Source organism: Manis pentadactyla, chromosome 9, assembly GCF_030020395.1.
Source record: "Manis pentadactyla isolate mManPen7 chromosome 9, mManPen7.hap1, whole genome shotgun sequence".
Taxonomy (NCBI): domain Eukaryota; kingdom Metazoa; phylum Chordata; class Mammalia; order Pholidota; family Manidae; genus Manis; species Manis pentadactyla.
The window spans coordinates 110,224,470-110,296,558 of NC_080027.1; the positions used below are offsets into that span (position 1 = coordinate 110,224,470).

Consider the following 72,089-nt stretch of genomic DNA (forward strand, 5'->3'; position numbering starts at 1 on the left):
GCTTACGTTGGCCCACTTAGACAATCTAGATTGATTTTCCCATCTCAATACCCTTAACTTATTCACATCTACAAAGTCCTTTTTGCTGTATAAAGTAACAGAGTAACAGGTTTTAGGGATTAGGACTTGGACATCTTTGGGGGACTGTTATTCTGCCTACGACATATACCAACTTCTGGTGAGGATGTGGAGCAACAGGAGCTCTCAGATGCTGCTGGTGAGAATGTCAACTAATAGAGTCATTTTGGAAAATGTACACACAAAGGCTTGTACACGAGTGCAACTTTATTTATCACAATCACGCACTGGAAAGAATCCAAATGTTGATCTACAAGTAAACGGATAAAAGAGCTGTGGCATATCCATACAGTTGAATATTACTCAATAAAAAAAAATGAAGAAACAATGGCTACATGCAACAACATGTGTGAGTAACAGAGAGGCCTGCACACCACTGTGGGACTCCATTCATACAAAGTACCAAAAGAGGCAAACTAACCTGTTAATGACAGAAAGCTGATTGGTGACTGCATGGGACCCAAGAAGAGGGGAGGCTGGCTGCAAAGAGGAGTGAGAGAACTTCCAGGGCAGTGGAAAAGTGTTAGATCTTGATTGTGATAATAGTTACATGACTATATTCATTTTGTAAACTCATCCAACTCCACCCAATAAATGAATGCATTTCGTTGTATGTAAGTGATACTTCAATAAAAGTCACTGATTTTCTTTTCTAGGAAAGGTATCACCTGCCTTCCTGAGGAGACTGACGTGCCCCAGGAAGCAGAGTATCTGTGATTGCTGTTTACTGCGGATCCTTGTTCTCGTAGAGCTTTCCACATGTTGGAAGGATGGCATAGAAGCCTGAAATTAGCCCTACATGAAGTGGGGCTCTAGCCTATTTGAAAAGGCTCTGCAAGATCCTATTTCACTCTCTCTCTCTAACCTGTGCTTTTTCACCTGAGTCCCAGTGCCTTTGTGATTAAGCAGAATGATTCCAGAGCAATGGACTGCATGCCTCACCAAAATCCTAATTTATAGAGGAGACATGAATGAGATGCTTTTATAGTGTTTAGAGAAGGAAGCAAGAACATGGCATTCATTCAGTCAATCGTTCATTTAACATCCATTTAAACGTTTTGGAGCAGTTACTAAGCCAAGTCATTGCTTTGGTACCTGCGATACATAGGTCAGATGTGGATACTATTCTCAAAATCTAATGGTCTGACAATCACCATCTCCTAACATACTTTCTGTTGGCCAAATTCCACCTTCCGGTCTGGACCATTCATCACATCCTGACACAGCCAACCCGGCCCCTGGGATGACCCTGGAATGCTACTTCCCTGCTGGGTGTAGGATGGTAGGGGTCCCTCTGGATTGGCCAAACAATCACTCAGGAAAGACCAAGTCTCCCCTTTCCTGTTCTCCCCACCCTTTTCAGTGAGCTATAAGGAAATAGCAAAATAATGGGCTGGAATTAGCCTCAGGGCCCCTTAGTAAACTGCTCCTACACACCCTTGTTGCATTTTAATGAAAAGAAAATGGGAGGGGTAGAGACTCTCTTGTGCAATTTCAGAATTGATCGAGTTTAATTCTACAAAACAGATTCTAAGCTACATCAGAAAAAAATGGTATGGGAACACAGAGATCTGAGCCAAAAAGACATGAACAGCCTGTTCTTAAAAGTAAAAAATCCTGATGTGCAGACAAACAATAACAAGTGAGTGGTTGGCTCTCCAGATGCTGGGAGGCCACATTTCCCTGAAAAGGAAGAAGTCCTGGAAAGCTACGCTTGGCCAGAGGCTCAGGCTGCCGGGAGTCTTCTGCACAAAGCCTGACACGTAGTAGGTATACTCTGTGTGTGTTTTGCAGCTGTTCTTGTTGGTGACATACGATAGTTCCACAGGGGACACAGCACTCTGATATTCGGCATAGTGCCTAGTTTAGACTAGGCTTTCAGAATTTTTTAAATGAATAAACAAGGTTGGGAACTCTTGCTCTACATAAATGGAGGAGGCGTGTGGGATAATTTAAAAGGCACCATGTGGCCTGTCTGGTAAAATAAACAAACGAGTAAGCTCTCTCACCAGCTAAGGATAGTTTTACTAAAATTTACAAATGCATTGAACTTTCACTACATTCAGAGCACTATGTTATGGTGAAGGCAACAGTGAATAAGGAGTGGTACCTGCCTTCTGGAAGCTACATTTCAGCGTGTACATGTGTGGGTCCTTGGTGGAGGGGCAGATACAAACATATTGAGTAGTGTGAAAGAATCATAGAGGAAGAAAATGGACTATTCCTTGGAGATTCTAGAAAGACTGTTTGGAAGAAATGGAATTGAGCTGAGCTTGAAGAGTGGTGGGGGGTAAATATGCCAAGAAAAGGGTATCTCTGAACAAAAAAAGAAACTTATGGGAATGGAGAGCATATTTAGGAAAGGGCCGGAAGACCTGATGAGACCAATGAGCTACCTGTCTTCGCTGTGACGCTGTGACGGCCTCAGCGGCCAGGAACTGGTTGCAGACCTTCACTCCCTTAGCATAGACATTTTATTACAGTGCTCCAAATATGCTACTTGAAACTTTAAAGACATGAAATTACAAAGTTAGGCTAAGGAAGCCCTACAAAGTTCTGACTGTGCCCATTGAGATTAGTTCGATCTTTTTTAAAAACTGTGATATCAAATTCTTAAAGTAAGAATTGTTCCGGAATCTCTGAGTTGGGCTATTATTTAGAATAGGACAAACTCTGCTGCCAGAAAAATGACCTCTAGAAGCTCAGGGATTAACCCTCCGGTGTTGGGTTAGAGCAGTGCTCTCGGGCACCTCTGCTCAGACGGTGACTCCAGATTCAAGGGTCCTTAGAAACAGGGGCTCTGCCATCCACTGGAGCCTCTTTGGAATCCTCTACTGACCTTCCTCTTTCAGCTGCCCAACCAGCAGAGAGAGAGATTTGGGCACATTGCACAAGAGTTCAGAAGCCAGGCCCAGGTCCACCCACACTCCATGAGCCAGAGCTAGTGTCACAGCCCCACCTACACCATCACTGCAGAGAGACTGCGAAATGTAGAGGAGCACAGGTGGTAACAAATTACCACAGACCTCATGGCTTAAAACAACAGAAGTTTATTATCTTAAAGTTGTGTAAGTTGGAAGTCTGATACGGGCCTCGCTGGGCTAAAATCAACGTGTCACCAAGACTGCGTTCCTTCCAGAGACTCTAGGGGAGGATCTGTTTCCTTGTCTTTTCCAGCGTCTAGATATTGTCCACGTCCTGTGGCTTGTAGCCCTCTTCTTCTATCTTGAAAGCCAACACAACCTCTCTTTTAAATGTGGATACCTAGCCTACGGTATATTGGTTTGATTCTAGGAATCAAAAGTTATGTTTTTGTGGCTATGGTATTATGTCTTCATTTTTTCACATTGCTTTTTCATATTTCCAAAGTTAGACCACATGTGGTACTTGGTTGAATTTTACTTAATATTATTCCCTATATTTGTTTAAAACTTCACCAAAACATTACCCCACATGTTAGCCTTGAATTGAAAAAGGTCCCTGTGCACAAAAGATCAGGCAGACACGTAAGAGAGGTGGATCAAAGTTTGTCAGGAGAAAAGCAAGCCCCCTTCCATATTTCTGGTAAAGCAATGACTGAGTACCCTCCAGACCTGAGCAGGATTTTGTTTTGTTATCGAGACACCCAATGAAATCAGAAGTGGCAAAAGTCCAGGTGGAACAATTTGGTGTCTCTGCTTCATGTATCATTAAAGACTATGTCTCAGCCTCCAAACATGGATCTGACACAATCTCCTGGCTGATTTTCAATAGGAACTGTTTGAAAATCCTTGATACATAATTTAGTTAAGAAGAAAACAAAAATGCCTGTTTGATCACCTGGGAAATGCAGACAAAACCCAAGTTATTCTTTAATTACCTCAAGTTCAAGGTCAATATTAAATCTGCAGAAGCAGTGAAGCTCCCCAGCCCAGCAGCTCCTCCCTGCCATGCTCTGCCCAGCTGCCCACGTCCCAGAGTAAATAAGAAGAATCTTTAAGTACTGGATGTAAAGAAAGATATATTTTAGTTCATTTTGTAAATAAAATAATGTGGGGTATGTTTGTTTCTTCTTTCCCCAAAAGCTTTTGTTGAGTCAGTGAGGAAGTACAGTATTTGTGGCAATTTACTTGTGACGCCTCTCTCAGAACTGATTGCAACGCACATTTGTCCACAGACTGCCAAAGTCCTTTCCATCTGTTACGTTGCCTTGTTCTACCGGTCCTCCACTGGGGTGTTTTGGAGCCAGCTTGCACTTAAGAGCCATTGTATACATTTCTTCCTACTCTTGTTCAGTGACATCTCATTAGTAATTTGAAATAGTCACAGTGAGAGTATTTACATCACAAACACACAAAGCAAATGCTACGAATGAAGGCTTTGTGTCTTCTTATTCATTTCTGGGAACCTGTTGTTTAGCATTTACCAGCACACCACTGGCCAATATTGACTTTAAAACCATGTTCATTTGGGGAAGTCATTATTCTAACACACTGTTTGATATTGTTGTTTTAGTGGGACTTCAGAATCAAGAGGTACAATGTCCTATGTATTTAGTAGTCCCATCAACAAAATAACAATTAGATTTCTCCAGAACTTAAAAAGAAGTGCTTTCATTGGTCATTGCCTGTTTTCTTTGGTAGAATATAAGGACAGGAATCTTTTCCCATTTATTGATTGACGTATTCCAACAACCTAACAACACATGGTAGGTGCTCGATAAATATTCGTTGAATAAAGGAGTAAGATTTGCCTGAAGCAAGACCCCTGTGTTCCTGGTAGGTGATTTTGCCAGGCTTTCTGTCATTAGTATTGCAAATTCTCTGTGGGAAAGGGGTTAAACTCCTTTCAGTAACTCCTCCTGCTTTCTCATATAATTTAGAAAATCCCTCTATTATATGGGGGTGGTTATCTATATTATAATCACCTCTTTTATTGTATGTATGTGTGACTCCTCCACTTTAATAATAGCTCCAAAAATCAGACTCAATGTTTTTGTTTTGTTTTAATGTTACTTCCTTTTAAAAAGTAACATTTTCCATTTTTTATTATTTGTTCTCATGAATGGGTCCCATGGAAAGGACTTGTCTTTGCCTAGCCTCTGAACACAGTGTAAGCCCATTTGCAGCAGGTGTGATGGCCAGACCTGTGCTCCAAGTCTTGGTCCCGCTTGTGTCCCCAGCTCTGGCGAGAGTTCAGGCTCAGTATATGTTTACTGAAGGAACAGTGCTAAATTTTCCTTTGAAAACTCTGCAGGGACTTCAGCAAAGCTGAAGGAACAGAAGCTGCATTTCCTCTTAAAACTCTGTGTGGCCCCTGCCTCCCACACATATGTAGTAGTTTATAATCTTGGTCTTTGCACCAGTCACCTGTCAAAGCAAATCTTTCTTAAAGAGGTTTAAGCAGGGGGCCAGCCCAAGACTTTATGTTGACAGAGCTATACGTCTGAGTGAGGCTGACCATGTCCGTGGCCTTGGCTGTCTTGCCTTGTGACTCAGAAATAACCTGACCTCCTCTGATGTAACAAGTTACAAGAAGTTCTGCTGAACTGATTGACAAATCTTTTCCAGGATGGCCAGAGACACTCAGAAAACATGTAACTGGCACATGGACAATGATGATCACATTAAATCCTTATCCTTGAGTTTTATGGTCACCACTGGCAGAGGTTATCCTGAAACCGCAGGCCTTGAGAAAAACATACTTGGAGCATACTTCAGCTGCATGCTAGCACATTACATTTCTAGTTTGCTAAAAGGCTTCACATTGCTGGCATAAGTACAGGTGCCACTGTGAAATAAACAGAAAACTACAACACAACAGGGCAACACACCCTGAAATGATTCCTTTTGGAAGCTCCCTAGGGACCAGGGTTGCATAAAACTCAATGGAAAAGAAAGTCCACCACCATGAGAACAATCTTTACCCAATACAGGATTCTGTAATCTTTGAACTTGCCAATTGTTGCTTATAGAATCAGTCTACCACTCAGATGCTTCACAGAAACTAGTTTTTACTGGGGTAGCTCCTTCAGGGATAGTTGGAGGTCAGAGAGTTGTGTGTTCCAGAACCCTCTATCTCAACTTTGGGGCCATTTGGTCAAGACACCTGGCAACATTTTCCCAATCAAGGCCAAAGCTTAAGGTGCTTGTTCATATTGGTGAAATCTGTGTTTATTTGTGTATTATATGTCCGTGTGTGTACTACATATTCATGCATGTTACATATGTATGTTATATGTTTATGTGTGTTACACATGTGTATATCTGTGTTATGTGTTTATGTGTACATTATGTATGTATTATGGGGCAGAGATCACTGTCCCAGAGGCAAAGGGAATGGTGCTGCCTTCTAATAGAAGAGAGTGAAAAACTGAGAGAAACAGCCACCAGAATAACACACAGTTCTCCACCCGTCTCTGCCTTTTAAGAATCTGAAGCTATGCAGTGTAGAGAATCTCCTCCTAAAAATTTATACAGCTTCTCTTGGAAGCCCATTCAAACCCATCAACCAATATATGTTTTTACTACGTTCTATGTGCTCAAACATGTGTCTGGAATCATAGAAGAAATATTTTTCCCTTCAAAATACATGTATGTTATTCAGTAGGCGAATCCAGCTTGTACTTTACAGCAATTAGCGATAAGCAAGTCTTCGTTTGTGTGGCTCAGTTTATATGTCAGTAGCCTAATCTTCCTTTGGCTCCCTCTGTCCACTTTTGCTATTCACAGACTTCCATAATCTGGTTTCCCACTCGTACTCTACCTAGCCACATTTCTTGCCACTTCGCTCTTACATTCTATGTTTCAGCCACTCTGGGAGCTGGCTTAGGAGGTTGCCCCTCAGGGAGCCGGTCTCTAAGGCTTTGCAGCGCATCACTAAAAACCTAGCAAGGGATAGAGAACAGAATTGTCAGAACTCCGCAGAGAAAGGACATTATGTGAGGTCCGGCGATAATATCCCAGGAGCACGCTTGAGTAAAAGGAGATGATTTCAAAATTGGTTTCTAAAGAGTATTTCCACCTAACTGCAGAATTTTGTTTAAGTGAGTCAGGGGCCAAGGAATTGACTTGGTTGGGAAAACTGAGAAAAGCAGCTGCCTGCTGCCATCAGAGGGCCCTCCCAGCTTCTCTCTAAACAAAACCAAAAGAAACCAGTGAAAAGGAGCATCTAACCATTATGAGCAGATTAAGGGCTGGTTAAGGGCCACTGAGCTCCCTGTATGTCTCAGGATTTTCCATGCTAGCCCAGGCCTCTGTGCTTTCCACAGGTTTGCCTGGAACCACCCCACTGATATTCTATACCAAGTTAAATCAAGACTCAACAAAGGCCATTGCCTCCTCCAGAAAGTCTTCCCTGACTCCATACTTCACTCTAGCTTAGCCTGGTCTGCTCTAGATGCCCAGACTAGGTGCTCCCATAGCTTTCAATGGCCGTCGCTTATCATAGCACTGTTATCACAAGCTGTTGGTTCACTGGACCCCTACACCAGGCTGGAAGCTCCCTGATAGGTATGGGTTGTATCTTATTTTTCTATGTACCCCCAGCACATCTAGCTCCTGGCCATTTCTGGTATTAGTGCTTTTTTTTTAAGAGCAGGGAAAAGAGAGATCTCTGAGACTGCCTAAGTAGTTGGATTCATAGAAAAAGACTTGGGTTGGGTCCTGATAGGATTTGAAAGGCCAGGAAAATATCCTTCCTGCCAGGGAAGCGATTTTGAGCATGAGTATGTAAAACAAACAGTAAAGGACACAAGCCCAACTGTGGAGGCGAAACGTTTTTCCATGTATCTAATGAAGATCTAACAAAGTCCATTTCCTTTAGCTTGGTCCTTCCCAGAATGTCCAAGAGATAAAAATATGGTGTAAATTTGCAATTGGAATTGTGAGCACTCAGAAACCTTGGTTGCCATTCCGGCTATGAAGTCAAGTCTTCTCAGGAGCTGTATGAATTCAGAGGACAAGATCCTTCCCATCATATCCCCTTCCTCTGGCTCCCCGAGAAGTTTCTCAACAGAGAAGTCTTGCTCAGAAGATACGCACATTGTGAATTTCAAATAGCTCGAGGTTAACTAGAGTGAGTATGTCCTTAACCTCTCTCCCCTACCCACCCACAGGCCTCAGCTTCCTACTGGTGGTCTGTTCCCTGAGCTCCGTTGAATGTAATTTGCAGCCAATGTAGGGTTTTCTTTTCAGAGTGGTGCTCAGGACTGTTATTTGGTTAAGTGGATGGAGAGTGACAGGTGTTGAGCAATACTTCCTTTCCTGGGTTTTGGACACAACTATTCTGAAACAGAAAGATGGCAGATAACACTATGAGCTAGAGTTTCCTGTTTCTTGAGAAAGAGTGAAATGATAAATATGGCACTTCTGTGAGAGATTTTGCCTGAAAAAACAATTTTAGACCATGTTTCAAGAGAGGAAACATTATATCCATATTCTTAAACTGCTTTGCCTGCATCTTCATTGCTGAACAGAAATGTTTAGAAAGTTAACCCCAACCCAACCCCAAGAAAGAGAGAAAACCTTCAGGTCAACAGTCTGGGGATTTTACTCAGCTCAGGAATGATGCTTTTTTGGTTATTAAGAATCTTAATAATAAAAAACATTGTCAATTAAGCAGATCATGGACCTAAATGTTAAAGCTAATAGTATAAAACTTCAAGAAGAAAACATAGGAGAAAATCTTTGGTTAGCCTTAGGTTAGCCTAAGATTTCTTAGATTCAACACAGAAAGGATAAACCTTGATGAACTGGACTTGGTCAAAATTAAAAATTGCTCTCTGACAAAAGTGTCAGTTGTATCGATTAATTCATCTTAAATATTTATTAAATATCTATTATGTGCCAATACCCTTTTAGGTGCTGGCTTATGGCAATGAATTGTATTCTCTCTACTATAATGAACCACAGGAAAATGAACATTGCAGAAAGATCTTCAACAAAGAAAAACACAAAGCACAGAAAATTTCATTAACCAGAACACCCCTATTATATTTTTAAAGTTTACCACTTAGATGCATAGACATGACCCAATACCAGGAAATGGTGTGAAGATGCTGAGAAATAAGAATATGTACTGTCATTTGGCATTTGTTGAATCTTATCCCATTTGAGCAAAAGTCCTGGGGATGTGGATGTGAAATGAAGAATATTAGAGCTTTTGAGGGTGGTCTGGGGCCACATTTCACTCCCTATTATTTATTGTAATGTGGGACTTTAGCATGAGCAGCCCCAGAATTGAAGACTAATTCCTTCCACCAACTGTGAGATCCCAGACTCCAATTAAAATGCCTACCTTATAGAGTTGTAAGGATTAATGAGATAATAATTGTGAAGTGCCTAACTATGCCTCAATAAATGGAAACCCACTGAATGATGATCATAATGATGATAGAATCCTATCATATTCCGAAAGTTGACCAGGACTGAGCAGCCCATGTTATTTTTAAGAAATGGGCCTCCTCCCCTGTGGTAGCCTTAGGGTCTAAGGGACCTGATAGGGGTACTTGCCTTCACCCCCAATCTGCACCCATGATGGGCACCACTAACCAGCCCACAGTAGCATCCTCCAATTTGCCTGGACTGGGCTTTGACTACCTCTCCAGAAGCACTTACCAGATCTGTTTAGAGTTAGTGCAGGAGAGAAAAATACATGTACCATTCCTGACTTGAGGGTTCAGCCAACAGCCCCTCCAGACCAGGAAGAGTGACTGTAGGTTTATTCTCCCTATGAAGTTGAAGGTCCAAGTCATGCCTAAGGAGGGATGGCTAGGGGTTCTGGAAGGGACTTGGCCACACTATAGTATGGTTGGTTTGTTTTTTATTTAGATAAACTGTGTTCTTCTGTTTGTTCTACATTTAGAAATAAACTATTAATCATTTACTCAACTCCTGGGATTTCTTAAAAGTAGGTTTTTGGCTTTTCAGATCCTAGAGCCACATACCCACATCCCACATTACAATTAGGGATGTTCCTTAGGTTAGGAGGCCCTTGAGCTCTGTCTGAACAGGAAATAGCTGTATGAGGCAGAAAGAGGGAGAGCTGTCAGGTCAGCAGTCTGGGGATTTGACTCAGCTCGGGAATGATGCTCAAAGAGGCAGGACCACCCATAGGCATGGTTCTCAGCCTGGGCTACGAAGTAGAATCAACTGAGCTGTCTTTCAAAACCCTGAAGACCAGGCACCGGCCCTGACCAGTTACCTCAGAGGCCCTGCAGATGCTGCCCAGGTACCAGTATTTGAGTTAAAGCCCCTCAGGGAATTTTGATGTGCAGCTAAGGCTGAGAACTATTGTTCTAAGTGTGCTTGAAATTCTCAAGATGTTCCTGGTAGCCCAATAATTGGGGTGAAGGTGTCACTGGCATTTTCTTGGTAGAGATATCGATTAGATGTTGTTATAATGTCTAGGAGGGTTCCCTCCCAATAAAAATTTGCCCCACCCTTTGAATGTCTTAAGGGATATTCATATAGTTGAAAATATATGATCTGGAACTTACCTCCACCTTACATATAAACACATAGTATTTTTCCATGTATTTAATTAATATAAACTGTATTTCCCCAGAATGTAATCAACACACAGCTCAAGGCAAAATTGTACTTCATTCTGTTTAAAGCTTTTTGAAGAGTTGCTTACCTTGTCAGATAATGGTATCGCCCCTGTCAACACCCACTGTGGCATCTGAGTAGTTGGCATTGATAGCTGTGGTTTTCACTGTGGTGCTATCTATAGTCATGTGGTGATCTCACTATACTTGCCTGTTTATGTATTATAGTATATACTAGTTTATTATAATATACATTCATGTCATGTCTCTCAATGACAAAATAGTGATTTTTAAATAGTGTGTGTTGAGGTGGATTATACAATCTGTGAATTTCATTTAGGGTAATGAATGTGGTGCTATAAAATATTTCTTACAAAAGGGACTTTAGGGTTGATGGCTGTTGAGAACTTCTGATCTAGAGGCTCCCTTTGGGATCTGTAATAAAAGGCCCTCTCGGTTTGCCTCTCTGTGTATCCAGCGTGGAAGCCCCAACAAGCCTTATGACAGGGCTGTGTGTAACTCTGAGGAAGTTACTTATGTCTCCAAGCTTCAGTTGCTTCATCTGTAAAAATGGCATAATGATAGTATGTCATAGAGCTGTAAGGCGACTTAATGAGATCACCTTGAAAAGCACATAGCAAAGCTTTTGCTTTGCAAGCAAAGTTTTGCATAGGAAGCACCGCTTCCATGATGGTGATAGTGATAACTAAGTAGTACAATTCAGCAAGACACCAAAGATGCTTTAATTCCTTCTTGGGCTAAAGTCATCATCTCTACACTCTGCTGCTTTTTTCTCAAGGTTTAACAGTCCCCAGAGCAGATACCCAGAACCCAATCTACCCTGGTGGAAACACCTTTTGCATAAGCTCTGCTTCTTTGTTCTTGCAGTTGTTTTAGGCAGTATCCATGAACAGAAATTCAGAATCTTTTATTTTTTTATGCCTAGTAAATGTTTACAGGTTTTATCATGGTGTCGGTGTTCTTGGAGCTCAGAGACATTGCATCTAGAAATATGTTACTGCAATGGGATGTCCTTAGAGTTTTTCCAAATGAAGCCAGGTGCTGCCTTTTTTTGTTTGTTTTTTCTGCTCCCTTTTCACCTCACTTACCACCCTTGCTTTTCATCCCACCTCCACGTAAACTAGGGGAGGAACTGCCTTCTCTTTGGAAAAATCTGAACCTGATGTTCTGTGCCATGTTATGGACAGAAGGGCTAACAGTCTTCTTTAGGGGCTAGTCAGGAATCTTAAGGACAAGATCATAGAGTTCCCTTCCACTTTTCTGCCCAACCCTGACTTTGCTCACCTGGAGTATTTCCCCTCTTTCAGTAAGGGCACTATCTTTTGTCCCTTTAAAAGTCCGTCCAATCTATTCCACACAAACTGTTAAGTTTTGTAGGCCTAACAAGGCAGGGGTCTCTGTCCAGGAGCAATCCTCTATGTAACGCAGTTGTTCACTGTGAATACCATGGTGGGTGGTGATGGGGAGGCATCCATAGCTGGTGTGGATTCCCAGCTGAAGAAGCAGTGGAAAGGGAATACAGCCACCCCACGCTTTGGGGCAGGATGATAAAAGAACCACTCCATGTAGAGGAGAATCCATCTAAATATTAAGGACCCTCCGAAATGAAGATTCCGCAATCAGTATCTAACATCATCTAGTACTAGAATTTCTTATTACTTAAGGTGAGTTAGTATTTATTGAGTACTTACTAACAGCTGGGAATAGTATTCAGCCTTTACATTCATTGTCTGAACGAATTCTCATGAAAGCCCTTTGAGTTAGAAATGAAGCCAATTCTTTTATACATAAGAAAACTGAAGTTCAGAGAGGTTACGTTACTCGACTTCACCTGAACATGCTGTCGCTGTACATGCAAAAGCACCTGCTCCCTTGTATTTCCTTCTGGCAGAGCCACTAGTCTCATTCAAAACCTTGTGTTTGGCCAGAGCCCCAGACTAACCAGAGCAGCACTGACCGGTGGAATATAAGGTAAACCACAAAAAAAACGTAGTTTTTATTTTTCAAGTAGCCACATTTTAAAAAGTAAAAAGAAATGGGTGAAATGAATGTCAACAACATAGTTTATGTAACCCAATATATCCAATGTGTTCTAATTTCAACATGAAATCAATATAATAATTATTAAAGAAATAACTTACCCTTTCTTTGGGACTAAACCTTTGCGATGTGCGCCTGCAGGGGCGCGCAGAGCTACCACCATTTCAGAGGTTCAGAGCCCCACCTGGCCAGGAGCTACCGAATTGGACATCATAGATCTGAACTCATAGACCCCAATCCTCTTAATAATTTTGGGGGGCTCTTCAGAAGATAGAAGAAAGAATTGGCAAGAGGAAGAGTATGCTTTTAGTTATTTGCTTGAGTCTAAGAAAAAAGTTAAAAAGATTAAACTCTACGATTTCTGTCTATAACTAGTGGTTGGCTTAATTGCCTAAGAGCAGATGAGACACCAATTGATGGAGTCACCACCATTACACAACATGTGCCCTCCTGCTCCTAGAGAGGAGCTGGACACACGGTCAGGAGCTGCAGATTACTGACCAGAAGGTGGCCCGTGGGGATGGCTCACAGCAGGCATCCACCAGGGCCGCCACCAGCTCCTGGTCCTTCTCACATTCACTCTCCCTCTGCTCCAGCTTGAAAGGCGAGGGTACGAGCCAGGCCTAAGGAGCATGCTGCCAGCTCCGTCGTTCTCACTCTGACTCTGACATCTGGAAAGCAAAGAGAAACCTCCAACTTCCCCTTCTTCCTTGCCCAGGGAGAATCCTCTACCCCAGGTGTGTGCAAACTTTCGCACATATCAGAATCTCGTGGAGGGCTTGTTAAAACTCAGATTGCTGTGCCTTGTCCCCAGAGCCGCTGATTCAGCAGGTCTAGGATGGGGCCGGCGAATGTGCCTTTCCAACAAGTTCCCAGGGGCTGCTGCGGCTGCAGATCAGAGCAGCACACTTTAAGAACGAGGGCTGAGCCCTAACGAATCAGTACATCTGTCAACAGCAAGAACAAATCTAAGAAAAGGCACAGGCGCCTTTTTTACTCTTAATGAGACAAATATGATTTTCACATAATTGCTGTGTTTGGCTCTTTCTCCCCTGCCCCCACCCCTTCCCCTAGTCCAGGAAGGAACGAAGTGATCGTAATGCAGAGAGAAAAGACTGGGGGAAGAAATCAGGGAGCAGGAGGCTGGCAGGAAGAGGAGCATGATTGTGGTGGATCACCTGGAGCTCAGGATGGCAGGAGATCGTGTGAAATCCGCATTCAGAAAGGGGACAGCAAAGCCTTTTCCCAGCCCCCTCGGCTGGGACAGACGCACAGATTAGGGGCAAGTATGCCTAGTCAGAAAGGCGTCTCACAGGGATTCTTTTCCTCTTTGTTTTTTAAGAGGGGAAACTGTGGCCGGACTCTGTGTGGCAATGGGCAGTAGCAAACACATCAGGAGGCAGACATCCTTCCGTGTGGGCTTATTCATCTCTAAACTTTCAGGGCACCTGGATTTTAAAAGCAGAGGCAGCAAGACTTGCTGAGTTGAAAGCAGCTCGGAATTTGGAATGTATCTCTGGAGATACACACTGAGCCTGGCTCAGAACTTCCAAGAAAACTCAGTGGGAGGGGAGGAAAACCAGTGCGATGACATGATGCCTCGCAGGCCCCACCTTGGCCTTGCTGAGTTGCCCAGAGATTGCATCCCAGCTGCACTGCAGTGACCCAATGTTCCAGTAAACAAGGAGGGGATGGGATGGACAGACCTCATCAGGCTACCCTGGAGCTTTTAAAATAGAACACGGGGGCCAGTGGGTAGGGCCAGAGCAGGGGAGTTGCCTTTCTGCTTTTCCCGGATCAGAAGGAAGCACACCCACACCTCCCACCAGGCACACAGGCACATCCTCACTTCCAGCAGAACCTGGACAAATACCAGAAACTCAGATGATCTAGTCTGCTATGGTAAGAAACTGGTGGCCTCCTTTAGGACACTTCCCAGGAACCTGGAACAGGAGAGTGTACAAGGAGACACTGACAAGCCAGGCCACTGACCGATGGTGTCCACTCTCTCAGCAATACATCTGCCTTGCAGAAAGACACACAGCTGCAGCAGACAAGTGCAGTCATTCAGTCCATTTTCTCACTGGATGTCATGGCGTAAAACAACTGACGGTGCTACCATTCCTCAGTCTTATTCTTCCCTCCCTGCCTCACCCCCACACCCTCCATTTTCTCCAGTCTCTACTTTGATTTCACCAGCCAGCAGAAGGGTCTAGATAACAATCAGAGTGGCTTAGGGAAACTATAAGGAAGCATGCCCTGGCTCTGCGGGCAAAGCTCTGCAAGTTCCTTCTCTGAGTGTCCATCTGCCTGGGATAATTTAGGGCTTTGTAGCCCAAATAGCATATCTAGGTCCCCTCCCCACTCCCTAAAAGTGTGAGTGATGGTGCATATTTCACATGACTGGGTGACTAAAGAATTTCTGATCCACACTGGGACATGGCTGAGAATCAAAGGGGGTGCTACTGGGATGAGGTGGGAAACCAGGACACTGGTCACCTGCATGACTGGTGGGTCTGTTCCTCGTGCCAAATGTCACTCCCTCCCTCCCTGCATCACAGGGGACTTTTTGCTATGACTGATTTGTCCTTTCCCTGATTATTCCTTTATTTTCTTGTAGAATAGTCATTGTCAGGCAATAACTGCATCTCTACTTTGAAGTGGGGAAGAGGCAGGTTTAAAAATTCCACATGTAGGAGGCTGTGTGACTCCTTCCCTGAAGCTTGGAGTAGAGGGTCCATGTTGTCTCCAGAAACTGAATGTCCGGGTCCAGTTGAGTATTGTCAGCTTTTACTCATCAAATGATCACGCCCCCAACTTTCAGACAAGAAAACAGCATGAAAAATGGCGATGATTGCTTGAGCACTCATGGCAGGAAAAAGCCTTTTTCATGCTATTTCCTTAATAATGGTAACAGGACCTACCTCTGTTCTGCCTCTCCAGGGTGCTTAGAGCATTGTGCACATTATTTCTAATGTTTACAGCACCGCCCCCTGATCTGGTGAGGCTCCAGGCATCCTCTGACTGGGACTGTGAGTTGAACCAGAAATAGGAAGTAGCCAAGTATTATCCCAACTCAGATGGACCAGGTCCCAAAGCTCATCTCTGTGCTCTGCCAAGCCACACACCTGCCTCAGTAAACATGACTAGTCCCCCTTCTGGAACCTTCAGCCTGTAGATGTCAATCCTCACACCATGCCCGAGCACCCCTCATAATTGGCCACTCTTTCTCAGTCAGCTGACCAGCTTAGAATATCCAACAATGGACCCTTGCTTATTCTTCAGAGACCCATTTTCCTTTCCCATTAATTATCCTTTTCCATTTTGGCTGGTGATGACTTCATACTCCTGCAAACCTTTCAGGCAGCCCCTGAGTCTTGGGGTCTTGCCTGAGGATTTCAGCCACAGGCAAGTTCACTATGGATTCAGTGAGACTGAGAAATGACAAGGGAACATTCTTGGGATAAAAGGGCTTATACCCAGCTTTATTCTCACAGCACTAGGTTGAGCACTAGAATCACATCTGCATCCAGCAGTCTGCAGGTCCATAATCCACCTCCGTCTCTGCCTCCGCCCAGAGCATTGGGTGGAGCTCTTTATATAGTGTCTCAGTCAATAATAGCTCACTCCTAAGGGTGTGGAAGCATTAACAGAGCAGTAGGTGAATTACATCCTCAAGTAGTTTAGGGTCAAGTGAGGATCCTGGCCATGGGAACTTCCATTCGCCCCACTTCCATTGGGTATGGTAATGCTTGGACTGGGGGTCTGGCAATTTGGGATGAAGTTCAAAGAGGTCAGAAAAAGTATGGACCCAGTAATAAGATGAGATAAAAAAGCAATGAGATAGAAGGTTTTGTGACTTAGGGCCTAAGCGGCTATCACGAGCAAGACTGGGTACCAAGCCAAGCTCCTGCTGGGACAGCACTCCGTGCTTGGACATAAGGAACACATCTGCCCAGAGTTGGGAGCAAAGTCAGGGAGACTGAGATGGGGTTTTAATTACCTGGTCCTCCCAAGCACCCTTTCTCATCCCAACTGACTTGTCGCGGGATCCCTCTGCCAGGTGTAGATACTTCCCCAGACCTAAACGACCATTTCTGACAGTGCGTGTCCTGCTCCCTCCTTCCCCCCTTCCCCCAACGTAGCATGGTGGATGCGTGACTATGGGCTTGGAAATCAAATACCCCTGGGTTTGTTTCTTACTGGCTGGGTGACTTTCGGTATATCTCTGACTTCTCTGATCTTCAGTCTCCTCATCTATAAAAGTGGGATAATAAGAAGAACATCACAGATTTGTTAGAAGGATAAAATAAGTGAAGTTTTCACTCGCCCCATATAGGATAGGCCCTCAGGAAGTGGTGATTGTTAGTATTACCCTTGTTTCTGTTGCTTCAGTTTGGCTTATTTATTTCTTCCACTAGCCTGAGAGCGATAGGAACAGAGAGAATGTTAGAGAGGAGGGACCTCAGCATTCATCTGGCCCCACTGCTTCACTTTGAAAGGAACCTGAGGTGCGGAGTTGGTTAACTGGCTGGTCCAAGGCAATATGCCTGATGAGTTTCAGCCTTCAAACAAGGAAGTTAATTAATTGGAGCAGGCGAAAGAGCTTAGGCTTTGGAGTCAGACATATGCAAATGTGAATTCTACTTACCAGGCCCTAGACATGTTACCCAACCTGATTCTGTCTCATTTCCTCATCAGCAGCAATGGGACAGTACAGCCAGGCTGCTAGGATGGCGGGGAGGACTTAACCAGGTAATACACATTGGATACACAGCGCCCACTAGTCACTTGATTTCCCCTCACGTCATTAGGACATTCCAGTTTAGAATAGGGCAGCCCAGTAGAAGGAAGTGAGTGGGGCTTAAAAACACAATGGGCTTTGCCTAAAAGGTGAAATAGGGACATTTAGGAACAACTCTTGCTGATCAATCCCCAAAGGACAACTTCACAGTTGAATTTGACACATTAATCAGAGAAGAATTCCTTCTGGTGATGCTGCAAACAGATTGGGCAGATTATCTGTGGCAGACCTGGAACTCTAAAGTAAGGATGCTGTGGGTAGTGGGTGGGGGAAGTCAGGGATGATGATCCTGAGTGTTTTAACCTGAACTTTTAGAAATCTCCAAAGCAGTTTTGAAAGTACCTTGGTTTCTAAACACAAATTATATTTTGGACTGGCAACACAAAGTGGGAAGTGGCTTGGCGATGGGTGGTAGTTTTTTTCAGAGATGCAGTGGTTTTAAAATAAGAAGCACAGTCAAGTTTTGCAATGAAAAGTGAGTTCCAAGATGGGTTGGTTCCAAGATGAATATAGACAAGAACACTGCGACACTGCACAGCAGGTCAGCCCCTGAATGATCCAATTACAGGTTCTGAACTGAACCCAGGGGCAGAATTTAGAAACCCAAAATGGACAGGCAGAGGAGAAGCAGTTTTGCAACCAGACAAATGACTGACTCCAAAACATCCTCTAAGGAGAAGAAGATTTGAAAAATGCTGTAGGCAGTTTTTAAATACCCCATAGGAGTTGGAATGGACTTTTCTAGGAATAACTGGAGTGAGGTAGGCTGAGGTCTGAAACAGGACTATGATATATCACCCAGGTGACGGGGTGACCTGTGCAATGGAGAGAAGTGACAAGTACCATCAGCAGAAGCAAAGTACGTGACTATTGGACAAATGAAGCTAGCAGACAAATTTGTTCTGCACTATGAAATTCTTAATGGCCTAGCATTTTGTCACCTTGTATTCTTGGTGCCTGACAGAGGAAATGCATTACAAAGATATTTAATTAATGAAGTAATGGCTCGGGCAGTCTTATAAGACAGAGTTCCCCAGCATAGGAGGCATTCAGGCAGTAGTCCTTTGTCAGGAGCTGTATAGAAGGTTTCAAGGGTCTTTGGATGTGACTGATTATCATTAGGGTTCTTAGCAATCCTAACATTCTGGGCATCTAGCAGAGCACAGTAACTCTAAAGTTGCTGAGTCTGATTTGAACACTGGGGTCCCAACATGGACGAAAGGGAAACAAATGAGAACCAAGGTTGTCCTCTTTGAGAAAATTAGTGATTTTTCAAAGACTGCGTTTCCTCATGTAGTCTGTGGTCCAAAGCCCTTCTTTAGACAAGGTTAACTTTGCATGGTCACTCGCCTCCAGAGTATTTTATTTGCCTTTCCCTCTCACGTCCACTATGGCTGAGGCTACCAGCTGATTACAGACCCATTCTCTCCTCTTCCTGGGCAAACACTCTGTATCTTTCAGTCTCCCTTGAGTTAAATGTGCTCACACACCTGAATTCTGACCACTGGAACATGAGCAGTGCGCCGCTTCTGGGCTTGCAGATAAAGCTCCCCACCTGCAGCCTCTCATGCTCTTTCCCCAGCATCTGCTGGACACTGGTGCCCAGGACAATGATGGCAGCTATACGATGAAGATGGAAAAGCCTACAGCTCCCTGGATTCCTCCTCCCCACCTCACTCATTAGACTGTTAGATGTGATAGAGACACTTCTACTGTGTTAAACTATTACATCAGCTTGCAGATCTAACTCAGATCATTACCTTTCACTGTCTTCCTCTCCTCTTTTCATTCTCTGCTTTTTATTCTCTGAAGTGATAAAGGACTGAGAGAGGTGGGTGAGGAAATGACCATGATCAGGAGAGATGGTTGGGTGAGTGAAAAGAAATCTCTCAAGTGGCTTAGTCTCCTTCTTCTTGTCTGAGTTGTGGGTCTTTGAACATCCTCAACTCCTAGTGCAGAAGTCTGAGTTGGAGGGCCAGGTCTAAAGTATTGTAACAGATAAGCAACTGTGTAAGCTTCAGACCCTTTCTTCCCTGCTTCAAGCTTCACTCATTGTTGCCTAGCTTTCCCTGGGCACCAGCTTCCCTGCCCCTTCCCAGCTTGTGCAGAGTGGGAAGAAGGTGGAGATGCCCTCTTTGGGCTACAGCCAGGAGACTAAAGGCCTCGTTCTTCTAATTCTTCTCTCTCTCTCCATTTCCATGAGTCACAGCAATATCACACATAGAAATGGGAATGTGAGAAATCTCAGAGTAAAAGCTACAGAGCAGAAAGCAAAGTGTAGGCATACGTCTGAGAGTAAAGCTTTGGCCCCTTGAACTTTACTTCAGTCTTGCTTAAAGAATTTTTTATTCTGGGCCCTCTCTGCTAAGTGGCAGAGTTCCCCTATTTCTTAGCATAGTTTTCTTTCTTGTCCTGCCTCCTAAGTCTACTGAAGGGCTTAAGGAGTCTGTTTTCTCTTCACATATTGACCATGCCGTTCCCTTCTATGCCAAGCCAAAGTCTCGGCCTTCCCCCAAAATGCTGAGCAAGACGATTGCTCTATTTGCCTTGCCTTTTGGCCAAACTCTAAAACAGGCAGACTCTTAATGATTCTGATTTCATTTTAAGTACTGTTTTCTGCTCTATAATTTTTGGGCATTTCCTTAATTAACCCTTTTTGGCAAGCCCACTCCATGTGTTTTCTTATTCCTCAGCAGTAGGAGCCCCACAGCTATCTACAAAAAAAACTACGCTTGATAGATTCCCCTTGCAGGTAGGTGTGTCCATAAGACTAAGTTCTCACCAACGGAGTGTAAGCAGATGGCTAACCTCCATCTTGGATCATGAACTTGGCACCATTCTAAGTGGTGCAAAGAGGCAGAAGGAGCCTGGGTCCCTGATATTCCATGCTATCCATAGATGGCTAATCTCTAGGCTTTCCTATGAGGGAAAAATAATCTTCAAAATTGTATAAGTCACCATTACTTACAGTTTTCTGTCACTTACAGCCCATCTAATCTAGTTGACTACTCTGGCCCCTGACATTAAAAGTTAGCTGTCCTTCTCCTCCTTCAGAATCATACTGTGTTAAAATAGAAAGGATCTGAATTATCTCATCAAAGCCCTTCACTTCACAGTGTGGAAACTGAGGACCCACAGAGGGGAAGTGACTGGGCTGAGCAGGCCTGAACCAAGAGCTCAAACCCAGGTCGGCCTCCTAGGTACCGTGCTCCTACTACACCACCCGCCTGGGCTCTAAACCAAGCAAGCTCCTTCCTGGCACTCAGTATCTCCCCAGAGGATATAGCTTGTCCTTTATACTTGGCTCTCTTTCCCCCTAGTTCAGTTTATTATACCCATAATAAAATAACATTTACTTTTTATAAAATATAGTCTTAGTAAACATTAAGAACTTAGCTTAAAATAAAGTTTATACTTTCCCTTGAGTATAAAAATTGATTGCATTTACACATTACCAGGCTTCTGTGTCATTCAGTTGCTTCTGGACGTCAGAAGACACTTCTGAGGGTGGACCCAGGCTAAGAGGCTGTGGGCAGTTTCCAGGTGTCAGCATACAGCTACCCTGAGCAGCTGGGCTAATTCTTCCAGGTGTGGGCAGAACCTGGCTGGTGAAGGTTCCTGCTGGTTGGGCCCTGCCCTCACTCCCTGGCCTTCTGCACAGCTAACAAAATGATGCCTCGGATCTCACCCCTGGGCACCCAACTGCCGCTCTCTCACTGAGCATGGAAGAAGGTATTTCCTTGAAGGTGGCTTGCTCAGCATAGTAGAGCAAACACTGGAAAGGAAAGAATGTTTACTGTGACTTTCATCTTCATTGATGGTTAAGAACTTACTGAATAAAACAAAAAAACTACCCTAAGCACCAAGCTTAATGGATAATCACAATCATGGGAGCTAATACCATAATGCTATTCATCTTCACCCATTCTGTAAATATTTACCGAATTCCTGTCATCGAGGCATTCATCCCTAAGCACAGCAAATAGGCTGCGAACAGTTGCTGTTCGCTGGCAGCCATAATTACTCAGGTAAGTGCCATAATTAAAAACTGTGGTAAAGTGCTTCTAAGGAAAAGCACAGGACCTATGAGAGAGTGTAGCTAGAGAATCTAATTTGGAATGGGAAGAGGTTGGAAAGGGATACTTAACCTGAGATGTAGAAGATGAGGAAGAATTGGCCAGATGTCAGGCATTCTTGTCAGCAGGAACAGTTGGCGTAAAAGCCAACTGGTGGGAAAGAAGATGAGAGTGTCTGGTATATATGGAGAATATGGTGAGCAAGTGGGCTGCTGACGAGGAAAGCAGTGCTGGCTCACAGAAGCTGGAGGGAACACGGTGAGGACTTCAGATTCCACCTAAGAGAGATGGGAAGACAGGAAATATTTTTTTAGTGCAGAATGACCTGATGTGATTATATTGTAAAAGATTCCCCAGGACCAGATGACTCTGGAGAGAAGCCACCAATGAATGCAATCAGCTGATCTATCAATCAAAATAGCCTTTGAAAATCATATATGAGTGTAGTCAATAGGAAGAATTAATCTCTCCTATTCTCTGGTTGTGAACTAGGCCATAAAAGCATTCATTGTAGATCCCTGGTTAAGGCTGCAAAATCTTCATTCTAACTCCATGCCAAAATGTAGCAAGTCAGAAAGAGTTTCTAGAAATAATCAGGCCATAGTTTGAAGTGGATAGCCCAAGTATAAATGCAAGCAGTATGGTCCTATTACACTAACCAGGAAAAAGAGCTAAACATTAACTACAACAAAACAAAAATAATTGTCCTTGGATGGGGCAGATTCCAAGATTTAATTGGTTGATATCCAATAACGCCTTATGGTGAGTGAATCATAGTTTCCTAAGAGTTCACTTCTGGCTAATTCACTCCAGTGGCCAATGAGGAAACACTGTTACTTAGAACTAGACATTACATTAAAGTCTTTCAGAGGTTTTTGTCCTGGCTATGACGACCTGCCTTGAAATATTCAGGCCTGGGGAATTTGGGAGTCTCTGTTAAGCACAAATTCTACTGGGTCACTTGTACTTGGAAGAGGTGTGGCTTCCTTCTGCATGAGAATATTGTCAGGCACCTCTATTGCTATAAAAGTCATTGACCTTCCCAACCCATTCATCTGGTATTCCAAAACACAGGCATTGTGTTGATTAGCAGGATAGAACACCTTCCTGAAGTTTAACATCAAACATAACTGCTATCAAAAACTTATCACATTTATTAAGTGAATCATCACATTTATTAAACATTTGGTTAAGAGAGTCTATGAGGCATAATATTATCCACACTTCTAAATCTTAACATTCATAGAACTGTTTTTACTATATTTATGTTTCAGCAGGTTTTTTTGCTTTTATCAATAATTGTTATGAGAACTGTAAATTCCACTTTTTAATCCACTGTGCAATTATTATTGAGAACCTTGTATCACTTAACAAAAAGAATGATCCTCAATTTCTATGTAATTGGGAGTTTTCATCAGGAATAGGTGATGAATTTTGTTAAAGGTCTTTTTAGTGATCTATGAAGATGCTAATATAATATTCAGCTTTTAAACAATAGTATTATGAAATATATTAATGTATTTCACAATACTGAACCATCCTTGCATTCATCCTTATTGTCATCCTGAAAGAAATCCTACCTGTTAAGGATGTATTATTTTATTAATCTTTTAAAAGATCCTGTTACCTACTACTTTAAGATTTTTGCACTAGTTTAGATATAGGAATATGTAGAATTTGGAGATTTTTTTTTTCCCTATGTGCTGCAATTTAAGAAGCACCAAGAATTCCTGGTCTTTGAATTTTTGTTTCTCCCCTGTTGTCTTTGGGTTTTCTTAAGAACTCCTACTTAAATTGAGTCTGTGTCTTATAGCTCTCTTAGTTGTAATCTACTATTACACTATAGTCCTGTTGATGTGGTAGTGAGGTCCTGGGGTTTTAATGAATTTCCCTGGTGTCCACTGATGTTGAATATACTTTCATATGCCTATTTGCTATCCTTACCTCTTCTTTAATGTGGGTCTGTTCAAATCTTTTGCTCATTTTTTAAGTGTTTTAACTTATTTATTAGTTGTACAAGCTATTTATATATTCTGGGTATGAGTTCTTTATCAGATATATGCTTTACAAATATTTTCTCCTTGTCTGTGATTTATTCTTAACAATGCCTTTTAGAGAACAAAATTTTTTATTTCAATGAAGTTGTTTTGCAATGCTTGTTTATGTTTCACACTTTTTGTCGATCTAGTCAAGAAAATGTAGCATAATTTAAGGTGCTTAACATTTGGATGTCAATCAATATAACTCATTATTGATGATCTCAATAAGCACAGAAGCCTTTGATAAAATTCTCCTCCATTTTCTTAGATTTTTCTCCTATGTTTTCTTCCAGAATTTTTAAAATTTAAACTCATATACAGGTATATGATCCATTTTAAGTTAATTTTTGCATGTGATGATGGGAGCAAAAGACAAGGTTCCAAATGTCCCAGCACCTGTTCTTGAAAAGACCACCTTTCCCCCCATTCAATTACCTTGGGCACCTTTGCTGAAAATCAACTGACCATAGACATATAGATTTATTTCTAAATTCTCTATTCTGATCCATTGATCTTTACACCCATCTTTATGCCAATACAACACTGTCTTGATTACTTTAGCTATAAAGTAATTCTTGAAATCAGTTTGTTTTTCTTGTGCAAAATTGTTTTGACTATTCTATGTCCTTTGCCTTTCCATATAACCTTTAGAATCAGCTTGTTAAAATATTGAAAAAAAAATCTGCTGGAATGTTGACTGGTCTTGTATTGAATCAGTAGATCAATTTGGAGAGAACTGACATATTAGCAATGTTAAGACTGTCAATTCATGAACACAGAACATCATTCCATTTACTTAGGCCTTCTTTAATTTCTCTCAGAAAAATGTGATTTTCAGTGGTCAAATATTTTATTAAATTTACCCATAAGTTATTCATATTTTGAAGCTATTATAAATTTGTATTTTTTATTTTAATTTCCAGTTTTTTGTTGCTAATACATAGAAATACAATAGATTTTTAAAATCCCAAATAACTTTTTATCTTATAACTTTGAAACTCACTTATTTGTTCCAGTAGCTTTTTTGGTATGTTTCTTATGATGTTCTATATAGATGAGAATCATCACATGTGAATAAAAAGTCTTAAATCTTCCTTTCCACTGGTCAGGACCTCCAGTACCAAGTACAGTAGAATCCTTGGCTTATTCCTGGTGTTAGTTTTCAACATTGAATGCTTACAATGTTGGCTGGAGGTTTTTCTTAATTGACAGTTTGAGAGAGTCTGCTTCTATTTCTAGTTTGTTAAGGTTTCTTTTTTCATGAATGAGTGTAAAATTTTATCACGTTTTTCCTTGTTTTTTTAAATCATTTTAGCTTTTTTAGTCTATAAATATAGTGAATTACACAGATCGCCTTCCAACCGTTAAACCAACTTTGTATTTCCATGGTAAAGCCCATTTAGTCATGATATATTATCTTTAGCATATATTGCTGGATTTGACCTGTGAAAATTTTGTTAGGAATTTTTGCATTTATGTTTATGAGAGATATTGGTCTATGATTTGTTAGGTTTTGGTATCAGGGTAAGAAAGGCCTCATAAAATAAGTTTTAAAATAGTACCATAGAATTGTTATTATTTCTTCTTTAAGTGTTTGGTAGAACTATCCAAGTCAGGAGAACATCCCCCATACAGATGGTCCCCAATTTGCGATGGTTTGACTTACAATTTTTTTGACTTTACAATGGTGCCAAAGCAATACACATCCAATAGAAGCTGTACTTCACATTTTGAATTTTGATCTTTTCCTGAGCTAGTGATATACCATACAACACTCTCTCCTGACGCTGGGCAGTCACACCGAGCCACAGCTCCCAGTTAGCCACGCTGTCACAGGGGTAAATAACCATTATAACACTTATAACCATTCTGTACCCATACAACCATCCTGTTTTTCACTCTCAGTATAGTATTCAATCAATTACATGAGCCATTTAACACTTTATTATAAAATAGGCTCTATGTTAGATTATTTTGCTCAATTGTAGGCTAGTTGAGTGTTCTGACCGCCTTTAAGGTAGACTGGGCCAAGCCATAGTGTTCAGTAGGCTAGGTGTATTCAATGTATTTTTGACTTACCATATTTTCAACTTAGGATGGATTCTCAAGGATGTAACTGCATCATAAATTGAAGAAGAGCTGTTCTGTTACTATGCAGACCTTTCTTTTCACATTTCTCTGCCTCCCTCCCAACCCTGAAACAACTACCTTGACTTTGCACTTCTTATTCTGTGTTATACACACACACATCCTTATTGTTTAATTTTGTTTGTATTTGATGTTTATTAAAAGGGCATAGAAACTATGGAAACAATAAAAAGATCAGTGGTTTCCAGGGGTCAAGGGATGGGGAGAGATAAATAGGCAGAGCACAGGATTTTCAGGGCAGTGAAACTACTCTGCACGATACTATAATGATGGATACATGTCATTATACATTTATCCAAACCTGTAGAATGTACAGTACCAAAAGTGAACCCTAATGTAATCTTTGGTCTTTGGATTATTATGATGTGTCAATGTATGTTCATCAATTGTACCAAATGTATCACTCTAGTATGTGGGAAAGGGGGAGACTATGCATGTGTGAAGGCCAGGGATATATTGAAAAATCTCTGTACCTGCCTCTTAATTTTGCTGTGAACCTATAACTTCTCTAAAAAAAAAATCTTTACTATTAAAAAAGCATACTGTGTGTGTCATTACCTGGCATTTGCTTTTTCTTATACATCAAGTTTCTAAAATTAATTCACATCATTGCATGGAGTTGAAGTTTTTATTTTCATGCTGTATAGTAGTCCACAGTGTGACTATAATACAATTTACTTACTAATTTTTCTGCTAAGAGACATTCTGACTGTTATAAATAATACTGGTATGAATGTTCTTGTAACATGGCCTCTGGTGCATAAGGGTGTCTGTCTGGGGCATACAGTTAGGATTGGAATTGCTGAGTCATAAGGTGTGGGAAATTGTTCCTGAAGTAGTTGTACCAATTTACATCCCCACCAGGAGTGTCTAACTTTCCCATTGTTCCACATTCCATTAACACTCAGCATACCACATATCTTAATCTTCAATAATCTAATAGGTGTAAAATGGTATTTCATTGTTTTTTTTTTAATTTGGATTTCCTTATTTGCTAATGATATTCACTATATTGTCGAATGTTTGACACTTGTATTTACTTTTATGGAAATGCTTCTTCGAGCCTGATACCTGTTTTTCTATTGGATTATATCTTTTTATATTGCTTTCTTTTATATATTCTGGATTCTCATATTCTGTCAATTAAATATGTTACAAATATCTTCACTCAGACTACAACTTGTTTTTTTTCCTTTATAGTGTTTGCTGTTTTTGAAATTTTTAAGGTATGCTTAATTTAGAAATCCTTTCTTTTCTGGTTAGCAATTTCTTTGTGTTTTGTTTAAGAAAATTTTCCCTCATCTGAGCTCTTAAGATTCTCCTATATTTCTTCTAAAAGTACTATCATTCTACCTTCACTTTCTATCCTATGCATATTCATATTTAAGTATTTACTCTAGCAAGGATTATTTTTTGTGTATAGAGTGTGAGACAATGCTCCAACTTTATTATTTTTTCATGTGATTGGCCTATCATCCCAACTTATTTATTGAATAAACCATCATCTTCCTTGTAGTGAAAAATGCCTCTTCTCTCATAAATCACCATTTTTGTGGCTCTATTTCTTGGATTTCTGTCTTATTCCTTTGTTCAATTTGATTTGTCTAGCTTCATAAAAAGCACATGGTTTTAGCTATAATAAATATTGATATCTCATAGTCCACCTACCTTATACTACTTTTCGGAACTCTCAAATGTTTAATTTTCCACAAAGATTTTGGAAACAGCCTATCAAGTTCTAAATAAATAAATACTCTTGGTATTTTGATTTGAATTTCACAGGGGACCAAAATAATGTTTACTTAAACAAGCTAGATATTTACTTCTTGGACAGTACAAAAGGACTCTGAAGTAGGTATAGCCCTGGGAGGACTTTCTGTTATAACCTGTTGACACACATGACTTCAATTCTCAAGGTGAATTCAAAGCCCAAGTTGACTACTATAGTACCAACTACCATGCTTATGGCTACCTTCCCATAAGTCCCAAGAAACACTTCTGCTTACATGCCATTGGCCGGGACTTAGTAACATGACCACGTCCTGCTGCAGGGAAGACATAGAAATAAAGTCCTTTAACGTAGTAAACTGCTGCCCATAATAGTTATATTCTTTTACTAAGGAAACAGGGGGAGAATGGCCAATGGCAAATCTAAATGGTAAAATATAATAGAACCATTTTAATGGTTGGTCTTGAAGAAGTTTCCACGTAGATAAAACCCAATAAAGCTTGAATGCCATCTCATGTCCTTCCAAGACAAAATAAGCAGGAGCCCTGATCGAAGAGCAGTTAAAGTTTAGGATTAGGATTAAGTTAGGGTTCGGCTAGGTTTCTCCTTACTGAAGGTAGAGAAGAGAAATGGGGTGACATTGCTCTAAGATCATGCAGGCCACCGAAAAAACAGGAAAAATACACTTTCCCTATAATATTAATCAGAATACCAAACTCTATGTATGGTATTATTTCAGCCATGTTTCAAATTATGCACAAACACATCCAAATATATCTAGTTTTATAAGACTGGAAAAAATACTCGATGCAAACAATGTTTATCTATATTTATCTCTGGGTAGCAGGATTATGCCTAATTTTATTTTTACTATTTCTGATCGATTGTCTTTTTGTCCCCAAAGTTTTACTTTGAGCAAGTATTACTTTTATATTCCGGGGAGAGAATAATCTCATGTTAGTGAAAAAAAAACATGTAAAGGAATGAATGTAGAAAAGAAGGCAGGCAATGTAATCTATCATTAAACCCTGATGGAGTGTCATTCAGCAAATATTTAGTGAATATATGTATGTATCAAGCACTGTTCTAGGTTTTTGGAATATATAGAAGCTTATATTCCAGTGGAAGGAGAGACAAGGGATGGTATTGGGCAGTAAAAATAACTAGAATAAATAAGTAAATTACCCAATGTATTCGGAGGTAGTATGTACTATGGAAAAAATAGAACTGTGTAAAGAAGATAGGGAATGTAATATAGGGGCTGCAGCATGGTACAAGTAGTCATTTTAAGTAGGTGGTTAGGATGGGGTTTATTGCAACATAGAAAATAGACACATAGATGGGGAATATCTGATGCCAAGACCTCAAGGCTGAACCATGCACAGTGTTTACAGAACAACTGGGAAGACCAGTGTGACTGAAATGGAATTGAAATCCAAAGTGGCTTCCGAAAGGGAACCCAAGAGGTTTGTTGTTTCTTGACACAGCCCCCTGAAACATAAGAGAACCTGCCAAGCGTTGCCAAGCTTGCCAACCACTACCTGCTCCTACCAATCTTCATGGAAAGGGGAAAGCACAAAGAAATCTGGGGGTGTATCTCAGAGGGCTGTGAAATCATAAACAGGAACGGGACATTTGACGGACACTGAAGGTCACTGCATCTCATATTCCAGTTGAAAGTAATGACCTTGGAAGAGCAAAGGAGATATTGAAAGGGAACTGCTAGCTTCATAAACAAGTTTTATTTTCCTGGACCGTGGCTTATAATAACAGAGCAATGGACTCTTGGCAAGAGACAGAACAGGAAGGGAGCATTTGGCAGGAAATTCATAAACTGATCAAGAGGGCTTTACATTAACAGTTGATGAGAAGGGAGAAAAAGATGCAGATAAAACTGATAACTAGATATGCTGGAGAAGCTCAGATGTTAAACAGAAAGAAGAACAATGGTGAAGATTCCCAGCTGATCTCAGGAGAAAGCAAGAGGAAAATGGTTTGGTGGCAAAATAAGTGATCTCAGATATGTGCTAAGCACAGATAAAAGAAAGTGAATGTGATAATTATTATAATAAGAAAATCATGCTTTTAAAAAGCGGAATTTGGCTTTTTAGAAAATGACTCAAGACTAGAATATATTCTCTGTCATTGTTAAGGCAAGCATCCTGTGGGGGTTACATGACCTAAAAGAAGCACAATTAAATGAAGGGTGGAGAATTGAAATACATAATAGAATTATCAACATCTCTAGGCACATTTTTAAGGCAGGGAATGGACACTTTGGATGAGGATTAAAGAATAGAGAAATGTAATGATAAAACTGTTGAAGCCCTTAAGGATGTGGGGACATTCTGCTAATAGAGACTAGAAAACTAACATAAGAAGACACCTAATAGGAAATGCAATAGAGAAGGGGATCTGTCTAAACAGGGGCAAGACTAATGGTCCAAAAGCAAAAAATCTGGCAAATGCTCCCCTTCCTGAAGAAAGCAGAATAAATAACTTGGGGAAACGACGCTCTGGGTTCAATCCTAATGTACAAGGATAATATAAATAACAAAACCTTACCTTAATTGAGTCCTTACTATGTTTGGTCAAAATAATAAAAGGTTTCATTAATAATTACAAAAGCTAACATTTATTGAATGCTTACTGTGTATCAAGCATTACTTCCTTTAATCCTCCTACAATTCTATAAAATGATTCCCATTTTACAGAATGGAGGGTTAAAGAGATTAACTAGAGTAAATTGCCTAGTGTGTGATAACGGACGGAGAGTTCAATGTAAATCCACCCAAATTTAAAGGCCATGCTGTTAACCAGGCCTCTTGAGATTAGGGAAAGTAACCATGCCATTTTAAAGACAACGTAGTTCAGACAGAGATTCAAGAATCAGCCACACATGTTAACCTTTAGGAAAGTGGATTTCATAAAATAAACAGAAAAGAAGAGAATAATCCTGTGGTCAGTGTTTCCAAAAAGCAAGACACCTCAAGGGGCTTGAAGACTGTGAAAAACAAATAGATTTTTTCATATAGTCATAACTCATCCAACCTGCTCTGTGTGTATGCATAAATGTATTGCAAAGAATACATGAAAACCAACAATTTGGCTGTTCATGGCACTGAGATTTTAAAAAGAGTATAGAAGATGGAACAAAAGGCCCCAAAAGATCAGTGTCTGAAAAAGCTGAGACTTGCAAAAAGCCTAGGGACAATGAGTTTTGTTTCAGTTTTGTTCAAGCAGGAAGAACAAGAACAAGGCTGGACTAACTGCTTGAGGCAGATGGTGTAATACTGCAAACAGGACTGGAGCTGCAAGCCAATGAGGGATCATTAAGAAGAGGTCTAATCAAACTGTCATTTGCTTTTCTTTTGATGGGATTGCCAAACAGGTAATGTAATGCAGCTTGATCTGAGCAAAACAATTTACCAAAGCTCTCATAATACTTTCATGGGAGCAAGATGGGGAAATCCAAAGCGGCTTCCGAAGTCACTGAGCCTCTGAGCCCAAAGAGGCCAAATGAACTATGTTCTCAGTGTTCTGTCCTCTTCAACACTGGAATATGGAGCTTGATCCAGGAGTGCACGATATCACACTCCCAGATGACCTAAAGCTGGGGTGGGCGGACACCTAATAAGTATATTAAATGACAGACTCAAATGGCAGAAATACAGATTGAGGCTAGCAAGTTGGATGCTTATGTGCGTAAATATCTTGCTTTAAAAAAAATATTTGGAACTAGTACAGGATGTGAGAGCTGTGATTTTACAGTATTTATCTGAAAAGGGCCTAGGAACATTAACTCACAAAGCAACAGACAGACAAGTATCGAGCCTTCCAAAGACCTGTAGTCTTTGGCTGTATTCATAGAAATCGGGTGTCCAAATAAAGGAAAAAAGTATTTTCACTGTGTCCATAGTATACACTCCCTATCTGGAATCATGTTTTTTAATTCAAAGAACCACATTATAAAAAGATCTTTAACAAATAAATGGAATCACTGATTGTGAAAGTCACCCATAGAATCCTAGGATCAGAAAACACACTACATAAAAACTGGTGGAAAAAATGGAAATAAGTAGGAATTCTAATCCTGAAAAAGATCGGCTCCTTGGAGAGTCCCCATACTCTCATTCCCTGTCACATTGCCCTGGGGATAGACAGTCTTCGTAGTATTTACTGCCATCTCAAGTCACCTTGCTTCTTTAGTGTCTACTTCCACTTCATAAAATAAATGACTCCCAAGACAAGGGGCCTTGCCTGATGGTCCAGTATTTTATCCACAGCACCTAATACAGTGCCTGATGCATAGCAGGCACCAAGACAAAGGATGGGATTGCCTCTACACAACTGACAGAGGGCCTCCCTCATGTTAGGTGTGTGGATATCAGCTGGTATCTGGGGCCTACCTTTCAGCAGAAGATATGGGGAAAGAACAGGTTTTTAGAAGGGGTGATGGGAATAAAAGCCCCAAACATGGCACTATACACTGAGGGTCTCATGGCTTGTCTGCTGACTAATTCTGAGGCTTCAGGCATGTCTGGACATGCCCAGAAAAATGGTGGAACAGGCCGGATAGAAGTCCAATTTGCACAGAAATAAAGAACCTGATGGGGAAAACAGCAAAACAAAATAAAAGAAAACTCAAACTGTGCCCTATGGCAGATTTTCAGCCTCTCTGGGCATGGCTGGTGGTTTAGGGAGGTCGTCAATCAAAGTGTACTTGCTGGGGAGGTTGTAGAGAAATTGGATCATTCCTACATTGCTGGTGGCAATGTACAATGGTACTGCCACCCTAGAGAAGTATTTGGCAATTTCTTAAAAAGCTTAACATGCAACTACCATATGATCTTAGCCATTGCAGCTCTGGGCATCACCAAGAGCAATGAAAACGTATAGTCACGTGAAAGACTGTGAAATAGCAGTTTTACTCATAATAGTCAAAAACTGGAAACAACCTAGATGTCCTTCAACAGGTGAACAGGGAAACAAACTGCAGCATATCCATGCCACAGAATGCTACTCAGGGATAAAAAGGAATGAACTGCTGATAAACAAAACAACTTTAATGACTCTCCAGATAATTAGGGAATTACGTAGAGTGAAAAAAGTCCTTTCAGGAAGTCACACCCTGTATGATTCCATTTATATAATATTTTTGACATGACAAAATTACAGAAATGGAGAACAGAGAGCCATATGAAGGATGCTGTGATGGACACAGAAGCATTCTGCATCTCGGCTGTGTCAGTGTCAACATCCAGCTGTGAGATTGTACTATAGTTTTGCAAAATGGAAGGACCTGGGTAAGTGGTAGACAGACTCTCTCTGTATTATGTATTACAATTGCATATGAATTTATAATCATCTCAGAATAAAAATTTAGTTTAAAAAAAGTTTACTTGCAAGCTGGGAAGGTGGGGTGAAGGGATGGGTGGAGAAGGAGGGGCTTGAACTACCCAACAAGATTTTCAGGGAAGGACTCAACCTAGATAAAGAAACAGGCATTGTGACATTGACCTTCCAGACTGTAAGATCCAAAGAGAAGGAACTGTGTCCACCTTGTTTGTCCCTGGGTCTCCAGTATCTGCAACCACACACTCCGACATATCATAGGGCTTAAGACAAGGGTTCTCTTCTATCTAATAAGAGCATTTAGATATTGAGGATCAATGGACTCTCACATCAACCTGATGACTCAGTTTTGAGCAACAAAGTGTTTATCAGAAAACATACTCCACTCCATTTGGTTCTTCAGTGGAGTTCAGACTGACTGATAGACAGGCTAGTAATAAGTCCCATAGTGGACATCCTAAAAGGAGCTGAGTAGAGCTCTGTGGTTGTTAAATGCACCTATCCCCAGGCCACCTTGGATACATAAATACTGGTATAGCTATTAACCTCTGTGTCACACTGCAGTCAGAATAACACTGCTTTGGGAGCCTCTGATCAAGTGGAATTCCACGAAGAGGGAACCACTGTCCCCTACTCTGGCATCGATCACCAGATATGCTTGACAGGCTGATATCTCAAAACAGGCACAGACAGAAGCTGCTGGGCCTGGTGGAGTCACAGGAAAGGGAGGCTACAGCAGGGCTGGTGGGTCCCGAACGGTGGCCCAGGGTGGTGTGACTGTCACAGGGCCCAGTGGAACTGCGGCAGTCCCCAGCAGCAAATCTTCTGTGAGTGGGCTTGTTCCTGAACACATGTGAGAAATCACGCAGGGACTCCCAGAACTAATCAAGGAGGAATCTGCAGAAGACAGAACTCCTGTATACACAGGTGGGGCCCAGAATCAGGCAGCATCGACTAGAGATCATCTGAAAAATTAGTGTAACTTTCTATTATACTGGCCCTAATTTTCACTAGGGAGCTGGATTTGGGATAGAAAAAGCTTACCCCCAAGCTTCAGTCTATTATCTTAAACTGGCATAATAAAGTCTGCTACTTTGTGAATTATATGAAATGATACATATGAGAAAGCTTTAAAAATGATCAAGTGCTATATGCAGGCAACTTTTGGTGTCATTATTTTAAGCGTCCTTCACCATTTTCACTGTAACTTCTTTCCTATCTTCTCATCTTCTAGAAGCTGCATAATTTCTAAGTCCCTGTTTAGTGCCCCTTACAAAATACCCTGTTATTTCAGGTCCTGTGTGACCTGGGGCTATTTGAAGTGCACATCTAAGATGGTCTGCATCTCTCTGACATCCAAGAGCCATCCTGGGACCAGACAACTCTTAGAATCTCCTGCAATCCCCTGCTGCCCCCCAGGGCTCTGCTGAGGGTGTGATCATGGGGTGTTGGGCTAAATGTGGAGGAAGAGGAGCAGTTACACAAGGACTAGGAATTAGAAACTGGGCTCCAGGATTAGGATCCTGATTGTCCAATTTATAAAATTTTACAAGACCCATATATGGAAATTAAGGGATGGTCGTGAATTCTGGAAATGATGGAGCAAGAGCCAGAGAGTCAGAGTCTCTACATCTGGCCCCCACCCATCCAGCAGAACCCTGTTCCCATCTCTTCCAGGGCTGATGCTATCCATTGGGCTTGTGCTTCCTTCTCCAGCGTTCAGTCAGGATAACCGAGCCAGCTCCTCACTCATGCTCGAGATAAGCAGAGATGAGCAAAAAAGAGATGCCCATGCCCTTTGTTCCAAAAACTCTGAGAAAGGTTTAGTTCCAAGGAAAATTGGTAAACAAGCTGATTCAGAGCCATGGATTGACTCAGTCACTTACTAGCTATGGGACGCTGGCTTCAAGCCACTCTTGAAACAGAGATAATGCCTGCTGTGCATGTCTTGATCAGCTGGGAGCTTTTTGTTTTGTTTTGTTGAAAAAAAAAAAAGTTGCTGTAAATTGTGAAACATACAAATGCGAAGAACATTTGTTTCCTATAGCCCAGGGTCCCCAGACCCCTAATAAGGGAAGGAGAGCTATAACTGGTTACTGGGATGACCTAACATTTAAAGAGAGAAACTCTCACCAGTCCTTCAGCTAAAAAAAAGATCTTGTTTGTTTCAGGATCACGAGACTTTTCAGAAACATATTAGAAATCCTAAGCTTGTGTATTTGCACATAAGCTTTTACACTGGAGTAATGGAACATTATTTCAATCCACGGAAAGAGTATTTCATGGAAATTAAAGGAATCACCAAGTAAAGGTAAACTCTAGTTTTTCTGACCCTGGGTAGAATGCAGTCCTTGCCGGGTCAGGTATGTGAGGGAACCACAGAAACCAGAAGCCAAAGAGCTGAGAATAGCATGCAAAGAATCCAGCTGTCAGGTAGCCTAACGCAGCTGCCCGCTGGGGCTGCTCCATCCATTCATTCATTCATTCATTCATTCACTGAGCACCTACAGTGTGCTAGATGCCAGGGGTACAGACCTGAATAAGGCAAAATCTCTGACCCTGAGGCACTCTTAGGAAGAAGGTGTTGCCGCAGGGAAGTCTCATGTGAACCAGGGAGAAAGCTGTGCTGAAGGCATCTGCCCCAGGCTGGCTGAACCCTTAGCTCAGGGAGCTGCTTCAGCTGCCGGCAGAAATACGTCCCATAAAGGAATCTGAATACCTTAGGATCTGTGATGACTCGCCTGGACACAAGGGCAGACAGCTGCCTTTGCAAACATGATTTGGAGTTCCTAAATCCTGGTTACTTGAAAAACAGGCCATTGGATCTTTAAGGCAGGGTCCCCCGACATAATAAGGAATCTAGAGGTTGTGATCCCCTTGCCAAGGCGGAAAGCAGATGTCATCTGGGATTTCTAAGCCCCAGGCAGACTAAGACATGCCCTCTTCTGGCCTCCGCGGGCCCACAGCTTGTTTGAGCATTTCTCACACTGAGTGGAAGCCAGGCTCACTGCACTGCGTGCTCCAGAAAAGGAGTGGTAGGACGTACTGGCCTTTGCTGGTGGGAAGACCTAGGTTCTCACCCTGATTAGGCCCCTTAAAGACTGTATAATTTTGCTGGGAGGATGGAATTAGGTAACAATTATAAAAATCTGAATTATGGTATAACCAAGATGTAGTGGCTGCTATTATTATTAATTTTATGTGCAAATAATAGTAGATAGATCTATCAGGATATAGTTCAGAAGAGAGAAATTGCTTTATTTATATTAAGTAGGAAGGGATTTAATCAACAAATAAGGTACTTGCGAAGTTTGTAGGACTGAAGGAGCAGGTTCTGGACTGGTGCTCCAGCAATAGCTCCCAAAACAATAAAGAAATAACTCACCAGGGGAGTTAAACCACCTCTAGGGCACCTCTGAGCTGGACTGGAATCAAAGCGGACTGTCTCTACTACAACCCCTGCCTTTCAATACCCAAGAAGCTAGAAAATGCACTCTAGAGCACCATTACATAAAAACCCACATTTCCACAACCTTGCTTGCCAGCAAAAATGCTAAAAAGGGTCTGCCCTCCATTTCTTATGCTGAGTTCATCTACGTGGTAAACAGTGAGCATCTCAAACTCTAATTGCAAAGACCTGTAGAAAACATGGTGCACAGCTTTCCAACCCCTTTGCCTAGGAGACTGGAATGAGCCCGTCCACACAACAGGTACTGACTATGAACATCATGCCAAATTAGCCTCACAGCCATCCAGTGGGGCAAGTTCTTATTTCATGAGTGAGGCAACAGAGCCTTAAGGAAGTTACTTGCCTTGTCCTGGGTCACAGAATAAGGGGTAAAGCTCGGAAGTGACTGTTTCATCCCAGAGCCCATGCTCTTAACCACTATGTCAGACTACTCATCCTTCTATCTTGCACGCTGAACCTAGTGTGTGGCATGCCTACCAAATGAATGTTAGAGGAGTTGATTCATCATGAGTTTGAACAGAAAATTAAGCCTACAATGCAATGACCCACAGCATCCTTACCTTCTGCATATGACCCAAGCCAGGAAGCAGGGAGGCTGATGTTTGAGGGTCACAGAGGAGATATGCCCATGTGTGTGGGACCAGGCGCAGCTGTGTGAGCCAGTGCAACAGCGAGTGGGCTGGAATACAGGGTAAAGGCCTTGGGGGGACTTGGAGGTATGTCATCTCTTCCTGCTTCTGGAAGAGGATCGAAGGATGTCCACATGGATGGGCCTAAGGAGAAGACTGACTGATTCACCCAAGAGATGTTTTCTTTTTCATTTTTTTAAAAATAGAGAATGAAAATATGATCTTACAGAAAACACTGTCTCCACCCTCCACAATGAATTCAAGTACTCTGGTGCCTGCGATAACGGTTCCTGCTGTCCTGTCTCTGCTGATAGGCACAGACACTCATCCTCTGCAGAAGCAGTTGGCAGGCCACACCCCCAGGCGCCCAGTGACTGTGCAGGCCTTTAAACACCTGCCGTGGGAAGCGCTTTCCCCACTCTTCTCAGGCACTAAGTACAGCTCACAGGCACTAGTCCTGGGAAGTCTGCACTCTGGCATAGACACAAAGGCCTGAGAGGGGCCCAGGATACACACCCGCAGGGCTGCAGTCGCCACACAGGAATGAAGATGCACACACACACAAACATAACACACCCTTCCCACATATCCACACAAATGCATACCACAGAGACCCACACATACACACCACACACAGAGACATTTATACAACACACATGCATACACATACACACAGTACCCTCACATACATACCATGCATATTTTCACAAAGAATCTATACACCACACACACACACTACATGAATGCACACGTGCATGGATATACTTCTGAAAAAGTGTCCCTCTATAGTACAGCCATATTATAAAAGGTTTAAAATACTGTTATATGGACTGTGAATATAGAAGGTATGTCTACAAAACAATATCAGAAGTGAAAATGCAGCAAAAATGTTATACACATGAAAATCACCTCTGTTGAAATACATGCATATTTGTAGGGTCAGGAAAATAATGTGAGCAATGCAAATAATTGATGTTTACTAACCTCTGGATCATTCTCTGTGAATGGATTTAGATGGACAGTAAATTTTTTCCAGTGACTGTTCTTAAATCTGGACTCACTCACTGAGTGGCCACAGACTTATTTCCACAGAACGGCGTCTGCTGGGCCCCTGGCTCACCCGCTTCCATTCACAATGTACCTGCTGTTGGGGGCAGTCCCTCCAAGCTCCTGCAGCGTCTGATTGATGACAGAGCTTGCCACCCACCCCCTCTTGCCCTGCCAAGCTCCTTCCCTGCCCAAGTTAGCAAAGCCCCACCCGGTGCGCCGCCCCCATCCCACTCACGTTCTTGCCTCAGAATACAAACGGGGAAGTTGAGGGATTGGCTACTGACTTTACGGAGGCACCAGCTTCTAGTCCTGATTTCTTCCAGAGCTACAACAGTTTACCTCCGTGTGCCTAGGGGGCGCTCAGGCCCAGGAATTGAGAACGGCAGGTGGTTCCTTTAGCATTTCCTAACCCGGTAGGGAAGGGCTGGCTGGACGTGCAAGTTAAAGGAAAGGCAGGTGAGAATGATGGCTGAGGGTTGTTGAGCAGGAGAGGTGGGGAGGGTGGGGGCTGCTGGTTGTGAATATACCTTCAAGCCCATTGTCTCACTGAAGTTCAAATCCAAAAAGGATCATACAGACCATCAGGTATAATTCCTTCATTTCCCACACGGAGAATCCAAGGTCAAAAGAGTGTAGTGGTTGGTATATTTAAAGTCAAAACTAATTAGAAATAGCTCAGTAATAACAAATGTAGAATTCCTCTCTGAGGCAGCAATGGTTACCATTTTCTCTCTTCCTGTTCAAGGTATTGTTTCACATATTCAATGTAGAGGCCAAGATACTATTCTAGATATGAGATTGTATTAGAGAAGCTCATCAATTCAATATACTTTATTCCAGACTGTTTAATTAGATGAATGTAGAAGAATATTACATAAAATGCACAGATCAGTTGTTTAATATAAGCATGTCTTGATTTAACAGAGTTTTAAATACAAAAATCCAAATTCAAAAATAAAGTGCGATTGCTTCATTACAAAATGTGTCACTTGGTCCTTTTTTTTTAAATAGGAACTTTTCACTCTACATATCAACACTGAAGTTTTCAGGGGAAAAAAATGGGTGTCACTTTAGAAAAACGATGATGAACCTATGTGTAATTTTGCATCCTGATAACTCACAAGTGTGTGTTTTTACATTTTTAAAACAGAAAGAAACTGGGAAAATATGTGGTTTAGCAGTGGGAAGCCAGAGGTCTAGTCCTACATTTGTCACTAGTGCCATGGCCTTACCTGACTCTCTGAACTGTTATGAGCTCCAGGTCCCCTTGACAGAATAACAGGCTGGGACCAGATGAGCACCACGGATTCTCCTAAGGTTGCAAAACCCAGTGGGGGCATGATCAGACATCAGTCAGACCAGCTTGAGCTGGCTCATCTCCACCTTCAATTCTGTGAGCAAGTCACTTACCTTCTCTGGGGCGACAGCTCCTCTTTAGAGTATAAAATGTGTACTTAGACCCCACCAGGTAGGGCTATTTGAAGGTTAGATGAGAGACTACCCACAAAATACCCAGACATTGCCTACCACATCAAGGTGCACGGTAATTTTAGTCTTATGCCCACCTCCAACTCCGCCATTCTATCACTTAATAACCACACTAATTTCACAAAGAATTCATGGCATCCATCTGGCTAGGATAACATCGTGGGGATGCAGTCATGGGGGCTTGAATTTATGCTTCCACAAAGTGCCTTCCGCTATCAGTGTGGGAGGGACAGAAGCCTAGATGGATGGAGGGGGCACTGCACCCTCTCCCCTGCCAGTTGGCAGCTTTGGGGGGAAAATTTTTGTCCTACTGTGCTTGGGCTTTATTTTGTTTTGCCTTCTCTGCATTGAGCTGTGCTCATGTGCTCTTTACAAATGGTTTCATTTTTTTGAGATTCACTTCTTCACCTGCCTCTCCCTTCACCTGTGCTTTTATATATTGCTTAGATCCTTTCCCAAACTCCCCTCCCCTTCATCTGGCTAATCCTCCAGGGCTCATCTTTCCTCATGGAAGTTTTCTGACCCATTACCACCCCTGCTATTTGATGTCTTAGCACCCTGTTCTTATCCTTCCGAACACTTGCCACAATTATAGTTACATAATTTATTTGTGTCCTGTTAACCTGTCTCCCTTAGCAGGCTACACGCTCCCCAAGAGCAGCATCCTTTTCTGTTTAGTTCACTGATCTATCCCTAACACCATAGCACTTTGCTCATAGCAGGGGCTCCATGAACATGTGTTGAGTGAATGGATGGACAAATGAATGAATGAATGAATCCCTGGAGCCAGCTGTCATCTTTATGAGCCAATTGGCTCATTAGTAGAAGTTCTGTCCTGTTTCTCATTCCATATTTAGTTTCACCTTCACTTTCCTTTTGCAAGATTTCTTTACAGGGTCTTCTACACTTTTTAAAAAAAATTGATTTACTAATACCACAAAAAATGAAAGCCTGATAGATCATGATTTTACAGAAATACAATCATGCTGAAGCTGTGATTTAAACATACACCCACAATCTCTCCGTGTTCTCTAGCAGGGCATTTTAATCTATTTTGAGATATCCATGTGATATCAAGAGAAGCAGAGTGACTAGAGGTCTTACTAATGACAGAGTCCATGGTAGATTCCACTCTGGCTTCTAATTTTTCCAGCCCAACAAATCCATACTAAAGATTCTGGATTCACCATCTTGGGCCCCTCTTTTGACTCTGAGATTCCCTACCCTCAAGGGAATCAAATGAGCAGGTGAGCAGGTAGGAGCTCCCTAAAAGCAAAGTGTGTTTAAATCAAATCAGTGTTTTCTCCAGATGACAAGGGCCCATCAGACAGAGCTTGAGCCCTGCGAAATGATGTCAGGGAGGGAGCAGAAACTGAGGGCAGAACAGTGGGCTTCTCCTGAGATGGACTCACACCATTCTTCCTTTTCTCTGTATGCTTCTCTTTTTAAAGGAATAGCAGCATGCAGGCTGCTCTGCCAAACTGCAGGAGTGTTCCTCCCCCAGTCCAGTGTGCCTAAGGATTGGGTTGAACAAACATAGGCGGGTATGGAGGAAACACTGTCCACAATGGCTTTCTGGAGCTCTGCTGTGTTGGGGTCAGCCCTCAGGCTTCCTGACAATACAGCTTTGTTCTCATTTCCTCCTGATACCTGATCCGGCACTAGGGTAATTGTACTGATCACAGCGGTGAGTGTCCGCTCTCCAACTCCCAGAGGTAAGTTGTCATTATGTAGGAAACAAAAGCCCAAGCCTAGGTGTGGAGGGTATATCTTGCAAGGAGGCTGTGTTTAATTTCCCTGCTTCCATGAATAGTCTTCAGGATGAATAGCCTCAAGATCCCTAGAATTTTCTTTTTTTCTTTAAACAATGTATCAAAGTCCTGCCTTCAGTCTAAATAGTGCCTAGTGCAGGGAGTCAGACCTGGCTGGGAGGGTGTGACATAAAGGTGGGCAAGAGTCACTTCGGAAGGGATTTATGTGGCAGGAGTGAGAATGGGCATGGCAGCATCAGCAGAGCTCTCCATTGGCCCCGGGGAAGGGGAAGCTGCAAACTGAAGGTGCAACAGCCAGTGTTCACAATCGGAGATGTAAAAAACACGATTTTGATGCCAGGGCAATAGAGATTAAATGAAAGTGGGAAGGAGGAACAGTCTGTCTGCTTCTATGCCAACCTGGCACTTCAGGCATACTGAGGTCTCCTGAGGCTTTAACTGCTCATTGGCCTGTGGAGCTGTGGGGACAATGACAGGAACAGCAGCACTGTTATAGAGGACACTGGCAGCTGTGGTGTGGAGGGACCCTCAAGTGGCTTCTCTAGCAGTGAATGTCCATAGAGTACTTGGCAGAAGAGGAAGCACATGGCAGATGCCATTTGGGAGCATGTCAGCACGCACACGGGACCCCTGGCGATTCCTAGAAATAAACTGGTGGAGAGATCGCACAGAGGGCAGAGAGGTGGGAGCCAGCAAAAAGCATCTGCCCCCATTTGGAACCACCTTCAGGGACATCATGGAGAGAGCACAGGCTACAACAGAATTACAAATGTGATTCTTAGAGATTATCTAGTCAAAATCCCTCATGACACAGGTGATGAAATGAGACCCAAAGAAGTTAAGCTCCTTGCCCCTGTTCACAGACCGTTAACCACATAGTCAGGGGAGGACCTAGTTCTCCCAAGTCCCAGCCTATGACATTTGATGGACTCCTGATATTCTTGAAATAGCTGCAAGGCCTTGAGGGCTTCTGCTGTCTACTGAAAGGAAGAATCTTCTCAATGCCTGTTACTTTGACCAAAGTCTAGGATGCCTTAAATCAAATGAAACTTGTGGTAAGGCTTCCAGGTAGAAGCACACCTTTGGAAAGTCCCTGTGGGATGGAGTTCTGCTAGCATTTACTGCAAAAAGGTGTTCCTTCTGCTGTGGCTCAGTAAGGACAGGAAGGAAAAAGTGTAACCTCATAGGAACAGACTGTTATGGCTACTGGGTGGATTCAGTCTATTCACCTAACTGTGCCCTTCACAGACAGATGCTTTTCCTGTTCAACCCAACATTGACCCACTCACTAAGGCAATAAGACACAGTTTTTGGAGTCAATTAAGTTTTCTCTTTTAATCAAAATCCTCTCTGCTGCTGTTTCATTTACTCTTCATTTGTCCTGAGCAAACTGGAAGATGCATATATTGTTTTTACTTTTCTTCATGAAATCCAGGCACCCCTCAGTCTGCCCAAGGTGAAACAGCCCAACTCTATCCACTGGCTCTTCAGAAGCTGAGACAAAGGTAGTTTTGTTATGGAATGTTCCAGATGCTCAGAAGAGGACCCAACTTCCCACACCTCATGACATTCTTTGTCAGTTATTATAGTGTTAATAAGGCCTCTAGATTTAGTCCACCCTGGAGCACTCAGGCAGTACCTTCTGACTCAGCAATGGTGCATATTATTTTGCTGGGAAATTGAAAACTCACTTTTAAAAAAGCACAGAGACCTTTAACTTAAAAATATACACACATTTAAAAATACACACACAACAAAAGTAAAGCTCTTTCCTATGGAAGGTCACCATATGGATGGGGAAATTTTGGTGTAGAATGAACAAGTGGCCATCTGAGCCCATTTCAGGATCACACAGACACCCCCATCTCGCCATACTTAGCTGCATTCTTGTGAATGGGCTCAAACACCCCCAGATACTTTCTACGTTTTCTTTCTTTCCTCCTCACTCCCGATCCCAACTGTGCACCCTTCACCTCCTTACCTCCCTTCTCATTTGCCATCACAAGTGCCCATAAGAGAGTGAGAGCTTGTCGCTGACTTATTTCTGGTGACTCCCTCTGCCCTGTCCTCACATGCAAAAGCAGAGCAGCTGCAAGAGGTCATGGTGACTACATGAGAGGTAGACTCTTCGGAGCCATCATTTCATTCTGCAGTGAGGCAGTGGGGATTAGGGGGAGGATAAGCCTTCACCAGATTTCTCTTTGAGCTCCATCCCCTGCTCGGTACACCCCGTAACACTCAAAGCACTCTCTTGGGTCTGTCTATTTACATTCCTGAACTCCTGCCTAATCTCCCTATAAAAAGAATCAATATGAAGAATGTCTACTCCTTCCCCCAAAAACACGCATGAGAATGTTTGCTATAAAATAAGTACCAGACACTAATAGCTAGAACTCACAGGGCAAGATGAAGCCAACAAGATGAAATGCAATAGGGTTTGGGGAAGTTTCCAGGGATTCAAAAAAAAAAGTCTCTGATAAAGTCATCATCAAAGGACTGAAGTTCAAGTATAATGATAAAGGCAGAGGGGCCATTATCACCCCTGTGGTCCCCCAGCAAGTTATAAACATTCTTGCAACCTACATGTTTTGCAACACCCAGGAGCAGGGCCTAGCACAGCTGTGTTACTGATCCAGTTCCATAAGGCTGAGATGCCCCCACAGACATGCCCCCATGGCCATTCACTGCTCTGTGCTAATCCGAGGAGACAACTCATGGCTTGAGAGAGGGACAGGTTTATGGATCTTTAAGCTCTGACCTCCCACCCTGAACCTGAAGATCTGAAGTTTTGTCCTATGCACAGTTGTTTTGGTCAAAGATGCATCAACTAGTAATAGGCAGATGGAACGGCTCTTTGTGGGGATAAGACCCTAACTGTTAGAGGCAGAAGAAACCAACTTCCTGAATAAGGGATCCAAAAGATGTGGATGAAGCACTGAGACAAGGATAATGATATTTTTTTGTTCTCCTATTTGGAAAAAAAAAGACAGTGAACTTCTTCGAAAGTTTAACAAATCTGTTTGTTCAGTTTTTAATCTAATTTTTTTCAATTTGTCCTTACTCTTATTTCTCCATGAAATCTTTTTTATCTTCCAACCAAACTGGTATTGTGGTTTCCTGCTCTGAGAACCTGGGGTACTTGTGTGTATGTTCATAATGCTTTACTATGTCCACCTTCACATTAGAGCAGAAACTTCTGCAAAGCTCTCTCCAGAGAACTTAACCATGAGAAAGTGGGCAGTCAGAATTTCTTGTAAGGACAAGTAATTCATGACACTTTCCTGGGGACGAGTAGACAGGCCTTCCTCACTGCTGTGCCCCTTCCTTTCTGCGCTCTACCTTTGGACCGATGTTGATACCCACCCTACGGTCCAGAGAGGAACCCACCAAGATTGTGTGAGAGGAAGGGCTTAAACAAGAGATGTGCATGACAAAGCTTTGGGTGAACTATCTAGAGAAGAGCATACAGCGGAAGAAAACCCAAGGAAGACCGCCTGGAAGTTGTTTGGCATTTCTCAGATTTGAGAGCAATGTGGTGAAGGCCTAGAATGATAATACTTCCTAGCCAATCAGGACTAGGTTTCATACTAGAAGACTCACCCTTTTTCCAAAGGTTTTCCTGTCTCCTTTAGAACATTTACTACAAGTGGGGACCAGAAATGCAGTCCTTACCTATTTATTCAAGGTTGACAAATTGGTCTACATCACTGTCATTAACACCACCATCTCTGTGATCACCACTGTCATCACCACTGCCCACACGTCTGGTGCCTCATAGTTTACAAAGTGTTTTCATGTTCACTTTCTCATTCTATGCTAATAACTGCCCTCTGAGGACAGTTCTGCTGTTGGGATCATGAATGATGAAGTAAGTGGCTTTTTTTTGGGCCTTGAAGTGGGCATTATAGTATTATAGTATGAGAGGAAAGATAGCGCAGGAAAGGTACTACTGGATACCCTGGGTGAGAAAGACCCTTTAGAATAATTTTGTCTTTGAGAGCCATTTTGCTGGGGTCACCTATTTGACACTTTTCCTCATTGTTTGCTACTGAGATAAGGATGCTAACCAATGTAAAAATAAGGATATTAGTCATGAAAATTACAACAAGAAGTGTAATTTCCCAAAATATTCTATTATAAAACAAGACTAAGTAAGACTCGGTGGGCCAAGTTGCATGTGGAATGATAATAATGCAATAATAAAAATGATAGTGAGTGACAGTGAGACTATATATAAATGTTCAGCTCTTTATAAAGTGCTTTTATTGTTCAGCTTCCCAACTACCTTTTAAGTTATTATAATAATCACTGCATTATCTCCATTTTGCAGATGAAAAAGAATCTCCGTGATCTAACGAACTTGATGTCAGAAATGGGACAAAGGTCCAGCTCACCTAGCTTCTGGACTAATGCTCAGCCCTCTACTGGACTGCCTGGGCTGTCTTAGAAACCCTCTGGGACAATATCAATAGAACAGTAGACTTCTTTTTTCTGACTGGCACACCCAGTAGGTAATTTGCTCGCCCATTTATACACCTCAAATCAAAGACACTGTAAAACAATAACCTTATATTTTATACACTTGTTCTTAGCAAACAATTTGGTATTAATACTTGAAGTGCGGATTTTATATAATAGTGTGTTTTGAAAGGTTCAAAGGATCTTTGCTAAATATAGAGAAAGTATTTTTATTGTCATTAAAATAAGGCTTTGGTTTATCTGATGTCCCCAGAGCCTGTTGCTAGTTCTTTCCCGCCTTCCCTCTCCCTTATATCACCTGGCCCATCAAATGTATATTTGGGGATAGAAATCAACTGGTACTATGTCAAGGTCTAGTTCAATAGTTCCCCACCAGGGCTGATTAAATCTCCCAGGATCTTTAAAAAAGAACAGATACCTAGCCAGCTCACCAGAACAACTGAATCTGAGTCTCGGGGAATAGAACCCATGTTTTTAAAAACTCCCCAAGTGTTTCTTATCTAAAGTAAAGATTGAAAAACACAGATAACAGTTTCACTTTATTTTTTTAATGTTACTATTATGATTGTCATCATTATTCTTGCATGCTTCTGTGCCAGTTCAATTTTATAAGAATTTTTGGTCACAAGGGCATTATCTTCTGGTTCCTTGGCCCTTCTTGACTGTATTTTCCTGGTGGCTTGGGGATTCTGAGGTCACTGCAAAACCAGAAGAGGAAAAGGGGCAAACTTCTCTAGGCCACTCTTTCTTTCCATGATGAAGAAATGGCACTTGTCGGTTTCTTGAAGATCTCAGCACTGCTTTTCATTCTCCCCTGACTATGGATGAATTGTAATCTGAAATATTTAAGTTATAACACCAATCAAGTGGCTTTGAGGAATCTCCTTCTACCTTTCCCCAAGCTTGAACAGACTGCTATCAATGCCAATTTAAGTGTACTTTCCACATATGCCTGAGTATGTTTACATTAGATCTGTATTATTCTTAGCTAATCCTGGTACAGAAAACCACATGGACTTGTTCAGGCTCCTCAGAAGTCTGTGCCAGAAGGGGCCCTAGCTCAAAGCTGCAGATAAAGTTTCAGGAGCTGTTTGGTTTTGACAGGTTCTCTGTCAGTGCTTTGTACTCTGCCATTTTGGACCATCAAGTCCCTGAAAGGAAAGAGTGGCCTCCTAAACCTATGAGGTTAGTGAAGGCCCCAGGAGAAGGCAGGTCAGTCCCAAGACAAAGACAGACACCCCATGGGAAGTCGCATGTCCCCCTGAGGGCTTCACGAATCATTCCTGTGAGAATATAATCCAGTATACAAGTCCACATGTATCCTCACCTCAGACTGCTTCTCTTTCCACAGTGTGGTGACCCTGTGCACTGCTCAAAGCTCTGCTCATTAGGAGGATTGCCTCTTGTCCCTTCCTTTCCAAGGCCAGTCCTGAATGAGACTATAGTGCATGTCATCAAGATTCAACTTGCACGCAAGTACGTATCTATCCACAGAGCAAGCTGTGCTTATGGGTTCTCCTTCAGCTGGTTAAGAACCATGCGTACAGCCATGGGTATGAGCTGAGGCGGCTGCTGAGACCACAGTGGCAGGCATCACAGGGTCTGAGCTCTCTGCTGTGCAGCCTGCTTGGGCCCTCTAACCTGCTTGTGCTCAATCCCAGATGCCCCACTTTGATTTTACAATGAATTATTGCTGGGCCCACCTGATCTTATGAATTGATGGATATGACAGGATCCAGCTCAAGATGAGCAGCTGCAGACTCATGGTCACTTGGTGTCACTCATTCAGGCATTCAGTTTCTCTCCGGGCCCAGAACCATACACAGAGTTGTTTTTCTAAAAGTTTATAATTCATCTGTGGTGAATTGCATGGCTTTGCTCCATGTGACTCTTCTAGGGCTTTCCACAAATTCCACATGGCTTCCTTCCTTACCATGATGCCTCTGACACCGTAGGGTCTGCTGCATCACATGGTCCAAGCAGCAGGGATCCTTGCCCTGAAGCCTGAACCTGCTGCACAGCATTTGCCTGGTCTGGGCCTCGCTCAAATCTGGTAGCCTTCCTTCCATCCATTCCTAGGACTGGAATAAGCTGCTTCCAGAACCAAAAAAGATCCACTGGCCTTTTTTTTTTTTTTGTATTTTCTTTTAAAGAGCATTTCCCAGCACACTCTAGCACTAGACCCCCAAAATTATATAGATGTGGCAGGCTGCTGAATCTAGGGTTTGTTTCCCACCCTGTGGGGCACGTGTGCCTTACCAAGGCCTCTGACAAGCTAGCCGTCTTTTGTGTTAATCTGACCTGGTTAACATAATATCATCGATATCTTGGATCATTGTGATACACTGTGGAATGTCTAGAGAGTCTGGCTCTCTTTGGATTTTATTAAGACAGAAGGCAGGAGAGTGAACACAGCTCTGGGACAAAATGTAAACTGCTTCTGATCGTCTTTTTCAACTGGGATAGAAAATGCATTCACCCAATCAATGGGCCTGAGGCCACATTAGCCACATTAGCCTATTCTGGCCAAAATTCCTAATCTGAATCAACTGCAATCTGGCTACTATTTATCTGAATTTGCACTAATCTACAGTTATATTCCCAGATTCATCTGGTTTTGCAAGGGCAGACTGGTGAATCAATAGAAACAAGATAGAAACCACCACTCCTGAATCTTTTTTGATACTGGATGACACTAATCTCTATCATCCCCCACTGGGGTGCAACTGTGTCTTTTTAATTTATTATCTCTGGCAAGGGCAGTTTCAGAAGCTTCCATGAGGCTTTCTCCACTGTAACTCTTACCTTATAAACTAAGGACTCAACGTGGGACTTGGACCAAACATGTCAATCTCAAGTATACATGCAGGATGGAAGTGACAGCCAGGTGAGCCCGCACACCCAGTGCGCCAGCTGTGAGCAGAACTTCACTGGGACTCCATTTACATCTGGCCTTCATTCACCCTCCAGGAGGGCTATGATTAGAGTTCAGATCTCTGGATAGCACTGTCAGTTCAGACCCTGCAGCCTACAGTCCTCAAAATGTCTGATCTTTTCCTTTGCGTAGTATATAGCTACCCAAATAAATAGCCATAGATCCTTTAGGAAAGGACTAGAGAAAGGCCCTGCTCACTTGTCATGGTGTTGTAGGTTGCTGCCTAGAGACCCAACCACCTCATCAGACGGTGTGTTCCAGGTCTGAAAACTGGCTCCTGTCTAGGGGTTGTGCAAGGAAGGGTGACTTAGCATTGGGATGACCCCCCCGTCCTCTCATGTATGCTTCATCTCTCAGTCATCCAGTGATACCCTTATCAGCTTCCCCTCTACTGTGTCCTAGGAACCCCATGTCCTATTAACTGTCCCCATAGTTCTCTGTGGATCAGGCCTCCTTGGCTGCCACTCTGACCTTGCCAGTCTTTTCAATAATTACAACCTCTTGACTTGGGCAGTTAAGTGCTGTCTCCTGGCCTTTATTATTTCAGGGTCCCATCGTCCCTCTTGCTATAAGCGAACCATGGCTGTCACAGCTTCCACTCCCAGCAGCCCTGGCCCATGGAGGAGAGCGGCTGTTTAGCTTTCCCCTAGCACGTTCTGTGGCCTTGATGAACGGTGCATTTCCTCTGAGCACTCCTGCGGGACAGAAGCATTTGGTGGCTCATCCGGCTTTGCCTAGTACAGTCACTGCCACATGACCGTTCCCATAGCCTTTTGATCCCTTCCCCCACTATCCACCACTACAGTTTTGCCATTTCAACTTCCTTAGTTGTACACCACCACTTGTTTTATGGTTCTGAGAGTCGTCCTATTAGCAAGTTCACACTATTTCTTGGGATCCTTTCCAGGGTGTTAAGTTTTGAATCTCCAAAGATTTCTAACAAATCCATAAACCCTTCCCTGTCTGTGTATTTGTTTTAGGTCCCTTGGGCAAACACTCTCAGATTTAATTATATGTTGGTCCCCTGGCTCCTGCCAGTATATTCTGTCCAGTCTTCCAGCCCCTTTGAGGTATAGGCTCTGTTTCCCTCATCAGGCTGGCCGCCCTTCCAACTGTGCTCAAACCTAGAGGCCATGAGGGAGGCAGGCATGTGTCTTGTGGTGGGTAAATCCACCCAAATGTCTCCACGCAAGGTACCAGGGTCCCAGGTTTTTCCAACCAGCGCTCTGAACTTGGCACAACAGATCTGCCTTGGCTGGGCATTTAATTATCTTTCAAACTCAGTGCCTCTTAAGTCATGAGCTTGGCCCTTGGCTTTCTCCAGTCCTCCTCTGCAGGGCACAGGAGTTTCTTTGCATCGGCTGAAGAGGCACTCTGGCTTCTGCACCTGGCTTCCAGTTGCCTGTTATTCTTCAGGAGCTGTTCATCATCTTCATGCAGGGTGCGTGGTTACAGCATCTGCCGCCATCATCCTTCCCACCACCCACCGCAAACCCCATAGTATCTCACAGGCTACTGTGTTCCCCTCCACCCACATCCCCTCCCCACCTGCCAGTTCCCAGAAGTGAAAGTTTGACAACTGAAGCCCCACCTCACACAGGGTCTGCCTGTGCTCCACTTACCACCAGTGACTGGGGCCCCTTTGCCACCAGGGCAGAGTGGTCCAGTCCCAAGGCCCCATTTCACCCCTTGGGATTTGGCACCCACACTCACGGGCTGGGTTCTCTGGAAAGTGTTGAGCTGGTGTTTGGGAAGCAGATATTTTTTAGGGACCAACACCCATGAAAGGATGGGAGGCAGAGGCAGGGGAAGAAATCAAACAGCAGCGCAGGTCTGACAGAGCCCGGGCTGCCCCAGTGGGCAAGTGGGGGGCGCAGGTTGCCCATCATAGTTACCCTGCACTGGGCTGCAGTGCTGGGCCTTTCCACTTCTCCTCACTCAGTTCCCCCTCAGGAGGAGGCCCGGCCGCTGAGGGAGCCCTGAGGGAGCCCACAGGAAGTGCTGTCTATGGGCCAACCGCCCACCCTCAGCTGGGTCCTCCTTCAGTGGGGGATCGGGTGACACATCTCCACGGTGTGTGGTGAGGGTGATAAAATGGAGCCAACTTACGTCATTCAGTCAGAAGGATCAGAGAAGGCAGGTGAGAGACGTACACATTGCTAGCGTTCTTATGGCAGAAATATTGTTACTTTGGATGTTTTTTAGAAATGTGTTGGCCTTGGGCAGAGACTTGGAATTTTTAATTTTATCCCAAATTTTTTATAATTATGGTATAACCTTAAACAAAACCAAAAAAATGCAACTTTTGACAACAGTCCTAGGGTTAACAGATGCTGATCAGAAAACGTATCTGGTTGGCCTGTAAACAACCAAAGTGACAAGGTTTCCTGTGTGTTTTTGGTTTTGGGGGGTGGGGGTGGTACTGGGAAGCTGACAGCATTTGCCCAGAAGATGTGATAAAACCTCTGTATCTCCCACCCCCACCCAGAAGAAAATTTATCTTAAATAAACCAGTCATTACCGGGCTCTGGCAAAGGATGTTTTGAATACATCTTTCATTTTATTACCTGTATTATATGCCTACTAAAGAAATGCTTGCCCTCACAGCCTGATTATAGATTGTAAAAGAATGTGCAGAGTGGGTCAGAGCAGCAAGCTAGCTGTGTGCGGTGGGGAGCAGGGAGATAGAAATCCATTTAAAAGTAGCCATATCTGTGTTTTCTTTAGAAAGACTAAGCATATTAAGCAAACACATCATCAATTGCGTTTCATAATTCGGTTATGTAATACCTGCCACACAAATGACCAGCAGCCTAGGAACCTTCTCACCCCTGCCAGAGGCACATTATTAGTGTGCCCGGTGGACGAGCAAGATTTTTCTTCAACTGAGCACAGGGTGGGGACCCCAGCCCTAGGCTCCCCACTGGTAGGGCCCATTCTAGGCCGTAATCCACCAAGCCTCGGTCCATCTCCAGCTCTGCTCTTTATGTTTTCAGGCTGGGGAGGAGTTCCTCTGCAGGCAAGAGAAGGGGCAGAGGGAGTTTCTGGAATCCTAGACTGATGAGTGATGGTTGATCAGGGTCGGTCTCTGGTCTCTGGCCATATTTCAACCTGTTTCTCATTCTTCCTTCATTTTAGGTTACGTACCAGTCATTCCTGAAGAAGACATCCACTGGGTTCATTAGATGCTTTCTCTAAGGCTGGGGCTGTGCCTGGCCCAGGGCTTTTGTTGTATGTAAGTCAGAATTAAACCTCCCCGGAATTTGCAGCTCTCCAGGTATGTACCCAAGGATCAAATGTGCCCTAACACAAAGGGAAGGGTGCTGTAACTGGACATGTGCCTGGGCAGACTGGGCGGCTCAGAGCATTCGGCCCAGGGCCAGTGTCCCTGCCTGGTGAGCACAGCGCTCTCGGTAAACACTGGCGGAGAAGCCCAGCCCTTTCTCAGAATGGAGCTTGCTGTATCTGGAAAGGACACTTGCCGAAGATGTGGCAGGGAAAGTTCTGTCTTTTGTTCCCTCCCTCCCTTTTTTCTTTCTTTCTTCTCTCTCTCTCTCTCTCGCTCTCTCTTTCTTGCCTTTCTCTCTCATTCTTTCTCTCTTTCTTTCTCCCCCTGCCCTCTTAATTATAAGCAATGAAACTTTCAGAAGTCTGCTGGCTTGGGGCCAGTATCTTCATCCCAGAGCTCGTATTTGCATGTGATTAGGTAGCTAAACTGTCCAATTGTATAAGACTCATCTTGAGACCCCCACAGAAGTCAGACTGCTCCCTTTGCTCCTTAGAAGCAGCTACCTCGTTGTCTCACAAAACAACAGTCCACGGTCCCTCCCCTTTCCCATGACTTCCCTGGACTCTGCAGCAGAGTTTCCACGAGCCAACACGTTATAGCTCGTGCAAAGAAGGCCTTACTTGATGCCCTTTACTGATGGTATTAACTGCTGGGCTCCCTGGGTTCCTGGAACCATTACAATAGAAAGTATCTCAACATATAACACCATGGCTACAGGCTATGGTGGAGCCTAACAGTTGTGCCCGGTGGTCTTCCTGCTGGTTATGGGCGAACCTCAAAGAGCTGAAAACTGGGACTCTATTCCAATTACCTCCCCTGCAACTTGGAGGCTTCTCTTAATCTCATGAGTCCGCGGGAGAAGGCTGGCAAGGGTTCAAGGACAGACCGTCTCATGAGATTTCCTGTACTTCCTGCTGCTGTGGCTGCTGCCGCACAAGCCACGTGTCCCCAGAAAGTCTTTCTCATGATAGGTCAGCACTTCTGCTGCCAGTTATGGCAGAAGCCAGATGTGAGAAGCAGCATGAAAAGGCACAATAATAAGGAAGAAATATGCCCTCTGCTTTTTTTATTTTGGAGAGGAGGGGCTAGAGGAGATGTGATGACTTGAGAAACATGCATGTAGGCTCACATGAAGTCTGCCACGAAGGCTTACAGAAGGGCTGGTAGTAACCTGTGCCCCTGTGGGCTTAGCCACATGGGCAGGCAGCCTCTCAATGAGATATTTACATGGGAAAGCATGACACCAATAAAGACTTAATATTCAAATTCTTTCCCTGCTTTCACCCAGCTCCTCCTTCATGACGTCTTATACTGTTCACTGAGTATGACTGTCTTATATTCAAAAGGGGGTCACCAACAGCGAACACGGACAGGCCTGTGGTCACCACCGGCAGACGGCCCGGATCACCTTGGAGGGATCTGATGTTTGTAATGTTCAGTGGTGTGTCCCAAGTCCAGAAAAGCATCTGGCATCTAACGAGCACTCAATAAATACATCTGGAGGGAATGAAGGGAGGCAATTTTGGCTCAGGTTAACATTAGATTTAGAGAAAGATAGTTATTTTAAAGCAAACAAATATACTACTTTATTACCTGGAGAATAATCTCTGGCCTCTTTGTCCATTGACCTAGAGAGAACCTGTAAGGGCATCTCCTCTGCCTCTGCCCAAGTCACACACACACTTACCTTTTTTTTAGATGACAGTTTAGACAAGAAAGAACAGAATGGTTACCACAATGTGACAAAGTCCCTGGCTTGTGTTCTCAAGTCCTCAAGTTCTAGCTCAGTCAAGAGCTAGAGATGTCCCGGGGACTGAGGTCAGCCCAGGGTGGTTTTGTCATACCTGGGATCACCCGTGAGCTAAGTGCCTATGGAGACCACGACACTCAGAGAGGCCCACAGCAGTTCCACATAGTCTGGGTAAATTCCTGAGATCTCAGTTATTTTTGGCACTTCAGAGAGTTTCTGGAATAAACTTACATTTCTCTGGAATTCTAAAACTGCTCTGTGGCTTCTTAGATATCTGGGATTTGGAGAATAGTCCCCATTTTTGTCTGGAGCCATCTTATATCTTTTGAGGTGGCCAGGCACAAACTCCCGGTGGTATTCATCTTTGTCTTCCTCCTTCCCTTCCTACAGAGGTGGCTGCGGAATCACCATAGGATAGTTAAGAACATGCTTCGGGTTCCATAAATATTTACTGAGTACCTATCCTGTGCAAGGTCTCCTTTAAGGATTATGGAGAACAAAAGTTTTATGCCCCTTGTAACAGGACTATCAATAAGAAAAATAATTAGTGTGGAGCAAAATGTGTAAAATTCCACTAGAGGCAAATAGTAAAGTGCGGGGGAGGTTTGAGGAGCAGAAAACTGCATTTATTTGGGGAGACTCAGGAAACATGCCATTAATCCTGTGCATATTTTTAAATAATAGATTTAGAAAGAAGGCATATCTGGTAAAAAGTACAAGATGAGTAACAGCATGAGATTAGAAAATTTAGTTGTTTTGAAAATAGCAAGGAAGACAGTTTGCTTAGAGTATAGGAACACATGTAGCAGAGTCGTGGTAGATAAGATCAGAAAAAGCATCTGGGATCACTTTGGGAAGAGCAATGAATGGAGGAAGGTGAGTTCGAAGCCAAAGGTGTTTGAATTTAAGGCAGTAGATACAGGGAGTCATGGAAGACTTTTGAGGAAGGGGCTCTTTTAAGAAGAATTTAGCTTAAAGGGAGATGAGGCTAGGGGTGGAGAAAAACATTAGGCATCTATGGCAACAGGTATGGAGATCTTTACTGAAAGCACGGAGAAAGAGAGTGTCTGTGGGCACAGAAAGCAAGATGCAGATTCAAAAGAAAGAGCAGATAGAACTTGGCCACCAGTAGGGTGGAGGGAGAGGGACGCCAAGGATGATTGAAGAACTGAGACTGCTAACGAGGAGAATGGTGGACACCACAAACACAGGCCAAAGGAGGATCAAGAAGAGGAAATTGTCTGAAGAGCCCAGTTCTCACTGCCTGTTGCTCCTCTCGGCTCCATCTGTGCAGCCACCTTTACACCAGCTGTTTGTGAGGTCCCGACTCTCAGGAGAGTAAGAGGTTGGAATTTTTTACTCTCCTCTTGACCACAATGCTTCAAGGAATTTCTTATCCAACAGACCATTTCAATTGTACCTTCTGGTTGCCTGACATCCTCAGGAAAAACCACAGAGAAAGAAGTTTTCAAATTCATCTGCTGAATGTTCCCAGTAGGGTAGGCTTTTTGTTCCAAGGAGTGAAGATAATTTCCCCACGTCAGTACTCGGAAAAAGAGCTCTTGGACTTGCTGACATACATCACAATATGGAGATTACCCTTCTGCAAATAACGAGAGTAGATGTAGTCCCTGCCAAACCCATAGCCACAGGCTAAAACCCAAGGAGCAGAAAGTCAGAGAGGAGCCAGCCTCTGAATTCAACTGGACAGATAAATATCTAGCCTATTTCCAAAGGCTTCATGAAGGAGATGTCACTGCCCTCATCCTTTCACCAGTGCTGGCGTATGTATGTACTGCACACCTACCTTCATCCAAAAAAATATTTGAAATGACTTACCCAAAGATAACAGAAACCCAGACTAGGTACAAGAAGACATGTTAGAGAGAGAGAGAAAAATGACACACAGAATTGAGCACAAGATGGGTCAGGAATGATGTTAATAAAAATGCAGGTTGCCAGGCACTTAACAAAAATTGCAAATCTGGCCCTAAGCTTTTGAGCAGTGGAGGAGAAAGGGAAATGGGTAAGATATTCAGTTCATGGGGCCCGAAAGATAAACACGGCAGAGCAGGCCTGGTGTGTTTCTAAGCTCTAGCAGCTTCTCCCTCCACCTAGAAAAGCTGATTGTGGGTCCTTCTGGGCCCTTCGATCTCAGCAGCTAGCATCTCCCTGCTTCCTCACCACACTGTTGCCACTCGGGTCTCCTTTTTGTTCCTTAAATGCACCAGGTCATTCCTGACTCAAGACCTTTGCACTGTGTTCCTTCTCCTCCTGGAATGCCCTCTCCTCGGAGCTTTGCGTGTCTAACTTGCTCTTGTCCTTCAGGTCTTAGCTCAGAGTCCCATCCCCAGAGAAAAGGTTTCCGCCCAATGGAAAGCTATCTCCTTCCCCTCTATCCTAAGAGGGTATTGCTTCATCTGTTTTGTTTTGTTTTCAAAGTACCTAATCGCAACCTGAAAATGTTTAGTTTACTGATTTGATAATTTATTTATATTTATTTCCCCCATTGCTAAGGTCCATGAACACAGAGGTCTGGTTTTTTTCTCCTAGGATGGAGTCAGGCACTTAATAGGACCCTCAGTGAGTATCTGTTGAATAATTGAACAAAACATGACAATAAAACTCAGAAAAGCTTTTCCTGAAGGGTCTTCATAAAAGGGGCGCTGAGCAACATGATGGATATATCCTTAGAAGCACCCTTACAGCGGACACTGCAGGAGTCACCAAGGACTCTTAATTAGGGTCAGGTCAGATCAGAGCAGGGGACAAGGGGACCCACCACGAGTAGTTCTATCTGCACTTACATCCCATTCGCCTTTCTCTCAGACTGCAATCTCTCTTGCTGCAAGCAAAGCCCGTACCACCATCCTCAATAGATTCAAATAATAGTCAGCTGCCATTAGCTGCCTTTAAAAAAAATGAAATAAAATCATTTTTACGGATGTGAAAAAATGTCATCAATTTGCATTATTTGGAAGGAGGCTTTCTCAGTGAGTCCTACCCTGGCCATGCTATCTGAAATCCCACCACCACCACCAATCCTAGATTTCACAGACTTCTTGCCAGCTTTATGTTTTCTCCTTAGCCCTTTTCACTACCCACCTTCCAAGTCCACCTCAGAATGTGCAAAGAGAAAAGATGCCTAATAAAATGCACTTAAAGCAAAATCAAAATAAAACCCCCCACAGGATTTAACATTCTGACTTATTATCAACAAGAAAGGATGACATTCTGGCCAAAGTTAGAGTAAGTCTAACAAGAACCAGGAAGAAGGTGACAGAAAGGATACCCATTTATGTGAACAAAGGGATTTTTTGCTAGTATTTGAAGAATGAGGAGACATCTCTCTAAAAATACAAAATTGCACTCTATGAAGACTATTAGGGGGAACAATGAAAGACCTTAGAGGAAAATGGCTAAGAAGAAGGCATACATAATACAGTTCAGTAGTTATACCAGAGTTTAAGTAACAAACTAAACTGGAATTTTCCATATAAGAATGCAAATTTTAAGGAGTTTCCAGAGACTTTGTGGACAGTGTCTGGCAACTGTAACATGGCCACAGAACGGTGTACTTTTGCAAATTTGCTAGACCTAGTAGACACGGCAAGTTTTAGATATTCATGGACTCAAGGATGGAAGCCCAAGGGGGACAATTTAAGGGTGGCTAAAGAAGAGAGAAACCTGAGAATGGTGCTGTCCTAACACAGCAGAGAGAATGTGGATGTGATGGGAAATTGTCAATTATCCAGAAATCTATTGTAAATCTTGTTTTTCCTGAAAGCAGAACCTCTTTAAATTCCTTTCTTGTGGCGTGGATACCTGCCGCCCTCCTCACCGCCTCTCCGCAGCACCCGCTCACCACGTTCTTGGGCGCCGCCCGCCCCTGCCCCCAACTGCCGAGCAACTGCCACCAGCGCGCGCTGCCTCTGGCCAATGTCGCCCTCCGCCAAGGCGCAGCTGCCTGCAGCCCACCGCCTACCGGGGGCACCCGCCACCTGGCAGCCGCCAGCCAAGGACACCTGCCGCCCGCCCGCACCCACCGACGGTGTCGTCCGTGACCACCGCCCGCCCCTGCCTCTACCTGCCTCGGGAGCTCCGCGGCCTGCATCCCCGCCGCCGACGCCTGACTGTGCCCCACGTCACCCACGCACCCACCTCCGAGGCGCTCCTCCGGGGCCCGCCGCTCCTCGCCTCTCACCTCTCGCCACTTGCTGCCTGCTGCCTGCCGCCTGCCGTCTGCCGCCCACTGCCTGCCTCTTGCCGCTCGCCTCTTGCCACCCACTGCTCACCGCCTGCCTCCTGCCACCTGCCGCTTGCCGCCCACTGCTCGCCTCTCACCACCTGCCGCTCACCTCTTGTCACTCGCAACCTGCCACTTACCGCCTGCCACCTGCCTCCTGCCTATTGCTGCTCGCCTCTTGCTGCTCACCACCTGCCACCTGCCGCCTGCCACTCGCCGCCTGCTCCTGCTGCTCACCTCTTGCTGCCTGCCGCTCGCCTCTCACCACCTGCCACTTGCCTCTTGCCGCTTGCCGCCTGCCACTCACCGCCTGCCACCTGCCTCCTGCCTATTGTCGCTTGCCTCTTGCCACTCACCACCTGCCACCTGCCACTTGCCGCCTGCTGCTTGCCACTTGCCGCTCGCCACCTGCCACTTGCTGCTCGCCGCCTACCACCTGCCCCCTGCCGCTCACCTCCTACCACCTGCCACTCGCCTCTTGCTGCTCACCGACTGCCACCTGCCGCTCACCGCCCACTGCCTGCCACTTGCCACTTGCCGCCAGCCTCCTGCTGCCTGCCACTCGCCTCTTGCCGCTTGCCGCCTGCCACCTGCCACTCGCTGCCTGCCGCCTGTCTCCTGCTACTCACCTCTTGCCGCCTACCGCTCACAACCTGCCCCCTGCTGCCTGCTGCTCACCGCCTGCTGCTCACCTCTCACCACCTGCCGCTCGCCTCTTGCTGCTCACCGCCTGCCACCTGCCACCTGCTGCTCACCTCTTGCACCCTGCCGCTTGCCACATACCGCCTGCCTCCTGCCGCCTGCCACTCGCCTCTTGCTGCCTGCTGTTTGCTGCCTGCCTTCTGCCTTCTGCCTCTTGCTGCTCGCCTCTTACCACCTGTCGCTCGTCTCTTGCCGCCTGCCACTCGCCTCTTGCCACTCACCGCCTGCCCCCTGCTGCTCACCCTTTGCTGCCTGCCTCCTGCCTCTTGCTGCTTGCCTCTTGCCTCCTGCCTCCTGCCGCCTGCTGCTCGCCTCTTGCCACTTGCCGCTTGCCGCCTGCTGCTCACCTGTTGCTGCCTGCCGCCTGCCACTTGCCGCCGCCACTTGCCCTGCTTCCCACAAAGTCCTTGCTACCTCCCTCATCTCCTCCCAGCAGCAGCTCATAGTCTCAAAGGGAACAACTTCGTCTGTCTTCAGTCAACTCACAAAAGTTCTGCTCAATCCACTTCTGCAAACAGCTGCTATTCTCTGTGTCCAGGGTCCCGCCAAGCAGACTTCACGACGTCTTGAAGAAGATCTACGCTGTACCCTTACTCTGCTGCCTTAGCTGAAACTTCAGGAACCTGTGGAGAGAAGAGTGATCTTGAGTCACATGATGCTTTTGGAGAAGGGACCCAGGTGGATGAGGTGAACTATCTCCCAGCGACCTTCCCACCCATGATATTAGGATCAGAGTAAAGCCTGCCACATATCAAGACTGGAAGCTGCCGACATGGCTTTCCTTTTCCTCTACCTTCCTCTAATAACATAGATCAAAATGCCAACGTTGTCCATCATCATCTCCCATAAAGTAGAGCATGGCCACATTAAACCGGGAGGCTGCCATCCACTGCAGGACAGCTTGGAGCTATTTGCTGAGCGCTGATTACTGATGATGACTTCAGGCCCAAGGGAGTCTTGATGGTTCTGTGGCATCGCAACATCGTGACTACATCTGGGACCACCGACCTGGAAATGTGGTTGGTTGCCAATGCTGCTGCTGCTTCCAGTTCGGCAGGGGCCTCCCTGTTGTTGCTATTCTTAGCCATGACAAGGCACAGTTTCATCACAGATTCTACCTGTTGATCTATAAATTGCCAATTCATTTGCTTTAGCCCAGTGATAAAGTAAAATTCAAGCATGTCCTGGGATTGTCTTCCCCCTTGTCAGGCCTCTTGGACATGGAGGCTGCTTTGTTTGTTCTGGGCTCAGAATGCTTGTTGTCACCTTCAGATAGTTCGTCACAGTTGAAGGGGCCATCACTAAGCATTTTCTGAATCAGCATTAGAACAATGTGTGACATAGCCAGCTTCTGAGAGTCCACCTGTTGATCCTCCTGTAGAGAGGTGGAAGGCCCGGCAGCTCCGGGAGATTCTAGATGTTTCACTGAAAGTGCCTTGGCACTCTGGCCACTTCCACACTCTTCATACGGGCACTCTGAGCATATAGCCCAGGGAAGTTCCAGGACAGTCTTCTTCAAATGCATCTTCGCCCTTGGCCTGCTGGGTCAGTTGGTACTGGATCAGCTTAAGGGTGGAGACAATCAAGTCCTTTGCCAGTGAATCTGTGGAAGGGCTGAGCTTTTCTCTTTTTTTCTCTTTATTGGCATGCGCTTTGCTAATCACCTTTCCCTGGTTTCCTGGCTTTCGGTTCCACATGATCAGGCTCTCCTTGAGGATATGTTCACTGACTTTTTCAGCTCTGGTCAATGACTTGCACTGCTGTTTTTACCTTGCTCTTGTCCTTCCCCTTCATTACAGCTTTCATGGCTGAGAATTCAAGACTTCTATTCTTACATTTGGGATTGTGGGACCCAGCTGTCAAAGAGGCATATGAAAAACTCTGGGACTTAGTCTCCTTTTCTCACCAAGGAGATCCCTGACCAGACACCTCAGCATGGCTTCCATGATATTTGCAGCATTTTGTTTCCCATAGTTGAACAGATTTCTCTTGACCTCTGAGACAAGGTCTGAGTCAGTCATCAGGGCCCCGAAGCACTGAAAGTTCTTCATGCAGGAATCAATCAAATCGGACACAATTTCCTTTGTGTGTTCTAACAGCACTGTCTTCAGGCCTGCACAGGCTGGAACTGGCTTCCCGGAACTCTGCACTTTCAAGGTCGTCATAACAGAGACCATGATGTCCGATGTCACTTGATTTGCATAAACCAGGAGCCCTTTGCCAATAGATTCTGCAAATTCTTTGCTATCTCTTTGACACAACTGTTTCTCTCCACCCTTGCTCTTGTTGGATAATTCAATATACAGAAAGATTTTCTGCTCCCCTTCCCCACTCTCTTACCCAGGGCCCCTCATTTCTGCAGAGGTGACTTCCACAGCATCATGGGCCATTTCAGAAGTGATCTTGCTTACAGCCCTGCAGGGGCTATTTTTCCCTTTGTCTGCAGGTAATGGATAGACAGAATCGTGAAGGCATTTGCTTCCACCTTCTAACTTCCTGATTTCCTTACGGGCCATCAGGATTACCAGAGAAGAGAGTCATTTGACATTATAGAAAAGGTCGTCTATGGAACATTCGCCATCAGGGAAGAAGACTGCCCTCTGAGTGCTAGGATATTTGCTTGGAGGAGTTGAAGGCCCCTGGTTATTTTTGGTGTTTTTGGGCTGCTGTCATTCCTAGACATAGGCTCCGATGTCTGTTGTCCGTATAATCCATGCTCACTTGATCAGCACAGACACTGTAGCAGTTCCCCAAAGGTAATTTCTGATATTTGCTGTCTGTGTCTCCTGCCCTTTATGTCTACTGCTAGAGGCTGAGGGGTTCAATGCATTTTGGAAACCCAAGGCATACTTCTGGAGATCATTAAGAAGTCAGTTGATGACACTTAGGGGATCAGAGGGAGCTTGTTTGAAAAAGCATACAGATACCTCCGTCTTAAAAAAGAAGAACACCTATCCAAAAGTGTTTGGGTAGGCTACTTCATTCTCATATTTTATTTAGAAGATGTATCTTCTAAACTGCACAGATTAGGGACTTGGCCCTTAGAATTTGCATAGAAACTTAGCATATAATTATTCATACACATTCAGGCACAAATAGCAGCAATGAAAGCTTAGAGTATATATATTTGTACACTTTACACACACTTGTTATTAATATGTCAATTTCAGCAGAGAATGTGTGTTTTCTTAATATTTGTCAAAAATGTGTCAGTGTGTCTGTTGTGTGTATATATATGCACATCAATGTAGCAATTTAAGTTAGTGAACATTTCAGTAGGTGTGAGAATGCATTAGTCTGTATTATTAGTGTGTGAAAATGTGCCTGTGTGCATATGTGTATGTCAGTGCACATGCATGACTATGTGTAAGCATGTGTAATAATGTGTTGATATCAGTGCCCATTTTATATTTCTACTATATAGGCCAATATGTGCATCTTAGTCTGTATATTTTGTATATGTGTGTGAATGTAAACATATGAGTGTGTATGTTAGTGTCTCTGAATACTTAAGTGATCAAGTGTTGATTTGATAGAGCATGTATCATGTAGCTATAAATACATTTATAGATGTTAAAGCATAAATTCACATATTAACTACACATGCATTACTATATTAACATATAATTAATGTGTAACGTATAACAAATGTGTGTTAAAACATAAATATGGGTAAATTAAAAAAAATTCCTTTCTTGCACACAAAAATTGAGGAAGCAATCAAGGAACTGCTATTCTAGCCTTAATACTGGTCAACAAATAAGGAGCCATCAAGATTATACAGATGAAGGAAACTGTAGGAAAATATAACCCTGAACAGCCAAACTAGTAAATGGTGAGATACTTATTCCCAATTTCTGGAAGGCAAATTCGAGTTCAGAGGAAAAAAGCCAATGGTCCTGTGGTCAGAAACCAATTCAACAAAATTAACTGAGCATATACTGTGTGCTAGGCACTATTTTACAGCTAGAATACGCAATGAATAAAGCCAAGTTCCCATCCTCATGGAACTTGCAGTATCACCGAAGGAGAGAAGAACAAAAAGCAAGTAAACAAATAAATATATGATATAATATCAAGTAGTGATAAGTGTTATTAAAAAACAGAGCAATCTCTGGCAAAATGGCTGCTTCTCAGACTAGTGCAGGAAATATACAAGGTAAACTTGAATCACCTTGTAGAGACAGAAGTAAGGAGGTGCTCAAACAGAAACAACAAATAAAAAGACCTACACTAATTAGAGTATTAACGGACATACCCCAGTTGGTGGACACGCTCCCTATCAAAGGGACACAGGAGCAAACTGGAAGAGTTCCCAGTGGCCCAAGGGATAATTTGAGCAACAAAATAAAGTAGTATTGAATTATAATCCAAGGTATAAAATACATATCTATGAGTCCATACTGATATAAGTACACGATTGAGTAAATAAATAAATGGAGAAGAGACAGATCTCCCACGGAGAAGAATTTCAAGTAATTTATGGAGACAATTCTCCCTCAGGGAGGTGGACCAAAATTCCCACCCCTTAAGCAGGGACTGGTCACATGGTCTTCCTTCCAGAGCAGAGGGCAGAGCAGCGCAGTGTGCGCTCCTGGCCGGCCTGAGGCCTCATGCTGGCTCTTCCACACACTAGCTGTAGGAATTCCTCACCTATAGGATGTAAGGCACACACAAGAATCTGCCTCAGAAGGTTGTTGTGAGGATTAAATGAGTCAATATAAAGCAGTAGCATTCCTGGCATGAAGTCAGTGCTGTATAAAGAACTATTTTGCCCCTATTATTTGGACAGCCACCTGAAATGTTAAGCAGAAGAGTGCTAATGGCTTCTATTACTACTTTAAGGGGCTGTGTCCTCCGTGGAGAACAGTCTCCAAGATGCCAAAGGAGGACTGAGAGGCCAGTTAGGAGGCCAGAGATGGTGGAGGCTGGAGAGATGAAGGCTTAGACCAAGGTGGTCAGAGGGGAGGTCATAAGAAAGAGTCACCTTGAGGTAAATTGTGTAAGTAAAACTGACAGGATTTGCTGAGGAATTGGAAATAGAGTATGAGTGAACGGGAGAAGCAACAGTGTGTCTCAAAGAATTTTAATTTGAGTAACTGAGGAAGTGGTGGTGCCATGTTACTAATATGGAGGATCCTGAGGGAGGAGGGGTTTTCTGTTTGTCTGTCTGGTTGTTTGTTCTGGCAGAGGAGTTATTAAGAAATGTTAAGAGAGGAAATTTGAAGTGAAATGGAAACTCAAAAATCCAACTCTGACAATGTAAGTACAAATGATTTCAGTATGGGAAAAAGAGGACAGCACCTTAGGCAGTTTAAGTGTTTGTTATTTATAAACTTGTATTTTTTAAGTCAAAAAAATAGAATGACATACAACTGTACCCACATATGGTGCCCATGTCAGTTTCCTTGTTTCGGTACTGTATTAAGGTTAGGATTTAACCATTGGGGGAAATCAGGGTAAGGGACCTCTCTGTACTATTTTTGCAACTTCCTGAGAACCTATCATTATTTCAAAATAAGAAGCTTTTTAAAACACTCCAGTTCGGGAGAAGACAGTAACAGCAGGTATTTTCGAGGTTTTAATTGACTACAACATTGTATTATGGTTGACAAATGAATGCTGGTGTGGCTGAGATTAATGGAAGTATACAATTCTGAAGAGGTACTGTGGAAGCACCACTTGATTGTGCTCAGGTCAACCCACACCTGAAGTGGTAAGTTCAATTCTGGGTGCCGTACTTCCAGATGGACAGACAGACACAGGCAATGCAACTAGACACAGCACTCAGAATTGGACAGCCCTGTCATTTACAAAACAGTGGAAGGAGGCAAAGATATTTAGCCAAGAAAACTGTAGACTTCCAAGACATGTAACAGCCATCTTCAAATACTTGACAGACTGTCATTTGATCGAATTTAGATGAGTCTTTGACATCCTGTTAGCCGCAATAACTCACACATTCTCTACATGAAATGTCAGAAGTATTTTTAAAGAACACTTAGAGAAACCATCTCAGCTGTGTTAACATTTCTGGTTTTTAAAACAACTGAAGCAGAATAAGCCTAGAACAGCAAAATATTCTCCCAAATGAATCCGTTGAACTGTTATTTCACTTGGTTTGAAAGTGAGTCACTAATTTTAAGGAGTCTCCATTTTTTACCGCTACCTTCAACCATCTCTTCCTTTAACTGTCTCAAGAACTATTAATATATAAGATCTATGACTCATACTTAGGGATGAGATATCTGTCAGCCTTTCAAATGGGACCAAGAAATCTTAACATTTAATATTTGCCTTGACTAGCAAGGAGGGAGTATAACATCTCCTATTTTTCACTTTATCTTTGGATGAAAAGGAAGATGGATTTAATGCTGGAAGGTTATTATTGCTACCTCTTAATACATTAAATTATATTATACATCACAGTGAAGGGTAGACAAAAATTTTAAAAGAAAGAAATTATTTGGCACTTTGCTATAATAAAAGGCTATAAAAAGTATGACAATAACCCCAGTGAAAAGATACTTGCAGACTCTGATTTTCAAATCCTGATTGTGGTGAAAACCTTAATTAAGCAGTTCCAAGCAGTTCCAGTGTTGTGTGCCTGTTCAGTCTGCTGATGAATTTTTCTATTTCTGACCCAGCAGAAAGCATGAGATGAATGTACTGTTGTGGCCAAAAAAAGGCAAATGAAATGCTGAACAACATCATGAATAAGAAAAAAAGAGAGAGAGAGAGCGAGCATTTTTCTCCCCATAAACAAAACCAAGTCCTTGCTACACCTGAAACAGAGGGCAGGTGATGGGATGCTAGCTGCCTGGAAAGACCCACACAGAGAAGATGTCCGAGAAAAGAATGAAGCTAGGAAGGGACTTTGCATACTTAGCATGTACCAGGCCTTATATTAAAGGGGCCTGTGCTAAGAAGACCTTCTGGGCAATATTTCATGTAAGGCTCACAGCTCCCCCATGAAGCAAAGTAACAGTACTATTCTCATTGTACAGATGATGAAACAAGACTTAGAGAAGTTAAGTAACTTGCCCAAGGACACCCAACAGGAAAGTGCGAGAGGTGGGATTCTAAACCACATCTGTGTTGTTGCCAAAGACCATACTCTTAACCCCTATGCTTTCTTTAATGACCACTGAACATGAAGCAGTAGCACAGGGAGTTCATTCTTCCTGCCTTCCTCAGGAGAATCCATGGCTCAGAAAGTTGAGGAGACTTAACCAAAGCTGGCTTGTGGCAGAACTGAGGCTTGATCCAAGGTCTGACTCTCAGGCTAGGGTCTTCCTTCTGGGCCATGGGGTCATTCAGTCCAGAAGACTAAAAGCTAAAAAGGGTTATCATCAAACTAGATAGAGAGCAAACAGAATCTTCCAAAACTCCATAGTATAAAGTCATTAGGAACCATGCTGGAAGCCTGAGAGAATTGCATTTAGAACATGAGAGGTACGTGCAGTGGTGCTCACATGGCAATGAACTTACAGAACTCATAGCCCCTGAAAAGCAGTCGAGGCTGCAAACAGGGATCCAAATAGAATGTTAGATTTTATTTTTATTCATTTATTTAACACACTGCATGTTAAGCACTGTTCTGGGGGTTTGTTGTGGGCTAACCTGTGGGCCCCACACAAATTTCCATGTTGAAGCCCTGAGCCCCATAATTTCAGAATGTGACAGTGTTTGGAGATAGGCCTCTAAAGGGTGACTAAGTTAAATGAGACGGTTAGGATAAATCCTAATCCAGTCTGACGGTGTCCTTATAAAAAGAAGTTAGGACACACAAAGACACCAGGGGCTTCTGTGCACAGAGGAAAAACCACTTGAAACACAGCATGAAGGTGGCCCTCTGCAGGCGGAGGGGAGAGGCCTGAGAAGAAACCAGCTCTGCTGCACCTTGATCCTGGACTCCAGACCAGGAGAAATAAATTTCTGTCGTTTAAGCCACACCATCCGTGGCACTTTGTTAGGGCAGCCCTAGCAAACTAATACACTGCTTTACAAATATACATTCATTAACCCCTGTAGGGTTAACCTTTTGATGTAGGAACTACTCTCACCCCCATGAATAAAGGCTTAGAGAAATTAAGTACTCCGTCACTCACCAGTAAGTAGCAAACCTGAGATAAATTCATGAGGGACAGAACCCTAACAGATTATCAAAGAAATCTAGGTCCTGCCTCCAACCTTAGCAGGCAGATCTGAAGACAAACGCATCTCATACACTATTTTGCTGGGTGCTTCTGGAGCAGGTAAACCGAGGCCTCCTTTGAGTAACACACAGTACAGAGGGCAGAGCTCTGGACTGGCCACTAAACTACCTGGGGTCAAATCCAGCCCCTAGGGCTTTTCTAATCCCCAGGCATTCTTGAGCATTTAGTGTCCAGATCTATTTTCTAATCAGTGAAAAGCAAATAATATCTGTGCACTACATTTCGAGGCACTTTAATTACATGAATGTTTAGTAGCATTGACTGTGCTGCACAGAGCTGTCTTCAATATTGCTGATGCTTAGCACAGTTTCCTGGCACATGATTGGTGTTCAAAAAATGCACAAGGAATGAAATGGAAGTTCTCAACATACTGTGCAAATGTACAGTGCTCTGATTAACACGGGAAAAGACCCCTAGATCGTGTTTTCTTTTTCCAGCCCTGGTCCCTGAGGATGGAGAAAGCTGATGCATCAGGATGCAAAGCGAAGGACCCAGGTGATGACAGCAAAGACTGCAGAGCAGAGAGGTGCATCTGCTCCTGAGAGACAGGGTTTAGGCTTTACCCTGCAGCTTGCGTCCTTCTTCTCTTCGGGTCCGAGTGACGGTTGTCCATGTTTCCTTCAGCTGTAATCTACTGCCATTGCCCACGAGTTCTTTAAGAAGGAACAGAAGGGAGCTCTGTAAACTGGAATGGAAACCTTTGTTCATGTCCTTTACTAGAGGCAGCCCCAAATCCCTTTCCCAAGAGCCATAATGGATCCCTAGGAGTAAATAGCCTCCTTGCCTTCCTGGACCACCTTTTTCCCAGGGGAGGAAAGATGTTACACCCAGAATAAACACTCACCCAACACTTTCTCATTGATTCAGAGGATGTGGGATGAGCCTCCAGCAGTCTAGTCATTCTGCCATAAACAATAACAGAGTCAGGCATCCACTTATTTATTTTTTAATTAATTCGTTTATCCAATATTTATCGAGGGCTTTCTATGTACCAAGCACTGCTCCAGGTGTCCGGGGCTTAGCTGAGCACAAAGCAGACAAGAATCCCTGCCCTCCTGAAGCATCACTGCGAGGAGGCCATAGCAAAATAAACAAGTAGAAGATGTAACTTGTTAGGTGAGATGTGTTCTGGAGAAAAATTCACTAAGAAAGGAGATTAAGAATGCTGAGATAAAAGCCTAAATAGGAGAGAGGATGATAAGCAAAAGTCAAAGAGGAGAGCAGCTCAGGAAGAGGCCTGGAAGTGTGCCCGGCATATTCTAGAAGCAGTCAGAGGCCAGCAAAGCTGACAGAGAGTTAGTAGTGTGTGAAGTCAGGGAGCTCACAGGAGGCCATATTCTAGAGCGCTTTGCAAACCACTGTAAGAACTCGGCTTCTACTCTGAGGGAGAGGGGGCGTCACTGGGGGGGGGCTCCAAGTCAGTGTATAGGACCCCCTTGACTGTTTAGAATGGACTGGCGGGGAGGGAGAGGCACCAGTGGAAGCAGAGCAATCAGGAGGCTGTAGTAATAACACAGGTAAGAATGAATGATGGCTCGGAACAGGGTGATAAGTAGGGGAGGTGCAATGAAGTGCCTGGATCCGGGGGTACGTTTTGAAGGTCAAGTCCACCGGATTTACCAACAGTTGTGTTGTGGGCTGTGAGGGTAAGAGAGAAGTCAAGGGAGGACGAAGCTGCATTACCTGAGATGAAGATGATGATGGACGAGCCAGCGGTGAGGATGGAGGCCATCAGCATCTGCTTCGGAGAATGCCTAGCTGGCTGTGCCCTGATACCCAACTGGGCCAATAAGCAGGCAGTTGGATGTAAGAGGCTGGAAGTCAGGGCAGAGGGCTGTGCTGGGCATATAAATGGGGAACCGTCAGTATTTTTATGGCACGGACAGTCTTTAGACTAGACAAAAATGCTGAGAGAGAGACAGAAGAGACAGACTGAGTTCTAGAGTGAGCCGGCACTAGGCATCAGAGAATGAGGGAGCCGGGGGGGCTGCGGGAGGAAGCCAGGGGGGCTGGGCCCTTCTTTGCTCTTACTGCCCTCTCTCCAGCCCCCAGGTCCCTCTGTACTCTCTCCACACGTCTCTTAGCCCCGCTCCTAGGTCAACAAAGAAGTTTTCTATCAAAGTGCGTGGGCCAAATTAGGGATTTACCATGTAAACACCTCCCTTTGAATTGAGTGATATTTTTTGTTTAAAGACACCCAGTTCCCTGCTCAGAGCCTTCGTTACAGCAGGTGTATCAGCCAGAACATCAGGTTGCCCGGCTCGTGGGCTCGCAGGGCCCGCCTGCCAAGTGGCGTGGAAGGTCTTCCCATCGTTGCGGCTGCCGCTACTCAGGAGGCCTCAGCGCTCGCCGCACCCTCGCTCCTTCCTCCTCCTCCGCTCCCCACCCCCGATCCAGCGGGCAGTGGATGCTCACATGGTTTCACTGGGGTCCAGCTGCCAGGCTGGGAACAGATGTTGCATTGTTAACACAAAGAAGAAAACAAACAGCCCGGTCCTCTGTGTTCCCCTGCCTCCCCCTCCATCCCCATTTTAGACCCCTGCTGGAAACGGGCAAACAATGTTGAGAGGGGAGAAGATGGGGCTCCAGTGATAACGCCATCCTCCCCGCAGGGCTGGGTCCTGACTGGAGGCACACAGAGCGTTCTCCCGGCCCTGTTTACAGCAGACATGAGTTCTGTCAGCTGAGAGGGCTGGCTCGTGGCTGGTGACTCAAAGACTCTCAGACTGAGCAGAGCATTGAGAGAAAGAAGACAATGGGCCTATTTTGCATGTGGCCTCCGTAATGAATCTACCTGCAAAAGCCATAACTCAAAAGATGATCCCAGGGGCAGAAGGAAATGATTCCTTGGCTGACTGGCTGGGTCTACCTCTGTATGTTCGATTATTCCTCTTTCGGAAGCTTTTAAGAACTGGGTGGTGTGGTTGAGATTCTTCTGCCGTTTCTCTCAATGCTCGTGCAGCCCTTTCCTCAGGTGGGGGAATGTGGGGTGCAGGGGGGGGTAAGCATGGGAAGTCTGGTGAACGTTAGAAATGAAACAGTGCGTGGATATGAGGAGGCCAAGTGAGGAGAAGCCGGGCCTGCACGGCCAAATAGTTGGATCTTCCCTTCAAGTTACCACCTGGCAATGGAAACATTTCAGGAAGGAGGGTGATATACAGGAAGTAGATACCCAGCTCTGTGAAGGATGGATGGGAAGGGAGAGCTAGTTACAAGGCTACTGTAGCAATCCAGATAGCAGACAGCAAAAGCCCGAAGGTAATAGTAGAGATGGCTCAACTGTTGTCAATGAAGCGAAATCAACAGGGCTTAGGACCCAGTTGGGCATGGAGAGTGGGCGGCTGAGGATGATCCAGGTCCACAGTAAGAATTTACATAGTGGGTCTAAGCCCTGATAAAGGTTATGCCCGCCCACCCGCCTGCATACATCATTTAAAATAAAAGTAAAGTCTAATCATAAAATAAGCATAAGGAATTTCAAAAAGTTTCTGTTTTCTTTAGGATAGCTACTTCGACAGTTTTATTATGCATTAAACTCTTTCAAAATAAGTTTTTGGCAGCCTGGTTGTGTTTTCTTGACGTTTCAAGCTCGTGCGTTTTCGTGCTTATTGGCTAATCCAACCCTGGGTGGGCATTGCAGAATTCACGTGTGGGCCACTAGGTGGATGGCGTGCCTCTCGCAAAGAACAGGGACACAGGAAGAGGAACCGCGGGAGGCAGGGTGAGAATGAGCTCAGCCTGAGGCATGTGAGCTTGAAGTATCAATGGAGACAGACACTGCCAGAAGGCAGCTGATGGGATGAGTCTGGAGTGGAGATGGTAGAACTGGACATCATCAGCACCCATGGGGAGGAACAGGGTGTGGGAGAGTCCTGGGGAGGGTAAAGTCATGCAGGGTGAATGTGTGGAAGGAGAGCGGAGAGGGCCTGGAATGAAACCTGCAGAAAATTGGCATCATGGGGCTTGGGCAGGAAAAGGAGACTGATGAGGTGTATCCAGGGAGATTAAAGAAAATTCAGGAGGGAGCAGAGCCCCAAAGACTAAGGAACAAAGGAGTTTCAAGATGCAGGAAATACTCAGTAGCATCAAATGCTACAGACCCATTCAAGTCAGATAAGAGGATGGGCAGCGCTATTAGCACCACTGCATGTAACATCAAGGAGGTCACTGGTGGCCTTATTACTGAGAGACCTCTGGTAAGTGGGATGTGTGGAAGGATGAGTGAGAAGCAAACAAGTTGATAAAGAACAGGTAGGGAATTTACACTACTACTCTAGAGGAATGGAAGGCTGAAGGAGGGTCTTATGAAAAGGTAGTAGAGAACCCATTAATATCTCATTTATACCTGCCAGGAAAATGCATCAATACCCACCAGATTTGGGGGTGGGGGAGGTAGGGTGGTGCTTTAATACATAAATGAGTTTAGGAGAAGATTTCTCTTTGTACCACCTACAGGCTACAGAGGCACTAATTTTGTTTGGTGTGGATGTGGTGCTCTGCAAAGTTGGGCAAGCACTGATCAGGCACCTATGCCTGCTGGTTAATGTAGGAGCTGCTGTGTTTAATTCAGAAACAATGACCTCAAGAAACTCATCACCTCATGGAGAGAAAAAACTCATTTCAGAAGCTGCAAATCTATAGTGTGAAACACCATTATGTTTGCCCTACACAGTGTTTTGGTAAAAGTGAACCATTGTTTTTTAAAAATCACATAAAAATCTGGATATCTAGCTTCTTTTGAAACACTGAAAGATCTATGACCCTTGTCCTGCATTCCTGACAGGCAGCAGTGGACCAGACTGAAGGTGTGGCTGCCCATTACTGAGAGCACCCATTCTCCAGTTCACTCCAGGCTCCAGAACTCTCTATTAGCTGAGGGTGGAGAAGTCTTCATTTACATTATCTGCCTAGCCCTTGGGAGGCATGTATGTTTGTGACCACACCTGAGGACACTCTAAGTCCTGAATTACTAAGTGCTGCAATTCCTAGTGCCAATAGCTATGCTTCATATATTTAAAGAAAGGAGAAATCAATAGAATTAAATAGTTGAGCAAAGCTTCTTAGACTTTGACCAGCAGGTAGGATAAAGGTAGTGGTTGGGTAGATAAATGAATGGAGAGATGAAAGAGAAAAGCATTCCTCTTGGTTCAGGAAGGACTTGACACATTTGCATGGTAGGCCATGACTGGAATTGAGGGAGCACAGATCTGGCACCTTCTGATTAAATTCTGAAAATTCCTAGT

The 72,089-nt window shown here is 43.7% G+C and overlaps 2 long non-coding RNA genes and 1 pseudogene across 7 annotated transcripts; all 3 read right to left on the reverse strand.

Moving 5' to 3' along the window:
• Positions 1-15,365: 15,365 nt before the first annotated feature.
• Positions 15,366-38,096, reverse strand: LOC118926096 (uncharacterized). Of its 6 annotated transcripts, XR_008999376.1 has the most exons (6): positions 35,377-35,540; positions 30,893-31,076; positions 21,620-21,825; positions 17,043-21,246; positions 16,871-16,924; positions 15,366-16,296 (listed from the first exon to the last, which is right to left on the reverse strand). It is a non-coding gene; the product is annotated as an uncharacterized LOC118926096 (long non-coding RNA). The 6 variants fall into 6 exon arrangements; XR_005030328.2 differs by lacking the exon at positions 35,377-35,540 and adding exons at positions 36,848-37,060; positions 37,901-38,096 and having other exon boundaries at positions 15,366-21,246; XR_008999374.1 differs by having other exon boundaries at positions 15,366-21,246; positions 35,377-35,533.
• An 8,209-nt stretch (positions 38,097-46,305) lies between these two features.
• On the reverse strand, positions 46,306-50,414 carry LOC118925964 (uncharacterized). The gene is made up of 3 exons (XR_005030262.2): positions 50,263-50,414; positions 47,033-47,134; positions 46,306-46,541 (listed from the first exon to the last, which is right to left on the reverse strand). It is a non-coding gene; the product is annotated as an uncharacterized LOC118925964 (long non-coding RNA).
• Positions 50,415-58,814: 8,400 nt separating this feature from the next.
• Positions 58,815-69,157, reverse strand: LOC118925974 (A-kinase anchor protein 4-like; annotated as a pseudogene).
• Between the last annotated feature and the right edge of the window lie 2,932 nt (positions 69,158-72,089).